Raw genomic sequence first — 72,089 nt, 5'->3', positions numbered from 1 at the left:
GTGAGCGTGTTTGACTTAGTACTTGGTACTTCCTCCATTTGATAAATTGCAGTACTTGAGAGTTGAGAATGACACTTTTTAAGGGAAAGAAAAGAGAGAACGATTTATTAACTTCGTATTACCCATGTACCCCTATTTGCCCCACGCCCAGCCACTCCACTTGCCCACCCTAACACCCAGTCATGATAGACCCTAGCCAACCCACCCCAGCCACAAAAGTCACCAGCTCAACCATGTCCCTCTATTCTCCACCCCCACCATAGCCCACGCCTAAAACAAAAAGGAAAAATGCCCAAACGTCATTTAATTAACATCCTTTGCTGCCGAAATAATGATGAAGTATGATATTAGCATTTAGCTGACTCTCAGGTTCAGCTAAAGTAGATCCTTTCAGAAGCATTTCTGAATGGCAGATACCCGCAACCGCCGTAAGGCCGTAAGGTAGTGAGACTGACCTTCCAAATCTTAATGATCACCAACATTCCTCTTTATCTTCAATCTGATCTACATCTTTGATCTTCTTGGATCTCCTGGGGGGATTGAAAGGGGTGACTATGGTGGGGGTAGTGTGGCTGCAAGTGGAGGGAGGAGGAGGTGGTGGTATCGTGGTAGGCCTGGTGGTCTAGGAAGGAGGCAGGGGTTTGTCTGGCATTTTGCAGAAGCAGAGAGGGAGGTGGAGTGGTGATTAACGATGTATAGGACTATGGGGTATGGTTAAGTAAGGCCGTAAGAGTAGTTTTGGTGGTTAGTAAATCTTGCCAAATATAGAAATATTGCAATTTCATCCTGTCTCACTAAGCAGGGCTGGGGATGGCCTGGTGTTTATCCTCTCCATCCAGTGTTGTTGAATAATTTTTTTGTTCTTGAGTTAGTCATGGTTATGCATGTGTGTGTGCATTGCCACGCAGGGGCGTGGCAAAGATATCGTGGGCCCTGTGCGATTTCACAAAATGGGGCCTTTTTCACGAACAAACATTACTTCTTCTTTTTCGAGGGGATATGATACAAACCTCTCTTTGAAGTTATTTAACTCAAATTAATAAAGGATCAATTTTATTTTCATTGGTATTTCTTTTGTGGTGTACGTTACTAGCATTTAAAAACCCATTTTCTCTATTGACATATTATTTTCTTTTTTTGTACTTGTATTTAAAAATATTCATCAATGTTAATAGTACAATAAGTCAAACACACAGAAACTGAATAAATTTTTTGAAAGAGTGAAATAAAATAAAATAGAAAAAACACTTTAAAATTTGAAATTTATATTATTAGAAAGAGACTATGAATTTATTGGTATGGAGACTTGAATTTTAGAAATATTAGAAGTTGAGAATTATTGGGAGCAAAGAACGAGGAATTTATTGAAAAAGGGAAGAAAAGTAAGTGATGGAGTAAAACTGTAAAAAGTAAAATAAATTAGAAAAAGAAGAGAGAAAAACCGTAGAAATGGGTCCAGCCTAATGGATCTTGACAACTAAATTTTCAAAAGCTAAAAAATAAAGCACTGCGGGGATCGAACCCGGTCCTTTGCTGCAACTGATTTAATGCTTATCCACTGAGCCAAGAGAGATTCTTTGTAAGGTTTAGGCGACATAATAATTAGATATTTAATTTGGGGGCCCTTTTGACAGGGGGGCCCTGTGCGGTCGCCCCGCTCGCACCCCCTCTCCGCCGCCCCTGTTGCCACGCTGAGTACATGCTTGGTTCCCTTTTCCTCTGAGCTGTTTTCTTTTTCTTTTGGATAGAAAATGGACTCCAATACTTGATTATTTCTCTTGCAGTTGTCCAAGTTGGGTGTTGGTGTTACATTTTCTGCATCTTTTGTCTGATACTCTGATTTGAACATCATGTCCATCCACGGTCAGAATATTACATACATGCTGTTTTCATTATCAGGAATTTACGACCTGCCATTTTCGTCTTTCAGATTAGCAAGAAGCAGCATGAACTTGTTAAGAGTATGAAGCAATCTGGCTCAAGTATTCAATCTAAGGCTCTTACTCGTTTGCTAGGTGGCCTTGATAGTTCCAATGTTAAACCGTATGAGATGTTTGTGGAAGAAGAGCAGAAGAGAATCCATCAGTATTGGTATGTCGCTGTTTTATCTGGCCTGTTGGTTAGTTTATAATCCTACAAGTTCTGACGATCCTCCCTATTTAGGTTGAATCTGGGGAACAAAGATCTTCCAACTGCTTTACAAAACTGGAGAAAGAAGCAATTGGAGAAGCAACAAATTATGGATTCTTTATGTCAAGAAATCAGAGAGAAAATGGGGGTTCAGTCAAAGGTTTGTGATCTTTCATTGGGGGCTTACTTGGATCAACTGTCTGCTTTTGGTTATTACATTTGTGGTTTGGGGGTTTCACATTCTTTAACATGCGTCCTATGTTTTATCAAATCAGGACGATAATTTGGTCAATCCTTATGATGAGGATCCTACTCATGATGAGGATGGGGAAGCATTTCACGAGACTTCAGATGACCACCAAGATGATGATTCGGCGGCAAGTAAGGATTCCATGTCAGATAATGACAAAGAGGATCCTGATCCTTGCTCTTTAAAGAACGACTCTCCCTTGCAGAATCTTCCTTTAAATGTTAACGAAAAGTTTAATCCATCCTCTTCCATGGATACTGAACCATTGCAGAATCGTCCGGTAAATGTCAATGAAGATTTTGATCCTTCGTCTACTGTGGAAACCAAATCATTGCGGAATATTTCTCTAAATATCGATGGTCAGTTCCACCGATCTGCTTCCATGGAGGCTAAATTATTGCAGAATCCTCCTTTAAATGGTAAGGACCAGTTTGATCAATCTGCTTCCGTGGAGAATCAACCCTTGCAGCATCCTCCTCTAAATATCAAAGAGGAGCTTGATCCATCGGCCTCCATAGGGAATCAATCTTTGCAGCATCCTCCTTTAAATGTCAACGATCCATCCTGCATGGAGAATCCCAACAAGATTTTTGATCCCTCTTCAAATTCAATAGAGAATAAATCCTCATTGGGGAATCGTTCTTTAAATGAAAATGAGGATTTTACTCCTATGGATCTAAATGCAGAAGATAATCCTGTTACTTCTGAAACAAGTGGCCGATGTTCCATTCCTAACCAGCGTATTGCACTGACATCTGTAGCATCTCATACCATGTCACACCGTGGGACTCATAACTCTGCTACTGCTTCTAATGCTGCTGGGGTAATGTCATTGTCTGGCTCATCACTGAAGAACATGTGGTCTTCAATTGGATTTCCTGAATCTTATCATGCTCATCCAACTACTTTGCATGCTGGTTCTGGTGGACTCCGTCTCAGGCATCCACAAGTAGTTCCAGAACAGCCAACCCATTTAATTGATCTTGAGTCTGATATTCCTGAAGAAGACACTACCAAAGATCTGTTAAACAGGCATACAAGCCATATGCCTTTCTTCAATCCTTATCCAAATAGAGACAGAAATGAGCTGCTGCATTCTCTAATAAAGCGTGACAATTTTCATCAGGAACCAGTAAAGCAGCCTAGCTCTGAGTTCCATCCAACTAATGTTATCATGGGGTCTGCCTTCCCTAGCCACTTTCGGGAGCCGTTGCAGCCACCTTTTGGATTGGATCATCATAGGCATAAAGCACAGAGTGAGCTATATATGCATCAGAACATTCAGGATAGAATTTACTCTGATAACAATAGGTATTCTGTTCAAGGGCCACAAAATTTTCCAACCCTGAACGCGAGAGATTGGAGTAATTCCCGTATTTCAAACCCAAGTCTGCCTCCTCAATTGGGTTCTGGGGAAATGTTAAATCAAAGCTGGTATGGTAACGAAAGCAGAGCTCATGGTGGCTGGTCAACGACAACGTCGGATGCTACAGTTTTCCCAGCCCCGAATCTTGGAAGTGGTAGCAGTAACGACCAGAGCCTCTATAGTGTACTGTCACAATGCAATTTGCGTCCCCGGGTCCCATACAGCACTGTGGGGTCCACTGAGCAAATGATCTCACCGACAAATTATGGACAAGAAATAGCTGTAGGAATCCCCATGACAAGCAGTGGTTTGGCGCAAACAGGCTCTCCATTTGACTACTTGAGTGGTGGTGAAGCTTCTTCCACTACCTTGAAGAACCCCAACATGGGGTGGATGGGCTTGGGGCATCAACCTTCGTCGTTACATGATCCTTCTGGAAAGCCATTCTTAAAATCTTGGAATCAATGAGTTGGAAGTTGGAACTGAGCTTCCATGGAAGTACCAAGGGAGTGGAGTTTTGGCCAGTCATAAGGAGAGATAGGATCATAGGCACGCTGTACATATACCTATACAACAGCTGAGACCCACACCATGTATATACCTAGTTGTTAGTAGTAGGTATCCAAGGAAAATATGTTACAACAGGCAATTTCTTGTATTTTTATTCTGAATTTTTTTTGTTGGAATTTGATGGTTAGAGGTCTGCTTGGTGTCAGACAGATATGTTGAGGGTAAAATTTTCACATAAAGGTAGATTGCTGTATGCATTAGTATCACAACTCTTCAGTATGGCATTCCAGCTATGAGAATAAATTTCTTGCCTATTTTACTATTGAGTTGAATAGTTTGATAAATTTTAGTTGCACACAGTAATTGTGAAATTGTGTTAACGGAACTGTGGGCGTGCTGCTGGCATTAGCACTTGATGTATCATGTATCAACACGGTGTGATGGTCACTGCTAGGTGTATTGCTAAATTTACTGTTAACCTTGTTGAGCTATACACCAAATTCTTTCTTTGTGGTTCATAAGACATAAGACATAAGACATAAGACCAATCCAGTGGCTTCCTTAATTTGACAAAGTACACCTACTTGGATCTCTAGAGATCCTTACGAAGCTTACAACAAGTTGTAAAGGTAGCACACTCTTCTCATGTGCACGACTATTGGCAGTGATTTTCATACAGGAGATGAAGTTGAAATTGGGACGACAAACAAAGCTTCTCCAACAACCTGTGAAATTTTGGAGAAAGAAAGAAAAAAGCGGAAGACGGAGATCAACATGTTAGTTGGAGAGAACTTGTGAGCTAGTTGACAAGTGACTTGAGTCAAAGATGACTCCGCAATCCACATGCTTGCTATAAAACCCCAAAAGTTAGTTCGTAAATATTATGGTAAATAAAAGTTATCTACATTAATGGTACATTTTATTAGGATACCGGAAGATCTATTAATAAGTTATACAAAAACTACTTCATTCTTTTTTTTACTTGGACCGATATATTACCAATGCATTATTCGACTATTAAATATATCTAGTTTTATATTTGTAAAATTTATAAAAAGTTAGAATTATAAAAATATGTACAGTGACTAATCCAACAACATTTTACATTAACATTTGATTAATACAAAGTATAAGTTTGGTAAAAATTTCAATTCAAACATCGTAGTGCCAAAATTTAAGTGCTGCAAGTAAAAATACAAAGGGAGTAACAAAACAAAATATTACAGAAGAAGTATGTTCTACTACGAGTCGCCAGATTTATACCATGATATTTCATTTGGTAACATTAATTTTAAGATCTGTGAAATATGAGGCTAAATTTTTACCAATAGTTACGTTGGACTTGATTATCCAACTACACTGCGATGATTACGATCAGGAAGGAAGCAATGAAATTTCCGTTCATACTTGTTCCATAGGTGGGAAGTAAATTTTACTCATGTCAGAAAAGAAAAGAAAAAAACAAAACTAAAACGGGTTAGTAAACGCGTAGGTTGTTGGCTTTACGCCTTTACTCCAATTCACTGAACAATACTCAACCAATAATGTGGATCCATCTATAAGCTATTCCCCCATTAATTATTAAGCTGTCAACCCATCAAATTTCATTCTTTGACACATACAGCATTTATTGTTTAGTGCTGCTTATCTCTGATCAAAGGATGCTTCCAATAATAAATTTATTCCGGTGTAGAATATTATTTAGTCAATTAGATTTGCCAAACACGGTATAACACTTGGCCACAAATGGACTACTATTATATTATTAGTATTTCGGAGTATTAAAATAAAAAGAATCACAAAGGAATGAACGGCAAACTTTCCTCAAACAAATTGGAATTGGAATTGGAATTGGAATAAACATGGCTGTCTCACCAAATAATACAAATAAATCTGAACCGTGTAGTGTCCTGCCTCCGTTTGAGTTTAGTTGTCACGTTACTAGTTCAAATGGAACTATCAGCGTGACTATTAATCTCGGACGGAGGGAGTACTAAAGAATACGAAATATTAACATATACATAACCTATATTTAACTCGAATAATGAAAAAATTGACACATTATGTAATGAACCTCCTTTAGCTGAATGCGTGGTATACTCTTATCTACCAAATGTTACCACTTGCCCAGACTAGTAATTTGGGCTGAAAAATCAATCTATGGTACAAAAAACTTGATCATCCTGCACAAATAGCGTTCAGCAGAACTTGACCAAGCATCAAATCCACAAAATATTGGTGCCCAATTTGTCCATCTCTCCATTTTAATTTCGCAGGAAATCTTCCATAATGTACACCATCATTGCACCTGTTGTCGAAATGCCATGCCCATGTCATGTCGAAATCATCTATAACCCCTGTAACCAAACCGGCTGCCTTCAATTTTTCCAGAAGGATGCCGTTAAACACCTCCATTTTACTAGGATTGAATGAAAGAACTCGAGCATATCCTCCTGTAGTGATTGTTGACCTGAAGATAAAATTTGATACTGCTAAACCCCTCTTCTTCACCCCTTCCATAATCTCTTTCCAGAATGTAGCTGCATCTTCTGCTCCGCGAATAAAACCCCTAACGTTATGCCAATGAATACCATCATGTAAACCTGAATTGAATACGACAGTGTCAGGTACAGCAGACCTATTGAAGAAGCTCTTCACCAAATCCCGATATCCTTCATCTGATAGTGAATTCAGGCCTTGATAGTTCATGGTCATATTCCAATGACCATTGAAGATGTTTGTAATTCTAACAGATTGTGACTCGTTTTTTGGGTTTGTAAAAGTCTTGTCAAAACGCCTAGAGACTGCATCTAGTTCCTGATATGGAACACGAAGAAAGAAGTGCAAAATATTGCGGATTGTATCCACATGATTTGAATCGCCCCAGAAGAAAAGCCAACGGTTGTTTAAACAATTCCAAGCATCATCAAAAGAAAGCAATCTAAAGGAACAATGAGCAGAATAAACCCAGCCATTACTCTCTAGCATTCCCAATGAGCCATTGCACCATGGGTTAGTGCAAGGATAGTCAAACTCCAAGCACCTATACCGCCCATCACTGCTTATTTCACAAGCATCATTTTTACCATGCCTTGTCCACCTCCCCGTCCAAACATCCCTATTGAAATCAGTTTTTGTACACAACTGCAATTCAGGCAACATACCTTCAGATTTAGAAAATGTAACAGTAAAGTTTCGAAGCTGTTGATCATATCCAAATCTAGAAGTCGAGAACTTCAGCCCTTCAAAATGCCGGAAAAGTAAGATAATGGTGAGGTTATAAGTCCCAGCAAAATCAGGATGAACTTGAAGAGTGAATGAGTAAGTCCCATTGCCTAAATCCTTGATGGGTGGCCGCGATTTCCATAATTCACCCGACAAATCAATCTCAAAATAATCATCTCCAACACAATGAAGGTTTCCCAACTCATCCAATGCTTGAAAAACCACCTCATGAGCATTCCCAGTCGACAACACAACTTCCTTCCCATCATCAAAGTCGACAAACCTAATATCAACTGTTTTAGAATCCTTACAAGACTCACCTCCTGGTGCCAACCACCTAGACATTAGATTTGAGCTATAATTCTGCTCAAACTCAACTGAAATCCATTTCAAACCTTCGTCTTTCGGATTGATTTCACCCGAAATTCGATCCGAAACACCCTCAAACTGTCCACCATCACCATCACCACCACCCCCACCACCAACAACAATGCTAAGGTCTAACCCAGATGAAATATTGACATCATTCTGACTTGGGTTAACTAAAACTTCATTTAGGTTTTCAAATCTAGGCAACACAACATTACTATCATTGAAATTTTCAATACGGGTAGCATTAAATTCAACAATTAATGAAGAATTTTGAGGATTATTACTATTACTACTATTATTAGCAAGTTTTTGATTTGGGTACCTCCAAAAATCAAACACAATAGACTGATCAATGCTCCAAACCAGCAACAATGCTAACAGTGACACCGAAACTAGAACCCCAACTCGGCGAGTCAGCCGTAGGATCGGCCACTGGGTTACCGAGTTAACCAACTTCTCCGGCACCATCATCTTCTCAATAACTGCAAAAGATACACACAAAAAACAGCAAAATAAGTATAGAAGACAGAGCCAACAAACAGACAGCAGAAAAACAAGGTAGTGTGATAATCAAAGCATTTTTTACCCAGAAATCTGTGTTTTTACCAAATACCCAGCAATTATTTTATGCTATTTTTGCCCATAGAACATGGGTTTTTCTCGAAATTATAAATTATGCAACGAAATTTTAATTATTTTTTTAAAAAAAAGCAAAAACAAAAACGGGAGAACTTCAACTTACTCTCATACTACAACAATGGAGATGATCCAACAAATACTCATAAATTATTTTATGCTATTTTTGCCCATAAAACATGGGTTTTTCTCGAATATATAAATTATGCAACAAAATTATTTTATTTAAAAATATAAGGGAAAAAAAAGGGGAGAACTTCAACTTACTTGCATACTACAACGATGGAGATTTCGCAGCAATGCAATATTGATTCATGTATATATTATGTAGCAATGTAGGAATTTGAGCAGAAATCAACTTCTTTTTGTTTTTTGTCAAATATTTAAAAATATTAGACAATATAAAATTGTAGAAAAGGAAATTTTGGGGAATATGGAGGAGAAAAAGGAGAGGGAGTAAAAGGTAATGTCTTCTTTTACTGAGAAAAGTGTGAGGAGAGAGAAAGTGGTACTAATGATAAGGAGGATAGTGGAGTTGTGGTCTAAAAAAAAGGTTTGAAAGTGTGTTTTACGAAGGATTCTTTTGGTTTATAGTCATGTTAATCTCTGCTTAAAATATAAAAAATTGTATTTTTGGTCCCAAATTATTATCTATGTTCTCCCTGTCATGACTAATGACTCATCAGATTAGGGATTGCATTTTATGGCTTCTACTTCAATTTTACTCCGTATTAGATTTGGATCTCATACGTGCAACGGTAGTTATGTGTTTTTATTTTACATGACATCTATAGTGGCACAAAAAAGTTTTTTTTTTTAACTGAGATAAATCAAACGTTATCGTGTTTATGTATATAAAGTTATCTTATTGTTGGCATATATTATTATATTACAGTAAAAGTAAAAATATAATTTTAAGAAGAATTTAATTAGGACTGAACTATAGAGTAGTATGTTTTATATATACAGTTAGGTCATGCATAGAAATCAAATTAGCAAGGATCGTTGTCAAACGACATAATATATACGTAGTATATAGATCAGAGATGATCAGTTTCTTCAACATTTGGTTTATGAGTAGGTATGACATTAAGTGCTAAAGTTACAGTTATACTTCATGAATTATAGATAATACGTTGTTTGATGAAAATCCGCAGATATCATATTTAGTAATTCATTTTTTAAAAAACTTATGCATCGCACGGTCTTCAAAACTATTTGTCAATATATTCAAGAACGACTCTGAAATCATGCAACGTATTTATTAATAAAACATGAAATATATAGACCTGATCAAAAGACGAGTCGGATCGTGACCTAAAAGATCAGTCCAATATGTGGGTCGGGCCAGGCCAAACTTCACATTGATTTTTGGAAAAATTACTTTTAATAATCCAACCTTTAAGCCATTAGCCAAAATTAATCCAATCTTTTGATTATTTTTTATTAATCCAAGCTTTATACCCCTTTAACCTTTGTTACTCCAAAAAACTGGTAACCTGCTAAAAAGGTCAAAAATATCTGTTGACCTTTGGTTATTTTGGTTTCCCTCCTAAAATCGTATTCTTCATTACTCTCTCTCACCCACCACATTCAATACTGTCCTTTTACACCACCCCCCCGCCATAACTGCTTACAATTGTGACGCACGACTGTACCCGATGACATCCTCCTCCATTTGAAGAAAAAAGCGAACGGTGCTCTGAAAATCGCAGACTTTGCATACATGTTAATCAAGGAATTCGCCACTGGATTAAAATACTCAAAACCACTCTTTATCACTTCCGCATGAACTTGACTCCCTTTAACAATCATATAATATTCCGACAAAGCCCCGAATACAGCTGCATAAGTAAAAGGGTTAGGCCTGATCCCTTCCTTTCCCATCCGAGTGAATACCTCTAATGCTTGTTCTACCAATCCATGTCGCACATATTCGGAAAGCAAAGAAGTCCAAGTAACCACATTTTTCACCTCCATTTCATCAAACACACGCTTTCCATCTTTCACATTATCAAACTTCATATGCATATCAACTAAAGAAGTACCCACACTAACATCCACCCCCAAACCCGATTTAATGCAATGGCAATGTAATTGTTTTCCAACAATCTGATTATTTGAAACACCAGACACCTTCAGTGCACAAGATAGGCTCGACCCATTATTCACCAAACCTAACCTATGAATTTCAAAGAATAAATTCAAAGCTTCCACATTCTTATTACTGCGAGAATATTCAAAGAGTAAGTGATTGTAAGTAACAACTTTTGAATCAGACATTGCATCGAACAGTTGGTGTGCATTATGTCCCAATTGAGATTGATGGTCACCAATTGGAGTTTGGGGATCATAAGCAATGCCATGTAAGTGATATGTATTCTGGGTTTCAAACAAATTTGTGGGTGTCTCAAAAAAATTGAAGCTTGCTTAAATTTGACTTCTGCAAGTCTGTTGTAAGGAGTTCTGAAGAGAAGCATTGTAATGAAGACCACAATTAGCTACATATTGCACATCATTTCAGAGTAGAGTAATAGATGACGAAAACCCAAGTGGGCAAGAACACACATACAATCTCCAATGAGTTAGTTGTATACATATTTCAAGCTTCCCCTGTTTTTCACCAAATATTCACAGACTCATACAGAGTGATGAATTCGATCAAACAAATTTTTTATTTTTTTTGGTCATCTATTTCTCTCCTACTTTTACCTTTTACGGTATATCTCTTCTAATTTCAAAAGGTCTTACATGTACAAAAAAAATGGTGGAAGAAGCTATTTGCAGTGGTGATGGTGAACGAAGGGGAGGAAGAGGTTGAAGGAGATGAGCAGGGGAAGGAAATAAGGGCCGGGATGGATGACCAGAATTGAGGTTTTTTAAAGAATAATGGTGGAAATGGGTCCCACAATAACGGTACAATGCCACGTCATTGGTAATGACCGGCTAAGCTTGTTGGTAACTTGTAAGGTGCAACAAAGGTTAAAGGGGTATAAAGCTTGGATTAATAAAAAATAATCAAAAGGTTGGATTAATTTTGGCTAATGGCTTAAAGGTTGGATTATTAAAAGTAATTTTTCCTTGATTTTTTTGTGCACAAAACCCATTGCTAAAAAATAGCGTGCTTTCGAGCCACTTACTCGGTCGATTTTATAACTAAAATTGTAGTTTTTAAGTTGCCCAAAAGCGGCCATTTTTTTTGGACAAGCTTGAAAAACGGGCCTTAAAATTCTGCCTAAAACCCACTATTTCTTGGGTCGGGCTCAAGCTGGTCAGGTTTAGAGATATGTGTTACAATTACAATCTATCATTCGATGTCAACGCATATTTCAGTTGAAGGGAAGCCGTTGTATCTAACGCTATAGATGGCATTACCGGCCTTAGATGCTTCATATTTGAGTCTGTTCTTGAACAACACACATGAGTACATGACACATCCATCATAAACGCTGACACATCTTGTCGATGCAAACTCAACAACTCTACTAAGGAGAAAATAATTGAACAAAAGAAGTTCGCTACACTTATAAAGTGTAGATTTATTGAAATTAACACCTAAAGCCAAAGCAAGCGAAGAGAACGGGCTGAAAAGAAATTTGGTTGTTTCTGACCTGGAAAATCCTAATAGTTGTATGTCTTGGAGGAAAAAAATGTATACCCTAATACTTTTTGTTGAGGTAACACCACCCTTTAATGAATTATTACGGATTCCGGTCAATATGAGTTAAATGTCAAAATTTCCCTACTTAATCAATCCTCTCATATATTGTTTATTTCTCCATTGCAGGTTTTTCTTATAGTAAAAGTAATTTATTAATAAAATCCACACAACATGTATAGTAGAAATTGAATTTAACAAAAATACTTTACAAATTGAACCAAAAAGATGTATTTCTTCAAAAGTATGATCGTTGAGTGGATCTTGCAGTGTAACTTCTCTCGCACATATTGCTAAAATATACAACATTTGTGGAGAGACGGTCTAACAATTTTTTGTACTTGCAGTAACGATTTCAATCTGATTCATCTAATTCATTTTCAAAAGTTGATGATCTTGCTTAATTTGATCTTTACTAAGGAACCAAATTCACGAGGATACTCCAACAAAACTATACTAAACCTTAAAATACTTAATTAACCCCACTATATGGGAACTTACTCATTGAAACAATGTACTTTTATTCAATCTAACGACAAAAACGTGAAAAAAATTAAAACAAAGGTTCAAAAATGCCAAATTTGGAAAACTTGAGATTTGTGAATATTGTAGAGAAAAATAGGAAGCGGGAGGCTAGGGTTTGTAAATGATTTCCTTTCTCAATTTCAAGTTAATTGCATCAATCCATCAACTAATCATTTAATTAAGGAAAAACTAACAAATGGCGGTCCTAACTATAACCATTCATTTTTAAAAGGTGCCAAATACGGTTATTACCGGCAGGTCTAAACTAGGGGGTTTTGACTTCGCGTGGTCCTTTTTCAAAAATGATCGGTTTTGTAAGTAGAAGATTGTGACATGTTAGGTTTTTTTTACAAAGGGTAAAAGTGTACTTTCATGCGAGAAAGGAAGGCGTTATTAGCTAATTAGGGCGTCGAATAAAAACCCCTAAAAATATACTTCCTCTGTTCTTATTTAAATGACACAATTATTTAGTCACGTTTGCGATGTACGATTTCAAACATTAATAAATTCAATTATGGATAAGAAAAAATTATAAAAAGTTGATATTTAAAAAATATTTATTGAAACGAATCAAACAAGACCCCACACGACTATGTTTTTTCTTAAGTATAAATCACAAATTGAAATCAAAAGAGTTTGTGTGAATAGTGTCAAAACCCCAATTGTGTTATATAAATAAGAATAGAGGAAGTACTTACTTCGTACAAAAAGTTGATTGGTGTTTATGCCAAATTCGTCTAGGGGCGACACTTAGTTTGGGTCGACACGAACTAAGTATTGAATGCGGAAAACAAATAAAAAGAGACACGACACGGGGAGATGTTGACGCGGAAAACCCAGGAATAAGGTAAAAAAACCGCGGATAGCTATGAGGCTATCAATCCACTAAGTATCCTAAGTTATCTATGAAATTGTTTATGCTTTGTAAAAATAAAAGAACTAATACAATGATTGCTTTGAATACAAAATATATTGATCGCTTGAATGCTTGAGAGCTTGGGTTCACTTGTGTCCTCTGATGTTGATATTCTTGTGCTTTTATACGTAAAGTCCAACGGCACTGTTGGTTGGGAGAATCCCTAGAAGATAGGGATCTTCTATTGGCCGTTTCTCCATGATCTTCTCTAGTCTCCAACTACTCTCGTAACTTTGGGCAATCCCTTGGACTTGTTCTGTTCGTTTGGCAATCTCTAGTCTCCAACCTATCTTTACTTATCCGCCTGTCCATCGTCGCTGGTCCTCTGTCGTCCATGCCTTGTCGCTAGTCTTGTGTCGCCTATGCTTCGTCGTCTGTCGCCACACTCGACATGTTTGCTCGACATGATGTTACCTGCGACACAACAGTACCTGGTCGACACGACATAGACAAACGTCAAAGTAGTTATGTCGTTAGTATAAAAAGTGGGATAACAATCTGTATTGAAGAATTGAAGGTGGTGTTAAACTATTAATAGAAATGTGAGTATGTTGGTGAAAAGGTTGTAGTCTGTAATATGGAATGGCATACGTTACAGGTGTGGACATTTAATCGTTTTCGGAAAGTAGTACATTACTCCAGTTCAACAAATGACAGGATCACATGCGAGTATGCGACACCACCACACGACAAACTATCTGCTTTCTTTATTCATGTCTATTGTTGATTGATCATTGATGATTGATTAAAAGAACCAGACTGAGGTTGGTTGAATTCGGCCCTTTTTTTTTTTCCTTTTAATTGTTTTTCCCCTCACCGGCAATCACCGCTCTATTGGCTGAAATTACCCAATTAGGCTTTGTTCTTATTTTAGCAACCGTGTTATTTTATCGGTAGAACTGTGCTACGTCACTTTTTTTTTTTTTTTTACGATGTAAAAAATAACTTAGGCTTTATTTGGTTCAGCATTAGTATAGAAAAGGAAGAGAAAGAAAATTTTAATATATTTTCCGCTGTTTGGTTGATGGAAGGAAGTCAGGAGAAAATAAGGAAAATTATTTGCCAGCTTTTAATTTTCTTTTTCCTTTCGAATTCTCCTACTTTTGGGAGGAAAGGAAGATTTATTAATGATGTTTTCGTTCCATTTCCCTTATGTTCCCATCAAATCCAATTTAATTTTTGGAACCGAACACAGGAACCCATCTTTTTCTTTTCTTTTCTCTTATTTTTCTTCCAATTCCTTTCTACCAAACAAAGGGTTAAACTCTTCGTACGAAGAGAATACCTAACCAGACATTGTTTGTAATCAATGATAACTGAGGAATATTACAAGAATCAATATATACTACTATTAATTAAGCGTTCTACATTCGTTATCCAATCTGCTGCCTTATTTGCTTTTCGATAGACATGTCGGATCTGCTAGAAGTCGAATTATTGAAAAAGAGCCTTGATCTTGTTGATGATGTAGTGTAGCTTCCAACGAATAGACCAACTCCTCTTGATAGAGTTAATAACAAGAAGGTTGTCCCCCTTAATGTGAAGATTCTTGATGTTTAAATTAGTTTTTGAGCTTCTTGAATACCCATGTGATAGACCTGATCAACTTGAGCCCGGTCCGATTATGTCCAAAAAAAATGGGGTTTTAGGTAGAATTTTTAGGCCCGTCATTCGGGCCCGGTTCGACCCGATTTTCAACATTTTCAGCGGTTTTGGTCAACTTAAAACTACAATTTTAGTAAAAATTAGCACGGTCCGAAAATGGCCCGTGCCCCGCTATTTTTTGCCCCAAATAATGGGTTTGAGGCACGCAAAATTGGCCTGAAGGTTTAGCCCGACCCGACATAATGGCTTCTTTTTATGTCTCGACCCGGCCCAACCTGCCTTTTGACCAGCTCTACAATGCGAATAGTCAAAGCTTCAGCCATAAAAGTTTGAATAGTACGTACCTAATTAAGTTGAAGGTGCAGGTTATGACACAAGTTTGGGGACGCCTGGGAAGTGGTAGGGACGATATTGGAGAAGAGGGTACCCTTAAGTTGATGAATCAACTTCTAGTCTTAGATTCCATTCCTTGAAGGCAGATGAAGCTTTTAAGAACACCCAATGAGGATGAAAAGTGGCATTATTGAAAATGCAATCATTTATTTCTTTCCATGGAGACCAAATTAGAAAAATGAATTTTTCTACTACGGTGAAACACTTTCAAATATATTACATAAAAGGCCAGCGAGGGAAGTGGAGAAGTCTAGCCATTTGACTAGCGCATTATTGGCACGTCCTATATATAGTAATTCATGTGACAATTACAAAATCTGCTAATTTAAATGTTTATAGCCAACAAGTATTGTACTCTGTATTATACAAAATAAGTATTATCAATTTAGCCAAGTATATGTTGTGCTTAATTATTCTAGATAAATATAATTAAGTTGAAAAAGACGAATGATTTATTTTACTTTATTTTTCACCATGCAGTAATTATATCTTTAAGACAATTTAAATTTTGTTCAATAAATAACTTGGCAACTTTAATAAAGTGGTTTATGAAAAATGATTCCATTTGCTACATGTAAAAATGATTTTTTTTTTTTTAAATTTTTTACTCAAGTGTTTTTTTTCCCGAATACTTAACTTAGTACCGCGGGTTAATTTTCACCTAAAATTAGCTAATTCGGTATCACAAGCTGGTAAGTTCGGGTCTAATATTTATTAGCAATCTGGATTTCTTTATTTTTGAGGGGGAAAATTAGTTCATTAATAAAGAGACATACAACATCTACAAGAGAAATATAGATTTAAAAAGTACATGGCAAATGGAATCAAATAAAAGCTTTTTTCATCAAAATTACGGTCGTTGAATAAATCTTGCATGGTAGTACGTCTTCCGTATATAACACTAGAATATGTAACATTTTTAGAGAGGGTCAGAGAGAGAGTGTAACAGCCTTGGTTTTACGCAGCTTTTAATCTATTGTTAAGCATAAATTAATTTCTTAACTTGGTATTTAAAAATTACTTTTGAAACTAATTTGATATTAGGATCTTGAAATTTTGTTAAAATGGTGAATGAATTTGAGATTTTCATTAGTATATCTAAGCTAGTTTTCGAATTTATTCTCGTGTTTTACCTTGGGATAAGTTTTTGAAAAATTTATTTGTTTTATGAGTTTATATTTTGTTAAATTTAAATTAATTTATTTAAACTCAATAATTTTAATGGAATTAAGATTTCTATTTTAAATCAAATTAATGATAATATATTTTTCTTATTTTTGTTAATTTAATTAGTTAAAGGGATATTTTCCAAATTAATAATTTAAACTTATTAAAGTTGAATTAAGCTAAATGAATACTCTCTTGCCTAATGTCCCATTTCCTTTATTAGGTGATGAGTCATCCAACAAAAACCAACAATGCTTTCAAAACCATGGGCTTGGAATAGAAAGAAATAGAAATAAAATCCCTAACTCTTTTTCTCTCTCCTCTTACTCGTGCTCCTCCCCCCTTCACTCGGCTCTCCTCCTCTCCATCACTCCGCTGCACCAACCACCTCTACCACCGCGCCACTTCTCCCCTAGCTTCTGTTCCTCGCCGGTTGCCACCGGTGTTGTTGTGGTTGTTGTTGATTTTTGCATTACTTCGCTGCTAACCCTCTCTCTCGTCTCTCCTCCTCCTCTCGACCTTGCGCAATTCCACCGCCAGTGGTAGCCTTGAATGGTCATCGTCGATATTCCATCCCTCAATTGGGTAATCTCTTTAATCTTGTTGTTAATTGATTTGAGTTTTATTGAATTGGGAAAATTCCAAACCCTAACTTAAGATTTTGTTCTCTCTCCTCTGGTTGTGGTGGTGTGTCGTGGCTGCTGCCCTCTTCGATGTTGACTCCTCTGCTTTGGTGGTGGTGCGTCGCCCTCTCCGGCGCCGGCCTCTCTTCTCCATCTTCCTTTCAACTTCATGGTGTGGTTGTTGTCGTTGGTCATTGCCTTGTTGTTGTTGCTACTTCGTGCTTCCTTTTTCTCTCAAGGGTACAACTCAAAACCAAACCTTATTCCATCTAATTTTAAGTTTATCATGTTCAACTGTTACAACTATGAGAATATAATTTATTATTGAATTATTATTTTGGTTACATTAAAATGATTTTGAATTTTGAATTAACTGATTTTGATAGTATAAATGAGTAATTCGGAGCAAAGAAGGGTTCTTGAAGCAAAGAAGGGTTCTAATATATAAATATGATTTTGAATTAACTGTTTCTTGAAGCAAAGAAGGGTTCTAATATATAAATATGATTGAGTTTTCTAAATCGATTTTATAAATCAAATAAATATTGTAATTATAGTTTCAATCATAATCCATGTCCAGCAGCCCAAATCGGCCTTTTGAAGTATATGTGTCATGTTAATTTCAAAACTATGATTTCGAAAATCATTCAAGATTCTAAAGAGTTCATAAAGTTCTAGTTGATTCTAGTGAGTAGTTTATTAACTCAAGTATTTCTTGTTGAGGTAAATGATTGGAGAAGGGTTAAAGAGATTTGGATCATGGAGTTAATCGAAGAATGATGATCGAATGAGGCTTGGGATTTATGTGTGGCGGTTCGAGGTACACATCGTCCAACCAACTTCAATGTTTGAAAATATATCTTGTGTTTAAGTATCATGTATATATATATGTATAGATTGAATGTCGTTTTGCGAATTGAATGTTAGTTTGCGAATTAAATTGTGTTTTGCAAAACTGAATTGTATTTACAAATTGATTTGTTCTTTGCAAATTGAAATGCGTTTTGCAAATTGAAATGCGTTTTGCAAATTGAAATGCGTTTTGGCAAATTGAAATGCGTATTCCGTGTTGAATTATGCTTTACAAATTGAATGGTAATATTTTAGGAATCTTTATACTTTTGAATGAATATTGGTGTTGATCAGGAATTTGAGTGATGGTTTAAGTTGAAAGGTTGTGTGATTAGATAGTTGAGTTGCTCGAGAGTTCTTGAGGTTGAATTTGGGAATAAGTTAGAATCAAGGTTAGTAATGAGGTATGCAAATGAGTTAAAAGGTTTATGAAAGAGTCAAGAAAATAAGAAGATCATGAATAGAGATGCTGATGGTTAATGTAAGTGGAGGTTGAACTCAAGAGGTCGTGAAGTTGCATCAAGTCTTAATATGGGTCGTTGTCTATTAACCACAAATTAATAATGAAGAAAATTAAAATGTTGGATTTGGAAGGAAAAATTATTTTGAGTACGAAACTATTTCTAATTCCTTTTTAGAAAGACAAACCTATTTCTTTAGGGCGATATTCTTCAGAAGGAGTTTTATTATTTACTTTATAAAACCACATCTATTTTGAGTTTTCCAAAAGTCAAACGTATTCTGAAAATCGTGAACTGTAAATTAAGAATTCTTTTAATGTAGTAAATGAGAATCTTTAAATTACCTTAAGTATAAAAACAAACTGAGTTTTCAATGATTCTTCAATGATTCGTTTCAAGGGTTTATAATCATTCCTGACAAGCCATATTTACTTTAGAATTTCCTAAAAAGTCGCATGTTTTTCCTAAAACTACGAACTATGGAACTTAAACTAGCTTGAACAATATTAAAGTGTTTAATGAACTTAAGAGTTGGAACTATTATACTAAAGTTTTTTCAGCTTTGTTTTAAGTTCTTTAAATACCAATAGTTTTTAAATAAGTAAATCATTATCAAGTTTTTAAAAGAGTTTATTATATAGAATAACAATACACTTTAAAGTAAATAATCAAGTTTTCATACTTTTGTAACCTAATGGTTTGAAATCTATCGAGAGGACTTTTCAATGAATAATAAAGATTATGTTTGAGTAATTATGTTTTATGTAAATGTTTATAAAATACATTTCAGGCACCCTAAGCTATTAAATGATGAATTCGGATTCGAGGAAAGTATAACCTATTGATAGCCTTGGGATCATAAATGAGTATCACTCACTAGCAGTCAATTATTAATCAATGATAAGGAGTGGTTCTAAGTTAAAAGGGAGTAGTTAAGAAGAGTGTCCAAATTTTAATTATATCGTTACAGTTTGATTAAGTGTAAGAGAAAGTGTCAGCAAGTTTTGAGATTGATATTTATATAATTGGGTTAAGGAATTATTCTGAATAGGAATTGAGTTGAAATATATTGAGAATGAAGCTAGTACATGAGTAAGGGAATGCAAATGATATTTTGAGAACGAAATTGCATATATTGATGATAAAATGCTTAAGTAGGGGAAAGTAGCCGAGTATGTGTGCCGTAGTGCTCACATGCTTCGGTAATGAAAAACATTTAAAGCGAGTGCTACAAAAGTAGACTCGTTGAAGCGGGATAGACCCGTAGTTCGGCGGGATAGACCCGTTAAAGCGGCTTGGCCGTAAAGCGAGTGCTACAAAAGTAGACTCGTAGAGGCGGGATAGACCCGTAATTAGGGACATGTCCTAGTTAAGTCTTGCAAGCGTATGCTTATCGATTAGAAGGGTGACGACCCCCACCAAATAGAGACAGTTGGTTGAATAACCCCTCTCTATTCGTGTTCACTTTCCCCAACAGTAAGCTAATATGTTGCGACTGTGTAAGCTATTATGTTGAATTAAGTTATCTATTCTTGCATTGAATTATGAAATCATGTCGAACATGTATTGTGAGTTTGATCTGTGTCATGAGAACTTTATGAAGAGAATTATATGTCTTTGGCAATATTGTGCGAATGAGTTTCCATTGAGTTGTAAATGGATATATATTTTGAGCTTCACCTTGCGGTATAAATGATGGCTTGGGGAAGTTTACTTTTAGAGAAATACTTGGTACATGCATGGTTATGAGTAATTGTCGAGTAAGGTTATGGTTGGAAATGATTAACGGTATGGTGGGATTAATTAGATGAATCTTAAATTGCAAGCTTTATTATTGAAGTAATTGTGAATTTAGAAATTCTGTGCGATGATAAGTAAGGTCTGGAGCTATTGCGAATAAAACTTTATTATATTGTTTTCCAAACGTTTGCTAAATAATAAGGATTTGATGAAATAGATTTCAACGAAATTATATTGTTTTATTAAGTAATGTTTTCAAGTGTGCTTATAAGAAAAATTGATTTTCAAAACGAAAACTAAAACTATTTTGAGCCACCTATCAAATGTATTTTAGGTTGGATGTGTGTACTCAGATTTCCGCTGATTTTGTTCAATGAACCTGTCCTGGTGGGGGCAGAGTTGTATTTTGCAGGACTATGAAGATCATGAATAAGTTATCGGCTAGAAGATGCTTAATGGTTATTTAATTTCAAGGTGCAACTGAATCCAGATAATTTTTTAAGAAGATGATTTTAGTTATCAAAGTCGTAACCGAAGCTTTCTCAACTTATTATTAAGTTGGTTGTAATTTATTGTCCCTAGGTAATCTTTTTGGGTCATTGTTGTTGATTAAGCTTGTGATTGATCCTTTAAAGTTGTTGGAGGAGTTCAGATTGTATAGCGGGGTTAATTGTAGTTTATTATTTATGGATTACATATCCGTGTTAGAGTTGTAGTTAAGTCAAGTTGTTTGGTTCAAGTTTAAGTGAGATTAGAAGTATCTCATTAAGTGTGGGCGGTCACAGTGACACCCCCGATGTTGTTTTGGGAAATGTTATATGTTGGAATGTTGTAATTGAAGCTGGTGAAAGAAAATCTGACGTAATTTCCTAAGAAATGTTTTAGGTTGTCCATATTTAAGGGAATAGCTGCCAAATTTTATTTTTTTTAATAATTAATTAAGTTTAAGAGTTTTAATTAGTGTCTTTGAGATAGGCTAAGCCCGTGATTAAATCTTTGAAGTTGTTTGAAGAGTTAAAGTTTGTTTAGCAGGATTTAATTTGTAACTAGCAAGCAGCTCGTTAAGGGTGGGCTGTTACAGAGAGGGTATAACAATTTGTTCTAGTCGCGAGGAGGATTTCCACTCGATTCATCTAAATGCATGTACTCGAAAAAATGATATATGTTGCGATCCCCATAAAACGTTACCAACAAACCAATTCTACTTAAATCCACTACAAGGAAATGACAAACAAAAAATACTAAAACTAACTCCACCACAGGGGGGCCTATTCTGAAAATTTATTGAATTTAAAAAACAATAGCTGAATCAAACGAAGAAAAAGGTCGAAAATAGTCTAATTTATGGAAAAAAGGAAGACTATTTTCGACCTACAACGGCCAAGAATATAAACCATATAATAGGAGGGGGAGATTAGCCCTCTAAATAGTTATTACCGCAAATTGGATCCTACAAGAATAGTACAAATGAAGATCGTTATTCAAATCAAGTTGGAGAAGAAGAATCCAAAGAAGACGAAAATCAAACGCTTTTATGTAAAATTAAAATTAAAATTAGATAAGGGTGAGTTGGTGACCAATCAAGCAAAGTCATGATTTCAGTTGTTGGCATGCTGGAGAAGAGGAGGAGAGAAAGTTAAAAAGTAAAAAACAATATTAGACCAATAAATTACGACACCGTATTTACTTTAACTGTTAATGAGGTTAATAAAAAAACTAAGACGGTTTTGGGAAGGATAGGTTAATAGTTGGGATTATCTATCACATCATAACACTTATAAAGCCTTGAACTTATAAACTATTCACCCAATTGTTTATTTACTATTTTGTCCTCATTTTGTGCCTTAATATTTTTGTCTTATTCTTATCAATAGTGCGAGGACAATTGTACCCTTGGTCATATTGCTACCATTTGTCTCCTTTCTTCTTCTTCTTCTCCTCCTCATCTTTTGCCTTTTCTTCTTCCTTTTGCCGACAACTCAATAACTCATTCCACTGAATTTCTCCCGTCACTCTTTCTAACATAGCTTTCCTCCGCCCTCTTGTGTCTCTTATCAATGTTGCTCGTGGAATGCTACAATATCAATTACACAAATATTTTAAACGTATATACGATTTTATATCATTAATTACACGCAAATCGAACTTTAGCATTGCTTTTTTAGCATTTAAAGCAAGTTTTTAAATGTCAGTCTTTTACATAACATTTTTGCAAAATAAACTAGTTAGTACCCCGGGCGATGCCCCGGATAGTAGAAAAATGAATTAATTAGATTATTATATAACTCGTTTTGAGTCTAATTTAATTTGTTACATTATAATATATCTTGCTTATGCTTTAATGAATTTTAACATGTACTCCCTCCGTATTTTTTTAAGAGATACACTTGGCCGGGCACGGGTATTAAGAAGAATAATTGAATGAAATAAAATAATAAAGCAAGTGGAGTTGGATAGATATTTTAATAATTAAATATGTGGGGGACCATGTCATTTTGGTGGGTGGAGGGTGGGGTGGGTTTATGAAAATATTTGTTTAATAGCATGGTGGGTGATAGGGTATATTAGATGTACTATTTAATTAGATGGTGGGGTTGATAAGTTACTAAAAATGGCAAGTGTATCTCTTAAATAAATACGGCCGGAAAAGGCAAGTGTATCTCTTAAAAAAATACGGAGGGAGTAATAATTACTACTCCCTCCGTTCCTAAATAAGTGTCACATTTGCTTTTTTGGCGTTCCCTTATAAGTGTCACATTTCTATTTTTAAACATATACTTTTCCCACTTTTTCACACACTTTTCACACTTTTCCATACACTTTTCCCACTTTTCTATAAATCATGATTACTTTTACTTACACATTCTACACTTTTCCACTTGTCAATCCTCACATCCACTTTAATTTGTACTTTATCCAATTAAACAATTATCTACTTCATCCTTTCCCCAAAAAAAACATTCTCAATCATTAACTATTACACACTTTACAATTTTATTAATTACCGTGCCGGAGCCCAAATGTGACACTTATTTAGGAACGGAGGGAGTAACTCGTAAAAGTAAATGATTCAGATCATTTTTCTCATTATATTGACTTAATATAATTGTGCAGGTACAAAAAACAACAAAATGAATTGTGGCGTAATGGTTAAAATATGTGACTAACAAATGAGAGGTCATAGGTTCGAAACCTTATAACTAACCTTTTTTCATGATCAAGAAAATTATATGAGATGCATGACATGTCAAAGATGACGATGCGGCATGTCATCGATAATAGGAAGCGACATGTGGCGAAATGACATTCCTTGCATTGGAGATTTAATAATAGTATAGATTTGTATACCTTGGGGGGATCGTGCGGCTAGCGCATGGTCCAACAATTAGTTATTACTAAAACTGAGTTAAGTATAAGCTAGATGGTGACCTAAGTTATCACATAAATCACCAATAAGGACCTCACTCTTATTTACTCACCAATTAAAATCTAAGGTTAAGAATCCGATAAGTTAACCCATATTTAACTCATCGGAGTATGACCGAAACAAAAATACAAAACTTGGGTGTCATTTTTCTTAAAAAATTCAATAACATAGGTCCTTACTGCTTACTTATAAGTTTTCCAATATTTAAACTCAAATATTAAATTTACATCCACCGATAGTTCACAAAAACAAAATCAAAGCAGTTTGCTAGAAATTACAAATAATGCCGCTAGTTTACCAAAAAAAAGTTCCAATTCTAAAACCCCCTCCAAGTATGGTAGACCTGCGACACCTGCCCAACAACCCTAGAGCTCGCCGGGTTGAGTCTCGAAAACACATACAGTCACATGATCTCCTCCAAGCCTAGAACAGGGTGAGCAGTATCTAATCCATGCATGATTCGCAACAGTGGCGGATCCAGAAAATAAAAAATGGGAGTCCAAAAAATTTCAAGTGGGGTAAATAGGATTTTTAATTGGGAAATTCTCTTTGGTAGCATTATACTTTTGCAAATTCTCATTGGTAACAAAATATTTTCCACTTTCTCTTAAATAGCATTAATAATCTAATTTCTCTCTAATATAACACCATTTGACTAATTACAACCTAATTAAGTAATCAATCTAATACTAATTATAGTTAAATACACGGGGAGATTAGGAATTTGTTGAATGGGTTTGTGAATAATTGAATGTACTCGAATTCAGAGGTTTTTTATTCTCTTATTTATGGGTATTGCAAGACATCAAGAGTTGGAAAGATGTACTTCCTCTGTTCTTATTTACATGACACAATGGGGTTTTAGACACTATTCACATAAGCACATTTGATTTCCTTTTGTGGTTTATACATAAATAAATATATAGTCGTGTGGGGTCTTATTAGATTCGTATCAGTAAATATTATTTAAATATCAACTTTTTATAATTTTTTTCCGATCAACAATTAGAGATATTAATGTTTGAAATCGTGTATTGGCAAACGTGCCTAAATAATTGTGTCATTTAAAAAAGAACGGAGGAAGTATAAATTAAGCGAATGGTTTTTTTCATTTTTTGAAAGAAATGGTGTCAATGAACATTGGCCCAAATGAGATCACCTACAATATTCTTATTGATGGATTCTGTAAGGATCAAACTCGTCGGTTGCATTGAAGGTTTATAAAGAAATGCAGCGCCATGGATTGAGACCTGGTCATACACGTAAATTGATATGTCTCTTCAAGGTTTGAAGCTGAATATCATAACACTAATGTCCTCACCAATGGCTATTTTTAAATTGGAATGATTAAAGAAGCCTAAGGAGATGCTGATAGAATTGGTTGAACATTTGTTGTAACTTTCAATACTTTGATAGTTTGATTGATGCGTATTGCAAGGTTGGGATGATGGATAAAGTTGTTGCGCTGCATTTTTTAATATTGGAGTGGAACATCTACCCCAATGTCTCAACTTATAACTGGTTGATTGGGGCCGGTGATACTTAGCCATAGATTCTTTTGTTTGGTGAAGTAAATTGATTAATTAGGTCGAAATTAGTAAAATAGTGTTATATTAGAGAGAAATTAGATTACTAATGCTATTTTAGAGAAATTGGCAAATATTTTGTTACCAATTAGAATTTGCAAAAGTATAATGCAACCAAAGAGAATTTTCCTTTTTAATTTGTGGGTTTATTAACTATAGAAAGTTAGAAACTCAAGGCTTGGTTCAAATTATGTATACAACGAATTTTATGCTTGTAAAGATTTTTATTTTGTTACAATTGTTCTTGAACTAGTACAACAAAGCACTGATGAAAAACAGTTCAAATCTTCTTCTAACGAACTAATTGGGTATTACGTAGTATAAAATTAGGACTCTAGAAAAATTCAAAAAATAAAAATACAGTACTATCCCATCCAAAAAAAAAAGAAAAAAAAAGAAACAAGGAGCAAACCATGAAAAGATCAATGATGGGTAAAAGACAAAGATAAAAGACATGAAAAAAAGGGTAAGAAACCATTAAACATGAAGACAGCTTCACGGGTTAGTAAAATATAAAATAATAGAAACTTTTTAAAAAATACTCTGTGTAGATTCGAACACAAGCTCTCATGCAAACTAAATGTATTGGGCGGACTCCAATCACCACTAGGCTACTTTAGTTTTCGTGTTCTTTAGCGTACATTAAAAAACAAGTATATATGTGCATTTTATCAGTTTTTATCCAAAAATAATGGGGGTCCCTTTGGTCCCCACAAAGACTATGTAGGTCGCCCCTGATTCCCAACCAAAAAGACAACTAAAAGTAGTGATGATCAATTTACTAATCTCTTAAACAATTCCCCCTTATTCTACTAGTTCAAACCCTAACCAACATTTCAATTACACCTAAATCATAATTGTTTTGCCTAATTTTATGTCTTTTTGGTTTAATCTACCAACCCTTATAAAAACAAAGCTTAATCAAAATAAATTCACAAAAAAATAAATGAAGTTGCTTCAAACCCTAAACCCTAACATACCTAGAAAAATCAACTCCAATTTTAGAGAAAACAAATTACAGCACAAATAAATTACACACCTTTGATAGTTCGTGTGATTTTTTTTTTTTTTTTTTTGCGATTTTCTCATTTGGCTAGCTCTTCAGATCGATTGATTTTCTGATAATGGAGAAGATGAAATGAGTAGAAAGAGAGATTTCCTTGTGTTTCCTTTCATGTGCAGTGGAAGATGTATGAGTCTTTTTTTTTATTTAATTCAGGGGTGCAAACAATGTGTTTATTTATTTAGTTTTCTCAAGATGTGACATGTCGGCAAATATTAAAATTTTACTATAGCGTCGTGTTCACATTTAACTCACCTCTAGTTAACTATGATTCCTAAAAGGTGAGTAAATAAAATCCGGGTCCTGATTGGTGAGTAAAACAATAAGATAGGTCCTTATTTTGGGATTAACTCAAAATAAGCAAACTATGTTTACGCCGCCTCATACATCCCCTCATATACTAGAGATAGACAAAGACGCAACACGTGTTATTTCCTGGTACAAAATTTTTCCACCAAAACCTTTTTTTTTCTAAAAATCTCTAGAGTACTTTATTTTATTTTTCTAGCCTTTTTTTAGTGTTTATGTGTAGGGAAAAATAAATATTTGTTTATAGATATGGAAAAAAATCAAAATTAATAATTTTCTTAAAAAATGATTTTTGGTAATATTTTAGTCAAATCATGATGCAAATTTAATAATGAAAAATATATTTATTCCACATTTTGGTCAAATCAACTTACGGAGTATTCGTATGTCAAATACATTGTTCAAATTAGCATATCAAGCATATAAAATATTACGTAGGATGAAAATTGTATGCTTTGTATTAGATGATTATATGAGCATGTATAAGATTTATTACCTGCGTAATGGTTTTAGGGAGTGAAATCTTCCGATCAAATAGTTTTAGAATATTTGTCCATGCAATATGCTCGGGACCTAAACTAGCTAGTAGTGGAATATTGATAGTTGGGGTTATTTTGAGAAGACTACCAATAGTTTGGATTAATGTTGTTAGTTTTCTAAAACTTTCAAATACATAGTTTTAGTACTAAAAAATTAAAGCATTTTGTTTTAGTAAATACATAGAGCTCTTCTTATTAAAATCAAAAGTCTTACTATGTAAAAAAATTGGTTATAATGGAGTAATAAATTTGACTCTACATTTATACCCTCATGAGAAAAATAAAAAATAAAAATTGAAATGCAACGGGTCTTATGTATGCCTTTGGATCCTCTAGAGTTCTAAAATAACTCTACAAGGTAGAGTTTGAACATATCAACCATTGATTGAAAAATCAATGGTTTATATACACTACTACAAAAATGGGCAAAGAGACCCGTCCAAAATAGCCTAAGAGACCCCATGTTAGGGGGTCTCTAGATGGGGGGGTCTCTTTTTAAAAGAGACCCCCTCATCTAGAGGGGTCTGTTTGTTAAAAACAAGAGACCCCTTATTTAAGAAAAGGGGTCTCTTACATTAGTCTGTTTTAAAAAAAAATCAGACCCCATATTTAACATAGGAGATCTCTTTGAATTTTTTAATATTATTTATTCCAACAAACTCAGACCCCTTAGGTAAGATAAGGGGTCTCTTTGAGTTTTTTAATATTTTTGTAATTAACAAACTCAGACCCCATATGTTAGATAAGGGGTCTCTTTAAATATTTTAATATTATACTCGAGAAACCCCTTTTTATACCTAACGGGTCTCTTCTCATTAATTTTTATTAAAAAAAAAATCAGAATACACCAATAATCGGCCTAAAAATCAGCATTTTACCAATTTGGTAATTCCAAAATAGTTCTTACAATTACTAAAATAAATATTACACTTTACATCAATTATCTCCAAACATTTAAAAATAACAAAATAAAATAAGGGTCAAAAGTATACATAATTGTGACAATATTAAACAAATTGACAATAACAACTATTCACAATGCAGGTACAAGCATGTGTCTTAAAACGTTGTTAATACTAGCATCTTGTCCTTCGGTATCACAGAAGGACTCAGAACTCACGACTACTCACAGTGACCAACGCGGGTTCGAACACCTTCTCATACTTTGATGGTAGAAAGGAGCACATTTTCCCTTGGTATCCTGGTAGTGATCAACACCTGTCACGACTAATATACAGTAAGACCAACACGGGCACGAGCACCCAGGAGCTGTAGACAGAGATTCATCAAGATCACCCGAGTTTTCCATACATGGTGTGTACTGCAACCATAATCAACAATGTTAAAGCCTTGTTGATCCAAGTATATTTCATCTGACCGTTATATAAAACACAAACCAAAAAGATAAATAATCCATTTAACAAGCATTTTGATAACATTAATCGAAAGCAGCAAAATAATCTGCCAAGTAGAATCGAAAAGAAATTCCAAACCAAAAAATATGATAACATCAACACACACAAACACACATACACACCTCGAGAGGAAACTAAATGAGCCTCATTAATTTGAATAATAACAAGTTCCGGCAGAAAAACCAGAGAAGATACACATGCAACAAAAAAAAAAAGGGTTTTGGCACAAAATAAAGTAGGTTAATATACTACTACTGTCAATCACATCACAAGAAGCAGAAGCTCGAGCTATCCTCTTTAGAATGAGGTATGCATTTGACGCAGGTTACAGGAAGATAGAATTGGAGAGTGACTACAGTACTTTGGTGGACCAGTTGGCAGGGAGAAGGAAGGAGAACTCAGACTCGTAGCTGTTTGTTAATGATATTATTGCTCTTACTAGTTTATTTGATTTTTGTACCTTTAATTTTGCCAAGCGAACCTGTACTAAGGAAGCACATTCTATAGCTAAGTCTTCCCTACGCTGGGATGAGGTCTTGATATGGATGGAAGAATTCCCCTCTGAAACTGTTCCGTATGTTCTTAAGGACAACACCTTAATTGAATGAGATAAGCCTATTGTTTCCCGTAAAAAAAATATACTACTACTAACCATCATTAGTCATTCATTTTGAAAAATTAATGTGATAAAATATAGACACCAATAAGAAAACATCAAACACAAACCTCTCTCTACTTAGGCCCTCTTATATGTTTAATTACTTTAAACTATGAAATGTCGTCGTGCATAGGATGTGGTTTGTATTAATCAATTGAACACACACATAAAAGCTCAAATTCAGACCTTGGTAATACATAAATCTATGCTAGAGAACCACAAATCCTATTCACATCAGTAGTAATCCAATTGTTTTACAAGATTAAAATTAGTTTTTGAAATGAAATAAGTATCTCTTAAATGACCTATGCAATAACCCAAGGAACCTGAGAGTAAGAAGTAAAACATCATCTTAAGAGTCGAACCTACGACCTTTAAACCCTGTTGACAGTTAAAGATGGAAAACGATACGGACTATATGGAAATTAAAGTATGTGAGAATCTGAGATAGATTCCACAGAGGAACGCGCGAACTCAACATAAGTTGTATTCTTTCATACACCAACACTAGATTGCTTATCTTAGTATACTAGATCAGTTAATCAGATACACTAGATTGCTTAGCTTAGTGTACTAGATCAGTTAATCAGATACACCAACAGAGCTATTGCTTTTCATCTCAGAATCTCAGATTCTGATTCCCTTAAACAACCACACATACAATCAATTGCAACTGACAGTGGAAATTTAGTCCTGGTTGATGTACAAGAATGAATAAAGTGGCAAACATTCAATTTCCCAACAAACATCTTACTAATGGGGCAGAGACTAAGTGTAGCTACTCACCTGACCGCATTTCCTACTAACAACTACTCCACCTCATTCTTTTCATTTGAGATTCACCATGACAAGGTTGCTCTCTACTTGAATTCAGGTAGAAACAATGACAACTACTACAAGTACTCATACTGGGAATTCTATTCTTCCCAGACCAGAAATATCACCTACATCGAGCTAGCTTCCAAGGGTTTGGAGTTTTTTTATGACAAATACGAAAACTTCACACAAATTTTGTCGCCATACCAAGAACCAGTACGTTTTTTATCCCTAGATAATGACACATGAAACCTCGGTCTGTACGACTACTCTCCCTACAAGGATAAGTTCAAGGCATCATTTCAAGTCCTAAATACTACTTGTGATCTTCCTCTGGCTTGTTCTTCTTATGGGATTTGCACATTTTCTAAGACTTGTCCGTGTATAAAATTGTTAACAAGGGATCAAGATACTACAAACGACGATTGCAATGAAGGGCTTTTTATAGGAAATCTGTGTGGAAAAGGATTAAGGAGAGATAGCTCGAGTTTGCAACATATTGCAGGATGTCTTGTACAAAAATAAAGATTTGAGTGCAAACAATAATTACTGTAAGCAATGTAAGTTAATATCAGGAATTCAGGACCTCCCTTTATATTACAATGCTGGTGCATACTTACATCAATGAATGAGCAAGGCTTAAAATTTTTGATAGAAGAATTCATACATTTATAACTGCTCAACTAAATTTGTTCCGAATTTGAGTCTATTGCTTTTCATCTCAGATTCTGATTCCCTTATACAACCACACATACAATCAATTTTCATTTCTTCTCTTATCATGCTACACAGGCCTATATATTATATAATTCAAAACAAACATTTTTTACCTTGCTTTTGTCCGTAATTTCTTGTTATCCTCTGTGGTTGCATCAACATCTTTCACCTGCACAAGCATTACTAAGTCTATGATCTACCAAAAATTTCTCCTACTATAAGAGACTAAGAGGCCTAGAGGCTAAAACACATAAAACTACAACATTATCAACTAAAAGTATCTTCAGTTTTCGAGTGTCATTCAGCCCAAAGTTCTGGTCTTTCCGGATATCCGACCAACTTCTATATCCGCATACTTAAAGAACAAAACAAAAAGTGTAATAAACACAACTCGTACTTGTATAATCATACTTAGCATCCAAAATGAAAAATTCCATCAATATGAAACAAAGAACCCAAACCTTCCCAAGTTATGATGGAATTTGTCTATGTTTGGGTTCTTTTGTTTCATATTGATGGAATTTGTCATTTCAGAAATTGCAAGTTTGCAAACATGACAAGGAAATTGAAACTCATTCATAACAAAAATTAATGGATATTGAAACTCATTCGAAACAAAACATGACATGAAACTGGAAAACCTAACCCGAAATTGCAAATTGAAATTTCAGAAATTCATGGTGGGAATACTAACTTCTTAGAAATTGAAGTTGAAAGATTAGGGGAAAAAAACCCTAACTTGTAGAAGAAATTACAAATTGAAATCGAAAATCAAATAAACCCACAAGAAATTCAGATGTTCGAAACAAAAATTAAAGAGAAGAAGAATGAAAAGAGTGTTGTTAGGAAAAAAAAAACCTAGATTTGAAGTTAGCTAGCGATGATGGTGAGGTTGCGGGTGGTAGTGAAGTCACCGATGGTAGTGTAGTTCTCTGGTGATGGTGCAATTCTCCGGTGGTGGTAAGTTCGCCAATGAGTTCGCCTTTCCCGGAGAAAAAAAATCTGGTTCACCTTGAATGTGAGTCAAGGGAAGAAGAAAGGGCAAAGAAACCTTGAATCTGAGTCGAGGGAAGAAGAAAGGGCAAAGAAAATTCTGGTTTCGCAAAGGTGACAAATGATGAAAAGTAGAGACCCGTTAGGTAAAATGACGGGTCTTGCTTTATTTTAATTTATTTTGTACGAAGGAGTGGTGGGTCCTACGATACCTAAGAGACCCGTGTAGTTAAATATAGGATCTCATGTTTCTCCTATTTTATTTTCCACGGGAAAAAAATAGCCCTATTCATACACAGGAGACCCGTTAAATAAGATAACGGGTCTCTTATTTTTCTCTGTCTAATTTTAAGTGGGCCCTTTGACTTATAAGAGACCCTTTATCTATAATATTAGATCTCTTATGTTAAAGAGACCCGTTATGTCGACTAAAGGGTCTTTTCTTAAGGGTCTCTTTGCCCATTTTTGTAGTAGTGATATTATCTTTCCAAAGTTCCCCCTATTTTTTCTCATCAATATAAGCCATTGATTTTAAAATGTATGGTTTAGATACAACTCTACCTTGTAGAGTTTTATTAAAACTCTAGAGGATCTCGTTATGTATTGGCTTTTTTTTTCTCAAATGTACAACGATATAATGATTAATTATCAATATAAAGATTAACCTCATTTATTTTAGATTTTTCTACAAAATTAATATTGCGAATTGTAAACCTTATATTGCAAGACTATTTATACAACTACAACATCCGTTTCAAAATGATCTTTACACTTTTCGTTTTAGTCCGCTCATAATGTTCCCACTTTGCTTTATTCTACTTTTGGATATGAAAATTTACTATCACACCCCCACAACATTTACACATTTCAACTCACTTTATTAATTTTTTTTTTCTTACACCTATCTTTTTACCCATTTGCCATACTTTATCCATATGTTTTTATTTTTTAACACAATTTTCCTATTTCTTTTTCATATTTGTGTAAATAACTGTACATATCATTTTGAGACGGAGTTATACTACTATTCTCTAAAATCTCTTTAGATTGCGTTCATTATAATATGTTGATTAAAAATAAGAAAAATGATTGGTTCACACATGCCCTTTGAATTGTTTTGTTTAAATACATTACTGATTAGCCCTTAATCCTTATAAGCGGTGGTAGCGGGTAGCTCGCAGTAGTGGGCTAAGTGGCAAATAGATTCAGATTTAGATCAACACTAAATTACTAAATTAGGGAACATACCTGATACCTGGTCACATGCTCTACCTTCAAGCTTCCGGGCCCGCTGAAAGCTGCTTCTTTCGGGTCGGAATCTCTACGTTGCGGAAAAGGCTACATGTACATCTAGTATACAAGATTCTCTTGTACATCTCCACTGATTTGTTGACACATCATCAAACCCACTAAAAATGAGAATGAAAAACAATAAATATGCCCTTTCAACCAATAGAAAAGCATGGTGTACAAGATCCTTGTACACTAGCGGCCCGTTTGGTAGCCGGCCATAAATGATGTCTATGGGAATGAATTTGTATGTAAATTTGTAAGGAAAATCAATAGTCATTCCCATGGGAATGCTAGTTCACTTAAGATTATCTCTTTTTCTTTAAAAATTCCCATTACCATCCATTACCATTTGGAGAGTGGTATTAGGTGGGAATACAAATTTATGAAGAAAAACACCAAGTTTGAGACAAAGTTTCATTACCATGGACATTATGATGTTAATTTCTTGTCAAACAACGCTTGGATTTATTCTCATTCCCATCGTTTATTACCGGCTACCAAACGAGCCGTAGGTGTACATGTAGTAGGATCCTAATGACACAAAACACAGACCATTGATGATGAAAAGATTGCTAGGGATGGATGGGTATTTAGATGTATTAGCTTCCCAAAACAACAGTTATCAACAAACTGCTCGAATAACAAAATGGAGAAATGCTTGACTGCTTTCGGGCCTTGATTGTTGGGATGTGAGAATATATTGTTGGGCTGTGAGAGTGACACTTTGCTTCAATAAAAGACAACAATGATTTAAAGAGTTGGGCCATAACTAGTTAACCGTAATTTGAGATTAGAGCTGATAATGGGTTGAATTGGGTCTAAATCAGGTCTAGCCATTTATAAACGGGTTGAGACTTTTCCTTTCAGGCCAACCCGACCTATTAAGTTAAACAAATTGAGATTCTCAACCCAACTCAACCCAACTATAAACGGGTAGACCTGAATACTGAAGTTGACTCGTTTAAGTTTTTTATCTCCTTTACGTGTAAATTGACTTGATTATATAATTACAGGGTGATTTATATAAGGCAAATCTCATAGCAAAAACTAATACTCCACTATGTAGTTGACATGAATCAAACCTTCAAATAATTATTCAATGTTGAAGCGAAAAATGAGAAATAAAATCTTTCAAATAACATTCTACATATGTATATTACATACTAACTTAAACTTTAATAGTTGGTGAAATAAATTGGCAGTAAGAATTTTTAAAAAATGAATAAAGGAAAGTCAGGTGAGTAAAATTGGTTATCCAATAAATCTAAGAAAAGGCGGCACTCAGAGGCTAAGAATGGCTCATTGTTACTTTTTCTTCTCGTCTTCCTTCATTTTTTTTTTTTTTTTTTTCATTTTTAGCAAGCAAATAAGGGATATTATTAATACCAAAACACAGTATTACAACTTAAGCTGCCTTAAGATAAGGCAAGCAAACTGAAAGGCTAAACAAGCCTAGAAAAAACTGGAAATCTCAAGGAATGAAACCAATTTACATCAGAATTCCTGACTTTTCTCCCCATTAGCTGCTGAATTCTACCCCTGGTGTCTTTGCACCTTCTTAACTGCTTGCTGGACTGTAGGAACCATATGCATAGCATCCCATACATCAGAATTTTTGGCCCTCCATAGATGATACACCAAGCCTGCACATGCAGTGTAATAGACCTGCCTTCTTAATGCACTAGTGCCTCGTTTTCTTGTCCAACATAGCAGCCTATGAATATTACCTCCAATAGAGGAGAGGCCTAACCATGGAAGGATCAGGTTTTTGCACGCCCAAAGAACAGGTGTGTGACTATCTCTTCTGAACTAGAGTAGATGGCACACTGGTTGTCATAACCAATGCCCACTTTATACAACCTAGCCCTTGTTTTCAATCTATCTTGGCTAGCTAACCACAAAGTGAATCTATGTCTAGGCACATTGTACATGTTCCAGACTTGTTTAGACCAGTGAGTTTTTGGTTGATTCTCACTCATGTTTTGGTACATCTCTTTGATAGAGTATTCAATAGTAAGCCAGAGGTGAGACTGTAATTTCTCAGTAAACATGTTCTTGACTTTGCACAGACTTCCTTCATTATTATTCAGGAAATGATCATAGATTTGATACTTTATTTGTTGATATAGAGATTACATATATAGAGAACAAATATAGGTTGATAATTTTTGAGAGGTAGAGAAGATAGATATTGCGAGAGAAAATTAAGTATTGGATGCTTCTAGGTGTTAGTTTAAGTTTTTTATATTTATACTCCGTAGTTTTTATGTGGGTTAACAGGTTGACCTGACTCAATTAGTTATATGGGTTAGGCGGGTTGACCTGGCTCAATTAGTTATATGCGTTAGGCGGGTTGTTTTCGAGTTAAAAGTTTCAACCTGACCCACCCCATTTACTTAAACTGGTTGAGTTGATCGAATTGACCTATATTATTGGATTGGGTTTGGATAGGACCAGCTTTTGCTACCTTTATTTGAGAGGGGATATGTGAAACAACTAAACGAAGAGAAACGAGTGATACAGGAGTTGCAATATGAACGCTGAATACTCAGTGCACTGTGGTAACAGGTTGAAATGGAAGCAAGATTCAAATGCAGTACAAATACAAGAATAATTTTTGTTGGTGCAACTGGGTTATAATGGCAATACAAATTACAAGTAGAGGAGAGGGATTCGAACCTTCTTAACCATACAAGAATAATTAGTTAGTCATTAGATTAGGCATCTCATCTCTCCAAGTTTCAAAATATACAGTTCAATTGAGCTCAAACCGTACTGTTTTGGGGTTCTTGTGTTAGACGTCTTCCCCATGTTAGCAGATTACAATACAAAGCCGCATGACATATAGCCGAAAATTGGTTTTTGTTTTTGTTTTGGGGGGTGGGGGTAGGGGTGGGGATGGGGGAAGGAGGGCTTGTTGGATAATTTTGATTAATAACTATAGGCATAATAATGTTAAGGGCAGCAGATTGCCGTGGTTAGTAATTGTGCAAAATATTAGAATGACAACAGTAGCCAAGAAAACGGAGGCTGTAGATAAGGATTTTGGACCACCATTGCCAAACATCATGCCGAAGTAGTCTTCACTACCAGATCCAGATCCAGATCCAGAACCAGAACCAGAACCGGAGCCAGAACTTGAACTGTAGCCAGCGCCAGATTTAGCCTGACTGCTACTCGTGCTTGTTCCACCGCCTTGTGGCATGTTTGTGGTGTCCCTGTGTGCATAACAGAAAGTAATTTAGTTCAAAAGGTATCTTGGTCTGTATAATAACTCGATGAAATGCTTCAATTTAAGCAAGAAAACCCCAAAATAACACAAAGAAAGAATTATCTAGTACATCCCAAACCTAATGATGGAGTTGTGGAATCGCTAATTCTTTATTATTCAAAGATTCCCATAACACTTGAAGAAAGAAATATTAGGTGAATATGCAATATTTACCATGTTGTTTGTCACTCAAATGATGTTTTAGACAGGTAATCAATATGGTTGTGGTGAACTATAGAACTGATCCTGATTACGGGCCATGCTAAAAACAGGCCCGGTGTAAAGCCAAAATTTTGGGCCCAGCCAGGTCATAGGTGATTCTTACACATTCAGAATGAATTCCTCATTTGGTAATCTACTCATAACAAGTTATACTGATGACAAATCGCCCAAAAGTTGGACTTGCTGTTTTTGTCTAAATACATCACCTATTGCAAACATATGTTGATGGCAGGAATACCGATATCACAAACTAATCTGGAGTTCTGGACACAATTTAATCATGGAGATATTTAGATTCATTTCAAAATGACTCATAACATGGGCTCTCAACCCGAATTAAATGGTATAGTAGTTCTTGTTGTCATCGTCATTACGGTCTAGCAAATTTAGAAAGTTTTACAAAATATCAAGTCTCAATTATGTGAGATCATACAAACCTGACACTATAAGGTATTGAATACTTCGTAAAATTTTTATTATTTCCTTCTTCATTCAAATAATTTTATTGTAATACACACTATTTTTTTCTTTTGTACTTTGTAGTTGAAATTTACCACAATCGTTGGGGTGCCTTAATAAAAATGTTAAAATTGAAAATATGAACTACTTCGTGTACTTGATGTTTGAATGATGTCTAACTCAAAACTAGTTTTTTACTGTTAGTGGACTGCCTTAAACGAAACATATGCAACTCACTCCGTTCTTAAATTTTAGTCCAAATTCAACTTTTCTAACGATTCAACTCAATATTTAAACGTAAATATCTCCAAATACGAATGTTAAAAAAATTAGATATTGTGAAACTATACATTGAAACGAATAAAACAAGGTCTCACATGAATATATTTTGAAATACATATAGGAAAAAATTTAGAAAATTCTCTTCACTCCTGAAAATTTTCAAAATTCCAAATAGGACTAACATTTGAGAGTGAGGGAGCAGAGAGTATTGCTTAAAGTCAACATTCTTTTTTAGAATTACTTCACTGTTAACCAATCATATTACATTATTCATGAGTTACATAACATAGGAGTAGTTGTATTGAAATATTGAGTAATTTTGAAATATTGAGTAATTTAAGATAGCCACCTTGAGTCCTTCAGAAAAACCATCAACAATTAGTAGCTAATCACTAACAGGTGGTAAATCGGCTAATTCTTGTAGAATAGCTGAGCAAACTATAACCGCTAGTTTCACTAGACAAACCCTTAGAAACACTGATATTGAAGAAAATGGTCTACGTTTTCCAAATCATAAAAAGTTACAAAACTTAGAAATAATGGGCAAATAATTACCATTGAACTTTCATATTCGATTTCCTCCAAAAAAAAACTTTCATCTTAACAATGACAATGTGCCCAAGATCATTATTTTTCCTCTTTTAATTGAAAACTTCTCTTTTTTGCATGTGACTTGTATTGTACGGGTGTTAGGATTTTTAATTAACCTAAGTGCCCGTCCCAAAAAAATAAAGGAACTCAAGTGAGCAAACAATTCGAGCTTAACTTAAGATTTTGATGTGCTGAGTAGAGCTAACATTGACTTAAAAAGCTTGTACTAAAGCCTGAATCTTGCTGCATACTTCGTAATTTTTGTTTTGTACATAGTAGTATATATTTTAACTTGCAATCAAGACTCATACGTAGTAGGTTTTTGTATAATACTTGAGTGTCTTAAAATATTAGCAAAAACTTAAAATTTGAATGTTGTAACTTAAACGAGAAATTGCTGCTTAGCTGCAATTCTCGAATTTAAGTTGATTAGAACTCAGCTAAACTAAAAATTTGAAAAAGTTCAAGATTTGTCTCAAACTTGAAGGCAAGTCCGTCGAGCCAAACTACCTGAAACTCAAGTTCAACTTGACTCGTTATTACCCCTATTGTGACAAAAATACCATACTAACTACTAATAGGAGTAACTCTTTGTCCCGTTTGGTTAAGCTAAATAAACAATAGGACTTCAAGTTCTATTGAACAACGAAATTTGTATTGTTTAGTTGACCATCTTATGGAACAATTTATATACTTTTACAGTTTACCCCCTTTAGAAATAAATATTTTTCTATTGAGTCAGTGAGTTAACTGTGTTTTCACATACTTTTCACAAATGTATTTAATGAACCAAGTATGAAAGACGCTTTCATAAAACTACTTATTCCACAGAAAATTAACTTCCAAAAAATTTACCAACGCATTGAAAAATTAGATTCATTGATTAAAAAAAATAAAGAACCAAAAACTGTAGATTTGAGGTAAGATGTGTGGACCAAGGATGAGCTAAAAGTCAGCAACTGTCTTTGTCAGGGAGAAAGGCCTTATCGGCACATGGATGATGGGCCACTTGTGAAAACACAACCAGTGGCACAGGAAGGAAAATATTTACCTTTTAACTTTGAGCATGGCTTTTTGAGGAGCTTTATAAAAAGTGAAATTGTTAGAAAGAAATGTGAACAGGTACTTTTTAAGGGGTTTGTGTGATTTCACCTTAGTGTTGTTCTTGTAACATCAAGCTAAGCCCTAATTCTAAAACGTAGAGTTTTCTGCCCCTTACATTTGTTTTTAAACCGATTTCACCTTTAAGTTATTTTCTTTCATCATCTTATGGGTGCTGCCAATGAAAACTTAGTAAGTTACTCCGTAGCAGTTTATACATCTATGTATAATGTACAGATTTATAGATGCTAGAAAGTAAAGAATTTGGTGTTTGGAAGAAAAACAAATATTTTAGTGAAAAGTGACATGGTTGGAAGGGACATCAAGTGCTGTAAGCCGTAAGGGGACGGTGAGGGTAAAGGCAGGGACATCAAGTGCTGTAAGCCGTAAGGGGACGGTGAGGGTAAAGGCAGGGACTATGGGGATGGCAGAATAACCACAATAAATTTTAAAAGATCTAGTATATTTTTCCATACTTTTCCTAATTTACTTAATGTTGCCAAACAAATTCCTCATATATGTGAGTTTGTTCTATTCAGTAACAAGGTCTGAAATATCTACTATTTCTTTTTTATAATGTTCATGCGTGTTAAACATCCTGTATAACTAATAAGACTAAAAATAATAATCAAATGAAACAAATCAAGAGCTTGGATCAGTTCAAACAGTTACCTGGGGTCGCCAAAAGCACCAGCATTCATAGTAATCTGGTCAATGGACGCTGCAGATTTGGGTTCAGTACTGGAAGCTTTGGCATACTGTGCAGTTAAACCGTTCCCAGAAGGCACAAAGAAGGCTCCATTTAGCATTATGTCCCCTTCACTCCTCCAGTTCCAATTTTCCCAATTCTTATCACCTGTTTCCACACGCCTCGTCACCTAATGACATTACAAGAATTCAATCAAACGCCTACTTTATTTTCTACAACCGAGTAATTTAAAAGTCAATAGAACTATTGTTGAGCTACAGATGAAGTAAAAAGAAACTGAATCTCACATAAGACTCAAGTCTAATTATCTAAACATTGGAAACTCTTGACAAATTCAATACCCTTCAACCTTGAATTTAGAATTTAATAATATTTAAATCTCATAGTAAGGAGGTCGGAGATTATTGATGGAGGAGCTAACATAATGTCTTCCAACAAATGCCTATACATTAATCATTTCACGTATAAACAAATGTTCTCTTAACTTGCTATTTCACTTCCAAATACTAGGAGGGGTATATTCTAGTATTCTTTTCAAAGTTGATAAAGAATAAATATATTAAGAAACCAAAGTTCCGTTCAAATTACAGATCATGTCATTCTCAATTTAGGGTGATTTTATCCGTCATACTGAATCCCAAACTCCAGACTCTGGCACATTAGTTTTCCACTAAGTTTTATCATTTTTTTATTATTCAGACTTCCATAAGACACTCCCTCCCCAAACTCATTCCAACTCACTTAAACTCCTCAGAAAATAATATAAATCATTGCACAAGTCCCACTAAGTCTTGCATCAAGACTGCAAGACTTGGATAAACACACCCTCATGCCAATTTTATTCCTCTTAGTGAAACATAAGTCCATGCCCAAAAAAAAAAGTGTGTATGTATCTATGTACCCCATTTGAACACAATATTTATCATTGTAGAGAAAAGTTTGACTATTGCATGAACAGCCGGAAACAGAGCCACGGCTGAGCATCAAGCCGATGATAGCAGCAGTGAAGCAATTGACAGGCAGATTACTAGGAGTAAAGGCAAGGCCATCCAAGCAGGTTTGAGACAGTTATGTATGCATACAAGGGTAGGTTAAGAATGTTGAATAATATTCAAAGCCTCAAAGTTATCCCAATATAGTGCATTGGATTCCATGAAAAGGCAAAGATTACCATATTTTTGAATGGGGAAGGGGGGAAGTATTATTTTTCAAGACCAAAACTTACATAAAACTAAATAGAAATTTGTCATATTTTTGTGGGGAAAAATTAACACTCTTAACCCAAAAAGTTCAAGTCATGATGAAGCATGCATGTTTCCCTATCCAAAAAAAAATTAATAACTTAACATGAGATTTCAGACCTAAACTTGAAAATACCTAGTTCAAACAAAACCCTGTTTAACAATTAGAAGTCTGAATACTAATAATACAGAAAAAAATTTAAAATATCAATAACCTAAGGGGAAGAGGTGGGAAAAGATTCTCAATACATGCTGTCAAGCACCTTCAGACAGGCCCACATCCACTGTGTAGATTAAGACATAATGACTACATATTTGAGAAATGAAAATTGACATGAGATTCCAAGTTTTAAAGGCCTTTATTTAAAGCCTCAATTGGTTTAACCAGTTGTCCTTGGCCTCAAAAGTCCAATATTTTGGCTCTCTTATATAATTGTGGGACCCTTTCTGGCCGCTCCACAAATAATACTCCAAATGCAAACAAATTCAAGTAATAATCTCTAACATCGAACATCAAATAAACTCTTTTTTCCATTTAAAATCTGCAATACTCAGTATTTATCATTGCATTTAAAGGAAAAGATAAAGACAATAACTTCAAGTGAAAAAGTTGAAAAACACTCCTCGTGACATTTTCTTGAAATATCTTCACTATCTAGCTCTAGCTAGCTACTCCCTACCATTCCGTAATATCTTACTCCTTCCGTCCCATAATATAAGTGCTCGTTTGATCAAAATCATGGTTTAAGCGCTCGTTTGATCAAAATCATGGTTATTAAGGTAAAGGATAGCATTGATAATAGAAAAATAATTATTTGTACTTTCAAGATAAAATACATAGGTGGCTTTTTATGGTGAGAGAAATTAGAGATTAAAGGTGTATACATAATAAATAGGCCTCAAAAAGACAAAAAATCAAGCACAAGCGTTGAATAAAAGTCAAAAAGTACAATTTTCAAAGTAAAAATTCTGACGTTTTTAAGACAATATTGGAATTATAATTAATGCATGAGGGTATATGAGTAAAATTTAATGGTTTAAAATAGAAATAAGCACATCATTTAGGGACACCATTTTAGGAAAACAGGCACTATATTATGGGACGGAGTACCACTTAACTAACTTTTCAACTCGTAATAGCAATGTGGCTTCTGTAACTCGCGCATAATCTTAAAACTTAAATGAGCCGTCAAAAGGGCAAATATAAACATTTTTTCTTTATACCATATTAAAAGACAGATGCAGCTGATTAAAAAATGATGAAGAGTGATAGTAAAAAGCCAAAGAAAATGTGATAAAGCAGAAAAAGTATAGATTGTCGAACCTCTTTAATAAACGGGTTAGCCGGGGCTGTGAAGCGGTTACCTTGGCTATTGATTGTTGGATTATCACTCCCACCAATAACATAAATCTCCCAATACCTAAAATCATTGTTAACTACATGCACATACCCTCTTCTACACCTAGGCATCCTTTGCACTACTCCCTCTCCAAACACATTAAACGCCAATGTCACCTGTTTTTACCACATACAAATTGTAACCACATTGTTAGTCTTATGCAATGCAACATTAAAAAAAAACACGGGTTAAATATTCAACTATCCATATACCTGCATTCCCTCATCCAAGACATGGCCATCACTGTTACCAAGCAGCATAACATCATTATGATGCGTAAAATGACTGTTAGAAATGGTAAGAGCGGTGGACCCCACAGTAGCATCAATCAACCCATCAGTACAAGAAGATAAAGAGCAATGATCAATCCAAATATTACTTGACCCGAATATAGTCATGCCATCACCGTCCGATTTCGAGCGGTACCCCACATGGGTGGGGCTCGACCTTACTAACGCATTACCCGCTGGGACACAATTATGGACATGAATGTTGTGAATAATTATGTTGGAGACATACTGTAGTGTGATGCACCCACCACCGGTAATATGGACGTTAGCTCCTCGGCCGTCGATGGTTTTGTAACTACTCATAACTAGCTCGTATCTGAGCCTGATTGTCATATCACTAGAGAAAACTATCCATAACGGTTCGTCCTGGAGCACACCGTATCGCAGCGTACCCGGTTTCGGGTTTACTGGGTCGGAGTCGGAGGAATCGGTTACTACGTAGATCTGACCACCTTTCCCTCCCTTTGCTGATTGCCCGAACCCAATGGCGCAATCGGCTAACCGCTGACGGTTTGACGCCCAATGTGGGTCACAACGCCAACAGTCATCAATTGGGTTGCCGGTTAAGCAAGCGGATGAGGTTGGATGCTTGGATTCTTCAAGCATTTGTCTTCTTACTAGTGATGCATTCACCATCCTGCAATTGAAAATGACAATGTCAGTATTTTCAAGGTACCTCATTTACTCCGACCTCCGGATTTGAGTCGGGATAATTTCCAAGAAAATTAAATTGTTGAAAAACTAATTAATTTGGAAAATGAACCACTTTGGTGGAACATAAGACGGGTTTGGCAAGAAAGAGTTGCCCTAAATAGAATAAAAAGGTAAAACAGAAGTGAAAATGTTGAGAATTTAATGCACACCAAGTGTTCGACGAAATGCTTAAGTGAGAAAAATGTAAACAAATGCATGCATTGAAGCAAGAAAATGGCACCCAAATTGATGATTTGAGCTTCCAAAAAAGAAGCCAGATGCAATTTGAGTGAAGTTGAATTTTTTTATTTACCTGTGAACACTTTCCGCAACAGCTTCAGGGTCAGGGTGTTGATGAGGGAGTACGAGGTTGGTGGTGGCGGCAAATAGATGAGGAGAGAGAAAAAGAGAAAGAAAGAAGAAAATGTGAAGCATTGTGGGAGTTGGAAAGGTTGCAGTAATGGCGGACAATTTGGGTCAGTAAATTGAATGAATCATTGTAATTGTAGTGAGGTCATGGATGCAGGAAATATTGAAGGTGTTGCTAAAGTTGGGGAGATGTGTGATCTGTTTGTTTTATTTTTCCCAGTTGAGAGAATAGAGCTGAGTAGGAGTATAAAACTACCACTATTTTTACCGCGACACAACGGTATAGTGGGTAGTAAAATAAAGTAGAAAGCGTGAAAGTGTGAAAGTGGGGTCTCCTTCCTAGAAAGCTGTTGACAGTTTTAGTTTTTCTAGATTTTGGACTGGTGTCAAAGTGCATGAAACCTGATAAGCAGATAGACTATCTTCCATTTTTCTTGAGGACAATTTTTATAGATAGGAGTATAAGGTGCGTTTTGTTCAACTTATTTGATCTGAACTTATCTGAATTTATCTGAATTATCTGAACTTATTTGATCTGAACTTATCTGAATTTATTGGAACTTCTTGAAACTTATAATAAATAATAAATAATAAATAATAAATAATAAATAATAAATAATAAATAATAAATAATAAATAATAAATAATAAATAATAAATAATAAATAATAAATAATAAATAATAAATAATAAATAGTAAATAGTAAATAAAAAATAATAAATAATAAATAATAACTAATAAATAATAAATAAAAAATAACAAATAAAAAATAATAAATCATAAATAACAAATAAAAAATAATAAATCATAAATAATAAATCATAAATAATAAATATTAATATTAATATTAATAATAATAAATGTTTTTTTAAAAAGTAGAAATATAAGTGGGTCCTTGATTAAGTGAGATAAATTATATAATATTAATAAAAGTACGACATTTATAGAAATGGGGCGAGTATTAAGAGACGACTTTATAAGGAAAGCAGGGCGGGTATTAAGGGACGAAGGGAGTAGAATTCAGAATCAATCTATCCAAATCATGTAGTGATCAGTATCGATAAGTCCAAAACATGTAGATATCAGAATCGATCTATCCCAATCATGTAGAGATCGGTATCGATCTATCCAGATCATGTAGAGATCAGAATCGATCTTTCCACATTATAACCGATTTGTCCATACCATGTAGAGTTTTGGAACTGATCTCTGAAGATCATAACTGATCTATTAAGACCATAACCGATACGTCCACATTAAAATATTAATACAGTACGTACAATATTTCATGTTAATGTTTGTAGAATAGTGAAATTCTCCCTATCTTGGTCGGTTCTCATTAGTGAATTATATATAGTAGTACAATCCTAAGTCTATAAGGAAGTACAATCCTAAAAGAACTCTAATTTACACAAAATCTATCTTTATACAATATAGAAGATAATATTCACATATTATCTATCACACCCCCTCAGACGGAGCGGGAGGAGGTCGGACGCTCAGGTTGGATCTGAAGTCCCTGAACAATTGTCGTGGTAAGCCTTTGGGTGAAGATATATGCGTACTGATACGCCGAGGGGACATGCATCACACGAATGTTCCCTAGAGCCACCTTCTCACGAACGAAATGAATATCTATCTCAATATGCTTTGTACGTTGATGTTGGACTGGATTGACTGATAAATATACTGCAGATACATTATAGCTCGATAAGGAGATTGCGGAGCCAACATGTTTCAACGACAACGTTTGCAACGCCTCTATATTCTTCTTCTGCACTTGATCGAGAGAGTGTAGCCTGTCGTTTGGACGACCATGAAATGAGACGACCCTGACTAGAATAAACCATTGAAAGAACACACCTCATACCTAAGAATATAAATTAAAAGAACATATAGTTCAAATCCAAATAACATATACTACGTACGTAGTAAAATGTTTCACTTATGTACGCATACATTGAGATCCTTCTCTAAAGCCCAATGTACATTGTGCATATGGGTGTATAGTCCAAATTTCGTTTGATGGTTATAAACATTTTTTTGTGTGAATTGGTTAAAAATAAGTGGGATGAAGAACGTGTTGACTCATCATACTTGTGTCAAACTTAGTGCCAAATTTTGAAAATGAAGTCCTTGCACAACACGTTACCCACTAGTGCAAAACTCATGTTGTGTTAAGCCATTCTTATATTGGGTTCGGGCAGTCCTTATAGTCCTCGCCCTACTGACCTTCTTTTTAGAGAAATATGGTTAGTGCATTTTATTCAAATAGAAAGTGATTCTAAAAGTGCATAAGAGGAAACCTCGTTTGGTTGCTAGTCAAGTGGTTCTCTCTAACATTGTTCCATACTAAAGGACACTAACCTCATAAGATGATGTGCTACGAAATTACCATCCTTTTTGACATGAAGCCAAATTAAAACTAATCAAAACCTCTACTAGAGAATTCTAATCTTGTAAAGCATTATCCACTAACGGAAATAAATAAAAGAACCCTTATGCATTATGTTCACCAAAATTCGAGGATCATTTATAGAATTGAATCACATTATTAAGACCATGTGTCACTGCTTGACAAAGCAACTCTACATAATTCGATTACAAGATATAATAGGAGTGAGTAAGTTTGGGAACCATAGGAGAAATAGAAAGGTTAAATACAATAGGAAGTGGATACCATGAGAGGGATAAATATAATACTTAAAATTAGAAATTTATCAAATATGAGGGTGTAACTCTGATTAAAAAAGGTCAATTATAGCAAGTGTAGCAAAATCATAGCGAGTGCTTTTATGTTTATAGGGAGCAAACGAGCCACAACAATACAAATTGTGGATGGGGATTTGCATATGTTTCCTACCTTACCTACACCCGCAATCTTAACAATTAGGTCAAAACCTCATTGGTACAACTCATTTAATAAATGGGTCAACAACATCACTCAACCCCAATCTAATTTGTGAAGGGGTAACCTTTGCTTCCTAACCCGTTTATAATACAAATTTCAATTTCAGTTCACATGTTTAAAAATGCACTATCGAGAATATACATGAAAGAAAATAAAAGGGGATTTTTAATTGATGTCCTATTTTGCTAAAAATGCCTGTGTATTAATAGTAAAATAACTATTATACCCTTTACATAAAAATTAAATTAATAAATTTTAAAAAATAATTTTTTAAAAACTAATAAAATTGTTAACTAAACTCACATTTTTTTATGAATCGAAAATAATAAATAAATTTCAATTTTTTGACTTGTATTTTTAAACAACAAAATTCTCATAATTTTTTTTTTCAATTCTAATATTTAATTAAAAAATTTGAAATTATTTAATTTGAAATTTTAAAATTGGGAAAACTTTCTTAAATATCGAAAGATAAATTTTTTTTTTTACCACCTAAAAGAATCGAAAATTTGTTTTTTACCACCTAAAAAACTAAAACTTGTATATTACCACCTAAAAACTAAAACTTGTATATTACCACCTAAAAAAAAATTAAAAATTGTTTTTTACCACCTGAAAATGGAAAAATAGATGAAAATGTTATGTAGGGGGTCACAATAACGACAATACTTCTAATATGTTCTATTCTTCCAAAATTTCATGTATTTAACTCTATTTTCTTCCATCGCTTCCTTATTTTCCATTAATTTACATAATTTTTCACCACCATTAATTTACAAAATTGACAAAATTTGATGGAAGTAAAGAGCGAAGGGTGAAAGAGTTAAAGAAAATCACACATGGAATGTATAAAATTGAAGGAAAATTGAATTAGGTAGCCATACATAAAGATTTCATCTATTTTTTCGTTTTTTAGGTGGTAAAAAACAAGTTTTAATTATTTTTTAGGTGGTAAAATACAAGTTTTAATTTTTTAGGTGGTAAAAAATCATTTTTCGATTTTTGTAGGCAGTAAAAAACAATTTTTTTTAAAAATAATTTAAATTTAATTTTTTTTATATATATATAAAAAGGGACCGCCCGCAATTGGCGGCAGGAGACCATGGCGGCACACCATGTTATGGTGCCGCCAATTGCGTGCGGCAACAGGCTACAGAAATAAAAGTAATAAAAAATTGCAAATGAAGGCTGCTTTTGCGATTGTAATTTTTGAAATTGGCTCCATTCCATCACCAAACTACGCCGAGAAGAGATAATCGGCTCCTCTATGACTGATTGTTCATCAGCATCACCAACAATCGATCTATTACTCAAACTTGCAAATGGTGGAATTGGAACGTTAGGGGTTGTACTACAACCCAAAGATGTCGATTCCGGTACAGGATATGCCGATTTCATCTTCTGTGCTGATGGTGCAAGTTGTTGCCTCTTGGGTCGTCCCCTACCTCTAGCCATGGCGGCGACGAAGAAGAATGTGCGTTGGGGAAGGACCTCACGTAGAAGAACCTGCACTTTTTATTATTTTATTATTTATTATTATTATTATTATTATTATTATTATTATTGAATAGAATTTTATAAGGGGAAAACCGTACTTTCATGTAAAAAAACGCGGGCGATTTTAGCGTACGCGGACGTCGAATAACGATACACTTGTATTGAATAATAGGTTGATATTTCAAACCTCGGACGTTCATATTTTTTCGGCTAGATCCGTTACTGCAACCATCCAATGGAACCACAAAAAGATAAGCCAACACACACACTTCTTGGTTATGAATATCCTAGGCATCATTCGCCTCTTTACAATATGATAAAAGAAAATCTCCTAAGAGAGACTTCAAAAACAATCGATTCTAAGCACAAGCTAATTTCCTATACTTTGAACAATTTTACAAGAAAATTAAACACTGTGACTATCATTCCTTTAAGTGAGAAGTGACCAAACAAGAAATAAATTAATGAGTGGGAAAAAAATTCATGTTGTATCCTCCGCAAAAAGAGAGGAAAAAAGGAGAGAGAAAATAATGAAGAAAAAGTTGACAGCATCACAAACTCAACTCCAAGGATCATCCCAACCTTTTGGTGTCTCTCTCCTAACAAAGTCTATAATAGCCTGGACAGCTTCTTCCACTCTGTTAGACAGGGAGTGGTTACCATGATCGATTTCAGCCTTCTCTGCTCCACCAAGCGTTCTGCATAATCTGTAAACAGCAAATTCATGTATAGCAGGATCTTTAATTCTCGAAATATTCAAATACGGTGGCACGTTTATAGCAGGATCTAGGCCGGAATAGTCATCAATTCATTAGTTATACGCCTTGTATTATTTATATTAGTCTCAAATTGAGAAACAATGTTACCTTTCTACAAGTGCTTTCTTGTCAACGTAGTCAGGTACATATTCGTCGCCCATAGAATAGATGACCTGCAAGTATGTTTGTTTTTACACATTACAAGTTTACAACCTTCTGAATGCAATTACTGACAACCTATGCAAATTCAATGCTCAAGAGGTTTGTTCACCTCGTGAGGAGGGCCTCCGAATGTAAATTTCCTTGACTTACATATATATACAATACTCAGCAGGCTCTCCAGTGATAGCGTGATTTCTTAGATCTGTAACTATTATCAAGTTCTGGAATGCAGCCGAAAATATGTTCTAATAAATTCACATGAGAAGGACCTTGAATGGTATGTTTATCGCAGACGTACATATAGGTGGCATGTACAAGACATACATTTAAATCCAGTGCATTTAGTCAACATGTAAAGAATATGCGGAAAGAGACAGCTACCTGACAAGGTATGTTAGACATGTGACCCAGTCTCATTTTCAATTGATCTTCACTGAGGTCAGAACTGAACATATCATCATCGCCCATATATGCACAAAGGGAATGATATCTGCCAAAAAAACACTTGTAGTCAGTAAGTAACCAGTGAAGAGAGACATATACCTACATGAGTCAGAGTATCGGGAGCAATAAACAACCAACTGCTCTTAAAATGCAAAGATGCATTCCCTCCCCCCCCCCCCCCCCCCCCCCCCTTTTTTTTTGTAAAAAAATAATAATAATTTTACATGCTATTTTGAAATGTACTTATTTTACTTATTCATTTATTTTAAACTTTACTTATTTTTTTTATTATTTTTTACAATATTTCTTCTATAATATATATACATTTTTCTCTTATTTTACTTTCATTAATTCCTCTTTCTCTTCTTTGTTTTTTTCTTTTTACTTCCTGCTCCTTTCTGGTTTGATTGGTGACAATGACGATCTTCTACGACGATTCATGTTAGCCGACCCCAAATCATTTTGGGACTAAGGCTTTGTTGTTGTTGTTGTTGTTGTTGTTGTTGTTGCATTTCCCCCTTACAAATAGGCTATTTATAGCCAAATTGTTGACAAATGAGTCCCAGACGAAGCTCAAGTCACCTAAAATTTCAACTCTGAAATTTTGAGGAAAACTTAAATAATTAGGCAGGGAATTTCAGTTATGCAGAGTAGATTGAATTAGGAGGTGGCTGAATCGTCTACTCCACAACCCTAAGAGAATGGAAGCATAAGTTTCGAAAAATACATAATTGCAACCCTGGAATTTTCTGGGACTGCAACAGTTACAGAAATATCCATACGTGGTTATTTAATAGACAATATAGGATTGACCAAAAGACGTAGAACAGTTTAGGGTACATTTTCATCAAAATTCTGCAACCTAACATCCAAAAGGGACTGGACTGGACTGGACTGGAGTGGACTGGACTTGTACTCGTACCTTTTGACGTAATTTAAGTTCAGCCCATCTTTAGCCAAAAAAAAAAAAATGTAGAACAGTTACTCCTCCATGCTAGAGTGCAGAGCCAAACAATAAAATTTCCAGGTATCATTCGCATGCTAGAAAAACAGAGCAAAGTGACTATATATGAAACTTTGGATTGGGTACACCAAAATAGTTGATCGACTGCCTATGAAGAACCCAACTTTTAAGGAAAAAACAGCATAAGCTCGTTTCTTTCAGAAGCCAACTTTATTTTCTTTCGACAGTTACCAGTGACCACCAAGGGGAAGGTTTCAACAGACAATAAATCCTATCCATTACTTGAAGGGGTTAAATTTTCCAGACATACGCCTGAGTGCCTGACACCTAACACCATACCGCTAAACACTACTTCCTCTTAAAAGCAAAAGCAAAGGATGCAGAGAACCTAAAAAAGTATTCTTATCACGTCAATAACAAGGAACCATCAGAGAAAACAATTCCAGATCTCAGTTACACTACATTACGAACATTTCCAGAGACATATAAAACATGTTCTCATCAAACAAAGAAGAAACTTATATTAAGCTAAGATATTCTTAGTATTTTGAGATGCACAACAGTGATTGAAATGAGAATATTTCTATGTTCTTCATATTCCAAAAGCACACTAGGTTTTAGCACACTAGCTAAAAACAGGACTTCGCATTAAAGGATGCAAGTATAAAATTTATAACCACATATGAAATGAACTAATTCAATAGGAAAATATTGCAAAGACATAGATCACTCACCTATAGGCAGTTATTGGAGCATCTGAATTTGCTTCCCTGGGCATTAGATCAGATCCTTTCCCCTCACTTATCATTTTCGAAGCCAAATCAATCATAGAAGCAGTTTCAGGAAGCGTTGCTCGGTACTCACGGTCACTAACTGGAGCCTGATCAATAACATGCATTAGGTATAAGTAACTTATTGCAATTTCTCCATGCAGTAATACATCAAATACCCTGGTAGGTAGCAGATTCATGCCAATACTTAGATATTAAAACCAAAGACATTTACAAGATCAAAATGGTACTTAAGTTTGTAGAGGACCCTTTCCAATACAAATGTATCGACAAAATTCATTTTCATGATTTTATCCTTTTTCTTTAGAAAAGAAAACTTATAATTCTCTAATTCCATCACAAATAGGCTCATTTTTCATAGGTTTATACCTGCAAAATGGCTGAACGGACAGCTCTGGAACACGCTGCATTTGTCCCCATATAATGCACAATGTCCTACATAAACATTCTGATGGAATTTTAGCTAATGCCATACTTCATTAAAAAGCATTACTAAAATAAGTTGACACACCTGCTCCAAGAAAGAAAGAGGTGAATAGCCTAACGTCGTATAAGGTCATTTCTTTTTATTCATTCAATTTTTACAGGGTTTTTGAGGAGGCATTCAGGGAAGGGGGGAAGGATGATAAAATCACAAGTACATACCTGACATCCAGTACTATGACCCAGTAGCACCACACCGTCGGAATTTTCTTTGTTAATTAAGTAATTGATTAATTGATCAAGCTCCATAGCATCCTTGAGAGAAAAACAACAAGAAATTTAAAAACTAAGCAAACATTTATACAAAGCACAACTAACATCAATGTAGTAAGAGCCTAAACTCAATGGAAAGATTTGCCAGACCAATTGTGAACCTATCAGTACTCCACCTTTGGAGAAACTTGGAAGACCGGATTGGTCAAAAACCCGACTGGACTTAGACTTAGACTTCTAGAGTCTCACCAGAACCAATTAAACCAACATAATTGCTTAAGGCCCATTAACTGTAGAATATACTCTATTTCACAAGGCAATGGATAAGTTGTATACTCCCTCATCACTTCAACTACAAGCCTTTTAAGCAACCTTCACCCCTTCACCTGACAAGGGGAAGGGGTTGGATCACTTTTATTGTGACGTATTTCAGGTTGATACAAAAGATGGAGCAGTTACGTTTCTAATTCAGATTGGTAAGAACTTAGACCTGATTGAAAAATTCAAGATCCGGGTCAACCAAAAGATTAAAACCATTCCATATTTCTCTTTTGCTATATATAGCAGTTCATAGGCTTTAATAAAGGTAAAGAAAAGATCTACATATAACTTCACTTCTTGCACAAGTTATCATCATCATACAGAAATCATTACGGTTATAATGTTTTGGAATAGCAATGGGCTGGGATAGATGAAAATGAAAGAGTAAGTTGAGCAGACAACTAAACAAATTCTTGGTTGCTCCTAAATATCTAGCTGCAACGGGCTCAAACATAATATGTTAAAGAATCTACATTTACTTTATAATTATTTTATCACTATCCTCGATTCCTCGTAAATTTGAATATAAGAAATAATGACAAATTTTAAGCCACTCTCTTCATTCAAAACCCCAATCACGAGAAACATATTACAGTCTTGTTCAAACATTCAGGAGAGAGGAGCGCAACAAAGGGGGATATGCAACAGGACGCTATCACGCCATTCCCATCTCCACTAGATAGATGGATACATCTTAGTATCTTACAGATATTGCACCAAATAAAATTCATGTGTGCAGAAGAGGAAGAGAAAACTGTGTCCTGTTTCCCCCAATCCTCTTCTGAAACTACTTTCAGACATAAGGTGGAAAAAAACTAAGCCAAAAATCAAGCATTTAATTGGAGTTTGGAAAGCTTAAAAACAAAAATGGATTAAGCATGTACCTGCTCAAGGCTAGAAGTTCCATATGCAGTATAAGAAGATGAAAGGAGGATCTGAACCAATGACCATTTTTCATGCTCCAAAGCAATCGCCAAGGGTTCCAAGTACCTGGTCAATGTCAGTCTATTAGACGATAAATTACTAAAGATTTCATTTTACATCATACAACTTACATGCAGCAGAAATAATTCTCAGTCACATGACATTAATCATCAGTCACAGTACATTCCTCTTCCCTCCGCTGCCCCCACCCCAAGAAAAGTAAACGGAACAAATTCTCAGGGTCCATCTATATCCGGTAGTTAATATGAAAAGGAACTCGCAATTTAATCAATCAGGATGAAGCACACGTCTCCAGCTTCTTGGTGGAAGATTAGCCATTAAAAACATACTCCCTCCGTCCCTTAATACTCGCCCCGGTTTGACCGGCACATAGTTTTAGGCAATTTAATTGACTTATTAATTTATTAGGTGGTAGTTGATAGTGAGGTATTTTTTAATATAGTTAGTGGGAAATGTGTCAACTAAAGGGGTAAGGATGGGGTAGGGGTGGGTGGGGGTTGAATTTTTTAATGTTTTTTTAGGAAGTAAGAAATATATGTGGGTTCATGGTTAAGTGAGAAATGATATAATATTAGTAAAAAGATGCCATTTATAGAAACGGGGCGAGTATTAAGGAACGGCTTTATAAGGAAAGCGGGACGAGTATTAAGGGACGTATAGCCAACAGATAACTGATGAAATGTACTATGAACAAGCAGGCTATTTATACAACTCTCCACTGAAGAGTGAAGACAGAGGGGGGACAAAAAAGGGCACGAAGATCTTTTAGCATTAACAACATGTTATTCCAACTTTCAGTTCTTGGAACAGACACACAAACATTGTATGCCACTGAAGTACTGAACGAATGGCATAATGCACGCGACAACGTTTACAGTTGGGTGTTTCCAGATTGGAAAATAATTGGTAACCATTTTACTGGATCAGTAAGCCTTCTTTTATTTAATTAGTTGGTTCGTTAGTGAAAGTTAAGAGAAGTGTTGTGTTCGAACTTTTCATCTTTCTTCTAGATAAAAGCAATCTATACACTCTATCTTCCAAAAAAATAAGGACATGATATGAATTCGGCGACATCAAAACAACAAGCGAATATTAAAACTAAAACAAGAAACAATTCCAAAAATATGCATAAGATGGACCATTAAAACAGCTTGCATGATGAAAAACAACTTGCATATTTCGATATAAAAGCTCCATTCAAGGTCCTAGACTCCTAGTTTAACAGCAAAACATTAGTTAACTTGTTGTGAAGGGGGGACGTTGAATATCTGTTATCAAGACATGAATAATTCCTTCAAAGAGACAGGAATAAAATGTAGGGTTTTCTTCATTCTCTCCCCTTAAAATCTAATGTCTATCATATTGTTCTAGTGAATGGGAATATTATGTGCCTTTCTTAAATTTCTCCGTCCGACGTTTTCTCACTTTCTCCAATTTTTTATCTATGATTTGACCAACTTTCAAGGCAAGTTGGTATGTAGACAATCTGATATGGAAAGCATACCACATCATAAAACAGTGGGGAAATCAGAGGACTAAAGAAACATGGTTGTGAGCTAACAAAAGCTAGAAGAGTCACAACTTGGCAACTTGCTAAGAATGCTAAATATTTACCCCAGCAAAAGTCCAGACTTCACATTGATTAGATTAGGATAAACAATAATAAGAGTACAAAATCAAGTAATTAATTTTTTCTGGAAAATATGACAAATTATGTTAGGGTTGACAAATAACAGTGTTTTTCAAGTAACAAGCCGATCCGCGTTTCTTTATTCTAAGGCAAACAAGAACCAACGAAAGTTATTAAGCCAACTTATATTTATTTGTTAAGATTTTATTGCAGAAGTCATTCACTTATAAGCTTATCATCAGTCATCACCCATGAAATACTGAATATATTTCCATGTTGCAGTTGGACACAATCAATAAAAGCCACCCAGAATTTACAACGCCAATATGGAAACCTTAGGGGGCAATTGTTTCTCCTTTCCATTTTATTTGTCAGCAGAACTCTTGTGTGATTAAGAGTCAAATAGACTAAGTGGGCAGTGGTTTAGTGACATCTGACATCCAGCATCAAACTAAAATCTTTAACCAATAAACTCTCTACAAAATAACAACATTTACTCTGCTTACTAAATTATATTTCCTAATTCAACTGTTTTCTTAAACGGTGGTAAGACTTGGTAAATAATGCAACACCACTCAGTTCACCATATCAACAAGCAGGCAAGCAGCATATTTTCCTTATATATGCTAATTTCGTAAAGATGTGAATGAGTTAAAGTTAAACATACTCAGTAGCCATAAACCCGTCAGTCAATCCACCTATGAAAACGACTTGTTGCTTATAATCACCTGTTTTAAATGCAATCTGCAAACCAAAAGTATTAATGAAAAAATATCCAGAACATAAAATTAGTATAAATGATATCATAGAATAGGTTTGGCACATAACTGTAAAAAAGTAAGTATTTAGACAAGAAATGTGCAACACACCCACCTAAGCCACCAAGGCAGCCCTATTCTGCTTACTTACACCAGGACCTAAGCAAAGCAGAACGGCTAGGAACAACAGCCATATGGACAACCAAGTTTGGAATCCACTAGGAAGTGTGGTTGGGCACTAAGGAGAAATTAAAAGCTTGTTTGTCTTCTACTGATCTTCTTTTATTGTTTTTGTCTTTTGTAAGGAATTGTAATTGAAAGGGAAGAGCGGAGAAACTGAAAATCATCCTGGAAGTATTGTCTGGTTTAGGGAGAGAGAGAACCTCCCGAAAGTTCTCATTTTGTTACCTTCAAACTTACAGAATTCCTCTATATTGTGCTTATTTTTGTCTTATTACTGTGAGCATATCTGAGTTAGTTCCAACTTGGTATCGGAGCAGACACAATGCCTCCATCAACCACACAACGGTTAGACACTATCTAAGAAACTCTCAATGGAGTGAAGGAACAGTTTAACGGGCTTGCAAACACCATTGGACAAATGGTCAGTTCTGAGGTAGTCAGTAAGGGCTTGGAGCAGTTGAAGAATTCCATTTCGGAGGAGACTCGGCTAGCCAACGAGGTGGAGACCCAAAGGCAAGGAGATAAGGTAGAGTCGACACTTACCCTTTTGGAGGGGAGGCTGAACCGCTTTCGAGAGGGTCAAGATTCTGAGATGGCCTTACTGAGAGCACAACAAGACAAGTTCCAAAAAGAGGTGCAAGATTGCTCACCAAGGGAAAAACACCACAGGACTTCGGGGATGTGCTTGGTGTAGAAGACGACGTTGGAAATTTATGCACAAATCGGAGACCTTGACCCAAGGGGAAGGGGACACATCTACAGGGAAGGGAAGGGAAGGTTCGGGGAGAGTATTTGAGAAAGGGAGGAACTTTGATGGTGGGGCTGGTGGTCGGAATCGTTGGAGCTGCCGGAAGTTGGAGATGCAATTAATTGACGAGAACGATCCGGATGGGTGGATACTTCGCGGAGAACAATACTTCACCTTTTATGGGTTAACGGAGACTGAAGAGTGAAGAGTGAAGAGTGAAGAGTGAAGAACTGAAGGTCGTTGTTGTGTCCATGGAAGGGGATGCGTCAGTGTTACTGTGTTACCCGGAGCAGGGAAAGCCCTCCCAAAATGGGGAACAAAGTTGTCCCGGGTCGCTGCGGTACACGTCCTGGGTCGCTGGAATTGGCGAACCCAAATGTGTAAAAGCATGTGGGGTCAGTCGGACACGGCAGCTAAAGGGAAGTGGAAAAAGCAATTTAATTTATTTATTTTTCAATTTTCAAACCCTAGATCTGTCAATTGGGGTTGAACATTACCCAATTTCTTATTAAAACATTGGGGCTTTTGTTAGAAACATAATTTAAAACATGCTGGGCAATGATTTTTTTTTTTCGAGTTTCAAACCCTACGTCTATATATTGGGGTTGAATATTACCTAATTTCTTGTTCAAATATTGGGGCTTTTGTTAGAAACGTTATTCCGAACATGGTGGTGTGATTTTTGTCGACCAATCCCACAGATGGTACTCGCCGGTGGCATTGAGGGAAACGGCGGTGCTGGTCTTAGCTTGTTGTTTGCAGAGTTCTCGTACAAAGCTTTTTTTATTATGGAAAGTTGGAAAGTACCGCTGTAAAAAGAGAAAAGACAACTTCCTTTTTTTTGGATGAGCTCCGTTTGAACCTTGTTAAGGCCCAACAAGGCATGAAGAACTTAGCAGACCGGAAGAGGGGGGAAGAAGAGTTCCATAAGGGTGATATGGTGTACCTAAAGCTAAATCCATACCTTCAAAAGTCCCTAGCTAAGAGACCATTCGATAAGTCAGCTCCACGTTTCTATGGTCCCTTCCAGTGCTTCAACGGATTGGGAAGGTGGCTTAAAAACTACGGTTGCCTCATGATTGCAATATACATTTGGTGTTCCACATCTCAAAGAAACCGGTAGGCGCAACTTTCAGCCCTCTCAACTTGCCCACACAGCTAATCCGTGACTTTGAGTTGATCGGGGAGTTGGAGGCATTGTTGGATGTATGCACACGTCACACGGGGGAGGAAACCACTACTGAAGTCCTGCTAAATAAGGGAGGACCGAGTTTGAAGCATGCAACATGGAAGGATGCCGAGATGATCAAACTTCGTTTCCCGGCCTTCGACCTTGAGGACAAGGTGGTTCTTTGGGGTGGGGCAGTGCAACACACCCACCTAAGCCACAAAGGCAGCCCATTTTTCATACTTACGCCAAGAGACAAGCAATGTAGAACGGCTAGGAGCAGCAGCCATATGGACAAACAAGTTTGGAATTACTAGAAAACATGGTTGGGCACTTAGGAGGAATTAAAACTTGTTTGTCTTCTACTGAACTTCTTTTATTGTTTTTGTCTTTTGTAAGGAATTGTTAAAAGGGGAAGAAGGTAGAAATTGAAAATCATCTTGGAACTATTGAATGGTTCCATGGAAAGAGATAACCTCTCAAAAGTTCTCATTTTGTTACCTTCAACCTTGAAGCTTTTATCCATCAATAAAACATACAAAATTCCTCTAATTGTGCTTAATTATTGTCTTATTACTGTGAGCATATCTGAGTTCGTTCCAAAATCACCTCGAACCACACTAGGTTATTTTGGTTCTTGGCTGGGTTAACTGTCAAATTGTTGGGTTGGGGCATATCTGGTTTGGTTTTAATTAAGGTGTGTCCTACTTCACGTTGGATTGGGTACAATTCATGTTAATGTATCAATTCGAAGGATATCAAATTGGGTCAATATCTACTCCCTCCGCATAGAAATGATTTGCACTTTTTATTTATGGAAATTCCCCCTCTTATATTAGTATATCCTTCTTACACCAAAGACCCCACTATCAATATTTTGTCATTTATTTCTTGTCTTTTCTTTCCTTTAAATACTTTAGTACCCCACTATTTATTACCATTGTTTATTCTCCATTTACCCCACTTACATCTTATTTTAATAAAATCAACTCACCTTCATTGAACTCCGTGCCGGTAAAAGTGCACCAATCATTTCTATACGGAAAGAGTGTATTGTAAGGTTTTCAGTAATGTGTTCAATTCAAGTCTATACTTTTCAAATCAATGTTAGATTAAGTGAACACCATAAAATATCATGTTCGTACAAGTTACAAGTATGATTTTTACATCATTTTTTTGAAAATCTAATAGAAACCTTACGGAGTAAAATTAAATTAATATTTCCCAACATAAATAATCATAGCCCTTATCATTTTAGTGGTTTCCAACTTTCCATGTCTAAAGAAGTTGGTAATTGCAATTGATTTCATGGTAGAAATGATGAAATTGACTGTGTGGTAGAAATGATGTTATGGTTGCGATCAATCTAGGATGGGAATCAAGTGGAAGCAGTGGATGGGGATAAGGCCCATCCAGGTGATATTACAAGCAGTAGTGGAGGTAAAACAAAGATGGAGATGACAATGATGGTAAGGAGGTGAAGACACTGACGCTAGACTGCAAAAGGCCAGAGGTGTGGTTATGGTGGGTAGTATATAATACTAGAAGCCTAAATTATGAAAATAGGAGGGTGAGACAAAGCAGGATAAGAGGTTAAAGGGTAGTCTCATCTAGTTGATAGCCGAAAGTGAAACAAATACAAGAAAAGGGAATGGAGTCATTTGATTCCTTTTCAATTTTTTGATTACCCCAAACTGAACAGACTCTAAAAATCTTATTACCACACTATAGATTTGAGATTTCTCCCATTGTACATATGAATCATATGATATGACCCTATAACATTTTACGACAAGGTCTTAAAAAAACTTGCCATACACAATTCCAATCCAAGCAAATTTTTATATGGACCAAGCATTTTCTTAGATACCAGTATCGCATATGCAAGCTGCAAATAGATTTGAGATTAATTAATACTTTGTATGAAATAACTGTTGAGGAAATTACTATATTAACCCATAATTGTATATCCACACAGTTGAGCTTTGAAAATGTGTAATCATGATAGTTATCTTTGTCATCTTACTCGTTATACACCAGTCGGTGCTATTGCTGTCCTCAGTCCAGGATGGAGGAGATGGTACCCATCAATTATTGAGGTGTAATATCTTACAGTCTTGGAGAAAACCATAAACCTTTTGTAGCTTCATTTTCACATTTCACTTCTTCTTGCTAATGTTTGAAAGCTTTAACTAATTACCAGAGTATTTGTGCCTTTCCTACTTTTCTTCTCTGAATTTGTTTAGAACATGAGTTTTCCAAAGTTACTTTACCACACATAATCACTTCAAAGATAATAAATGTTTTCAACAAGAATAAACACGCTTCTTGGTCCATCCTGCAATATTAAGAAGTCAGACTCAACTACTACATATCTGATGACGCTTTGAAGTCTCCATTTGCATGACAGAGTGTAGATATGTATCTGACAAAAATCATTCACCCCAGACTAAGTGACCAGTCAATAAATAAGAACGTTCTTTTTAGATATACCATATCATCCACACCCTTCTAACCCCAATTTGAATTCATCTTAGATTTCCTCCAGAATTATCACTGGGATCCATCTCATTCATTTGGCTGAAAAAACATACCCATACTCAATGATTGTACTTCTTACTTGCCAATCAAAACACCATAATACCTTCTCAATCTTCAAAAACCATACAGACGACTCAAAACCGGCATGATTCATATCATTTCCAACTCGAATTTCCACCAATCACTATTACCAACACCAAATTACATCTACAATGCTAATAATAATATCCAACATAAACCCCCAGTTTCCTTCTACAGTTGCACCTCACATTCAAATTTCACACCAGACATTCACTATTTAAGAACTCAATTAGTTAACTCCTCTAATTGCATCTTTCATGATTCGTACAAATAATTAAATTCATTCAATTGAAGCAAGGTAACGCACATTTGGTCAAACAATCAAGAACCTCAAATCAAAATCAAAATAGCAAAACAATGGATCAAATTCCAATTTTCAGCACTAATAACACAAAACAAATGAAATGAATTATTGAAATGAAAATGAGGAAAAGGAACCTGCATAGACTTGGGACCATATCGGAAGAGAACACCGCGAAACTGGTTCTTTTTTACGACAGGGCCTAAAGAAGAGGGATTATCACCAGCGCCGGATACGACGGAGACGGAAGGAGGGGCGGTTCTTGAGTTCAAAGTTTTGTCGGAGCGGCCGCGAACGATGCCGGAGAACCATGAGGTGGTGGTAGCTGCGGAGGTGGTTGCGGAGGTGGAGCTTGTTAGAGAAGATGGTGTAGAGGTACTCATGTCAGCCTTGGTTTGGTTGGGTTTGGTATTTTCTGAGAGGAGAAAAGGGGGAGATTTTGATTGGAAACCCGTCAAAATTCACGTTACTAGTCAGTTGTCATGCTGCTGTAACGTGCTGTGTTGATTCATGCTAGTTGTACAGGGAAAATCTACAAACAATTACTATTTTGGAAAATTGGCTAAAAATAGATACTTCGTAGATAAAGTACTCTCATGTCATATACATGCCTTATAGCTTATGTGCTTCATCAACACCGCCAAAGGCTAGGAAAAGATTTTTGGTCGCTCTGAAACTTGATATGAAGAAAGCTTATGATGAGGTCCGTTGGGATTTCATGTTTGCCGCTCTTCAAACCTTTGGGTTTCCTCCTTATTGGGTTATATCATTCGTCAATACGTTTCCACAATATCTTATCGGGTTTTGGTCAAACGGGAGCCAACTCCTTCTTCTCAACCTCATTGTGGTCTTCGCCAAGGGGATCCCTTATCTCCATATTTGTTTGTCTTCTGCATGGAAACCTTGTCTGCCATGCTCCGTTAGTCAGAAGGACGTCATCTCATTCAGGGTATTTTCATATCCGGGAGTGCTCTGTCTATTTCTCATTTGTTCTTTGCGGACGATTCTTTTTTTTTTCAAGTGTTGCATGTTGCTTGCGACCAGATCTTGCATGTGCTCTCTGAATTCAGTTGTATCTCGGGTCAGATTATTAACTACCAGAAGTCTTTTGTCAAATTAAACCCTAACACTCCTCAGGATTATAGTGACTACCTTGGTCTGCTTTGCAGCTTCGCCAACGTCCGTCCTAGGGTCCTTATCTTGGGGTGCCTGTTGATTATTGGTAGGTCAAAGTGTGCTTTTTTTATGGTCTTCTAGATGTTATTGCTCGTCGTCTGGCCAATTTCTCTTCCTGTCGGCTCTCTTCTGCGGCTAAGTTGGTGGTCATTAACTCCTTTTTGGTAGCCGGCCTCTATTACTCGTGTACTTGTTGTTTTTAAATATTCCGCAGACTATTTGTGACAAGATTGATAGTTTATCCCTTCGCTTTTGGTGGCGCTCTTCTGATATGTTCCATGAAATGGCTTTGGTTCCTTCTTCTATTCTTCATCTCCCTAGGGGTTTGGGAGGCTTGGGTATTCGTCGTATTGGTACTTTTAATCATGCGCTCTTAGCCAAAGCAGCCTGGCGTATTATACACCACCCTCAACTCTTGATTTATCGGCTGTTCAAGGCTAAGTTGAAGGAAATAGTGCCCTTGGTCCAAGTATGCATTCAATGTTAAGTCTAATAAAAGCGGTTCAGTATTAATTAACAAGTTAATAATTCAGTGAGATCAAGTGAGCTGAATGCCTAGCTAGAGGCCGCTTCAGTTCAAGTGGAATTAATGATATTAATCCACAGCTTACTCTTGACTGAACTCGTAGGGTCACACAAATAGTACGTAAACGGATCAAGTATTTAATGGCATTAAATACTCCATCTATGGATATTCGGAATCGACGGATCTTGGTTTCAGTAGGAGCTGAGATCGTCACAAGCAAGAAATGAATACTCCGGAAACGATGATGTTGCCGGAAACGGAAATATGGATCGTATCGGAAATATAAATATTATCCAAGTCGTAGATGTTGCCGGAAACGGAAACATGGTACGTATCGGAAAATATTAATGGAAATGGAAATATTGCCGGAATCGGAAATATTGCCGGAAACGGAAATATTTTCAGAGTCGGAAATATTATCGGAATCGGAAAATAATTTCGGAAACGGAAATATTAAATATTTGTTCGAAACGGAAATTAATTCCGGAATCGGAAATATTAAATATTGTTCGTACCGGAAATGAATTCCGGAACCGGGAATTTAATCGGAAGCGCATCGTACGAATAAGCATCGGACGAGGCCTGCCGGACGAAGGCCCAGCACGAAGCCGGGCCATCGCCCAGCAAGCCAGCACGCCACAAACGCCCCAACCCAAGGCAGCGCCCAGGCCCACCGCAAGGCAGGCCCAGCGCGCGCCAAGGCCACAGCAGCGTGTTGGCCTCGTGGCATGGGCTGCGAGCTCACAGGCCGCGCGCGCATAGGCGCCCCTCGTGGGCTGCCGTGCGTGTGTGTGTTTGTGTTCATACACGAATCCTAAAACTTTTAGGATTTGATATATGATTAAATTCCTAATCCTAAAAGGATAAATTAATTAATTAGAGTTCTAATAGGATTCTAGTTTAATTAATTCGTATCCTAGTAGGATTCCGGTTCCCTTTCCATACCTCTATAAATAAGTACCTAGGGTCATTATTTAGAGATACGATTGAAGTATTCTAAATGTAAGTTTTTGAAAGAAAAATTCAGCCATACACTTGCACTAACTTAGCCGAAAATCCTAGTACCTTAAGGGCGATTCTAGTTGGTCAATCTTGAGGCGGATCTGGACGTACTGTGGACTATCTACGGAGGGACGACACTTGGAGTCCTAAAGACTTGTTCTTGTTCGGTTCGGGCGCAGCTAGGGAGGGCACGCAACAAAGTGTATGCACCTAAACTATGCTAAATGATTATGTGTAAATAATATGCTTTCCTGGCTTTATGGTTTTTCCGCATGATTTATGTTTTGTCATATGTATCATAACCTATCAGTGGTATCACGAGCCTCTTATTATTTTCATAATCTAAATTGCATAAACATGGTTAAATATTACAAATTTGCAAGGACTTAAAAGGGGTGATTAATTTTCGTAATTGTTAATTAATTGCAAATTGCGTTTATTTAATTATATGTAAGCAGTTTTTCGGCAGTTTCTTCGTTACTCATCCAAATCGAGTGATTTTTGTGTCAATTCCGCATGTAAAAGGCATTCTAAAATTTTGACAAAAACAGTATTTTTGGCCGAACCCAGAATTCCCAAATTCGAAGCCTAACTATGACTTTTCGGAGGTTTTAGTTTTTCGAACGCAAAAGTTTGTAAATTTAAGATGTTAAATTAAATATTTGCGATTCTTGTTGATAAATCTTGAATTTTTGATTGACCTAATGTATATGTTTAACAAGTTTGAATGCCTAGCCTTGTTAATTATGCAATCTAATTTGTAATTATGATTAATTTGTTGAAATTCGAATAATTTAGAATTGATTTGATTTTCATAATTAATTAATAATTTAATTAGATACCTATGATTAAAAACCACCATAAAAATTGTTAATTTGTGTTAAATTTTAAATTTTTATGACCTAGATTTGAATCCATGATTAATCGGAAATTAATTGATTAATAAATTTTCGATTTTTCGCCCTAAAATTATGAAATTAATATATTTTATTAATTTGTCATTATTTTGAATTAAAAATTTTAAATTTTTATGCAATCGCTCATAAAACTTGCACGCACAAAGCAATGGACGCTACGTGTTACCCTTAAGGGGTGTTGTATAGTGCGGGCATGCGACGACGAGCAAGGGAGCTCGTCGCCTATGCGGTACGAATGCAGCGACAAGGCGATGGCGCGCGAGCACAAGGCAACAGCCCTGCCTTGTGTCGAGCGCTACGCGCATTTGGGCGATGGGCGAGCAGCGATGGCACGACACAAGCAGAGGCGCGCGCGCGCGAGGGCGAGAGTTGGTCGCCCAGCGATCGCAGCTCAGCGCGCCAACACGCGTGGCCTCGAGCGCATGCTTGCGCGAGCGAGCGAGCGAGCACATCGTAGCTGCTACGATGCTACGGGCGGGCAGGCTGCGCGCAAGCGTAGCTTGGCTTGCTGCGTTTGCGCGTGGCTGCTGCGATGACGTGCCATGGGCCAGCGATGGTCGTGCAATAGATGGGGCTTGGGCGCAAGCCCAAGTGCTCGTCATGTTAGGATTGTCGAGTTTTAAATTTTAATTTGAAATTTTCAGTTCATGTAATTTTAATTAATTTTAAAATTAATAATTTAAATTGTTTTCTTGGATTTTAATTTTGAATATTATAATTATTATAAATTTTATTTATTCTAATTATTTTACTAAAATTAAAAACCTTGAATTAATTTAAAAAATTCGACTGAAAAATAAATTAAATAAATGGATTCAATTATAAATTTATATGAGCTTTAAATTTTAATTAAATTTGTATGTTTCCGGTTAGACTAGATATACATTTTTATGTTTAAAATTAGTAAAGCATATGAATTTATTGGTTTAAGTGGGAGCCCCTTTTAGTCATAAACTCTTGATTAGGTCTACAAATCCTTTAAGGTTAAACAACTTGATTAGAATTAATCAGGACTGAATAATTGGTAGATTATTGGTGCCCTTGATTAATTGCTGCAAATGTTTATATGATGCATACAATGTGTTTTAACTAACCAATTATGTGGGCCATTCATGATAATGAATGGATGAATGGTATATATTGTATATGTACTGTTTTGCAGGTTATGAAGTGACTAGTATGGCCCAAATAGGATAGAAAATATGGTTTGCGTACCATTAATTTGAATGTAATTGGTCTAAAGTACCAAATTTGTTTTTCAATTCAAATATGGTCTGCGTACCATCAAATAGTTGTAATTAGTTGTAATTATAGCTTATCCTATTTGGAGAAAATGGCGCCTCCCACGGTGAAATTCAAGACGAAGTTTCCATTTTCGAGACGGACTTTGAAGTTGAAGCTTCAAGATGAAGTCGGGCCATACTAGATCACATTTATCTTATGCATGCTTTAAGTTATTTATTGCTATTAAATATGTCTTAATTATGCATGAGATTGTGGCTTGATTATGTTGCATGATTAAGGATTTTAGTTCACTTAAAATCTAACCAACATAGTAAGAGCCTTAAGTTCCAAACTTAAAAATTGAGTTAAAAGGTGCCATGCCAAAATAACACTTACTTGGATATCCTTTACATCGATCTTAGTAATAGTTTTCCGCCATAGCGAGGTGTTACTTGTCGATACTAAAGGGGTAAGGTACACAAATAATTGTGAGTACATGTTAGTTTTGGTGAAACTCAACGATATAAGTAAGGAGTCCTTTTATGTCGTGGCAAAATCGATATGTTTACCTAATAAGTTCTTAGACGTACCTATCAACCAAGAATAGTTTCTAGACTATTAGCAAAAGGCTTTTGCTTACCTAAAAGATTTTAGAATTGAGTCTAAATACATAATGTGCTTAATTCTTCAATGGATTTTAGGATCTTGGAATCATTTTATTCACACCTGCCGGAACACATAACTTGAATAAAATGCTTAATGAACATTGAATTATGCATGTATGCTAGAATTTAAGTTTATTAAGAGAAACTGTGAATGGTTATTTATTTGTTTATTCTTTTCAATTGTAGTTTTAATTATGGCAAACAACAATTCATTCAACACTCGATCAATTCTCGAAAAGGAGAAGTTGAGCGGGAAAAACTTCCTTGACTGGCAAAGGAACTTGCAAATAGTTCTTATGCAGGAAGAAAAGGAGTATGTCCTGGAAGAGGCGATGCCCGAAGCCGCAGGCGACAGGGTCACTCAGGCAGCCCTCAATCGTTGGATTGATGCCAACAAAGATGTGAAATGTCTAATGCTCGCCACCATGAGTGCAGATCTGCAGAAAACGTTCATCAACTCAGATGCTTTCACAATCATCAGTGAGTTGAAGAACATGTTCCAAGATTTGGCTCGAGTCGAAAGATTCGAGACTCATAGGCAAATTCTTGAGACCAAGCTTAAGAAAGGCGAGCCCGTAAGTCCACATGTTCTCAAAATGATTGGACTCATTGAGAATATGAGTCGGCTGGATCAGCAATTCTCTCAGGAAATGGCTGTAGACACCATCCTCCATTCTCTTCATAACGGGTATGATCAGTTCAAACTGAACTACAGTATGAATAGTCTGGACAAAACGCTCACTGAGCTTCACGGTATGCTAAAGACCGCTGAAAAGACGCTCAAAAGTGATAAGCAGGATGTGCTTATGGTGCGTGGGGGCAAGTTCAAGAAATCTGGAAAGAAGAGGAATGCTAAGAAAGGTGGCAACAAGGCCAGCCAGACTAAGCAACCAGCTGGCGCCAAATATGAAAAGAGGAAGGTCAGTCAACCCACTTCTGAATCCGAATGCTTCTACTGCAAGAAGAAGGGGCATTGGAAGAGAGATTGCTTGAAGCTAAAGGAAGATCAGAAGAACGGAACAGTCGTTCCATCTTCAGGTATTTTCGTTATAGACTGTATACTTGCTAATTCAACTTCTTGGGTATTAGATACAGGTTGTGGCTCACACTTATGTTCCAATTCACAGGGACTAAGAAGAAGTAGAAAGTTAAGCAAGGGTGAAGTCGACCTACGAGTGGGAAATGGAGCACGGATTGCTGGATTAGCTGTAGGAACTTATTATTTGTCGTTGCCCTCTGGGCTAGTTTTGGAACTGGAAGAGTGTTTCCATGTTCCAAGTCTTACTAAAAACATCATTTCTGTTTCTTGCTTAGATGCTAAGGGATTTTCCTTTTTAATAAAAGACAATAGTTGTTCGTTTTATTTTAAAGAGATGTTTTATGGATCTGCTAGATTAGTCAATGGACTATATTTATTAGATCACGACAAACAAGTTTATAACATAAATACCAAAAAGGCCAAAAAGGATGATTCAGATCTCACCTATCTGTGGCATTGTCGATTAGGCCATATTAACCTGAAACGCATGGAAAGACTTCAAAAGGAAGGAATTCTAGAACCATTTGACTTAGAGGATTATGGTAAATGCGAATCATGTTTACTTGGCAAAATGACAAAGCAACCTTTCTCTAAAGTTGGAGAAAGAGCAACTGAACTATTGGGTTTAATCCATACAGATGTATGTGGACCAATGAGTACAAATGCTAGGGGTGGTTTCAGCTACTTTATCACTTTCACTGATGACTTCAGTAGATATGGTTATGTCTACCTAATTGTAGACACCTACTTTTGTCCCCATTCCCGAAAGGGAAGGTTCGATGATTAAAACGTAAATCTCCACTTGACAACGCATCTCCTATAAAATAACGAATCTCAATTCCCCTTTTCATTTCACCCAAAACCTGCTATTTATAGAAACCTGCTATTTATGGAAACCTGCTAAAAATAGTAACTGCCGTAATGGGTAGTTGTTAAAAGTGGCAAGTCATAAAAGATAGAAACCTGTCAGAATTAGGTGTTGCACTATAAGAGTCACGTATTAATTAAAATCCTAACGAGCCTAGAGTTCGTAACGGGCCCAGACGCATCCCGTCACAAGGTTAATACGCACTAAAAGACTCAATTAAATCTCAAATACTCCGGATTCTAGGAATCCGAATTTAACTAAGAAAAACAGCCCAGATCCTATTTTCAACGCCTGGCTCTGGGCGCCGAAATCTTCGGCGCCCAGGCCTGGGCGCTGAAAATACCTGGTACGTGTTTTTTCCTAATTCCTCGTGGATTAGAGTTCTGCAATTCTATCTTTCCACGAACTCTTTTCTATAAATAGGGCCTTAAGTTCGACGTGAAAAGGACACACAACACACAATTATATTCTGAGTATTGACTCTAAACCCCTAAGCCTAAGCCTCACGCTACAAAACTGATCACGCGTTCTGTCGCAATCGATCCATAAATCGAACAGAACGTATCCTGTCCCATAATTTGAGATTCGTTAAATAAAAGGAGAAATAGCAAAGTCAAAGTGGTTAGTTTTCTGAGAACCGTGACGCGCCTCTCAAGGGTGCGTCGTAATGTGTCCCTTTTCCATGGTTTAATTGCTTTCCTCGCCCTTTTATGAACTGTTAAACTAACTAAAATCTGATTGTTCGATCACGCTTAATAAATATGGTATTTTTGGGAAATTGGATTATCATGCTAGGTCCCTTAAAACAATCTAAATCAGATAATCGCGTCCGATCTAGTACTATATGTTGCATATTGTTAAAATCAACTCTGATTAGTTTAATAGTTAACGCATGTCCCTTCAATTATTTATGCTGAGCTAGTAAGGATATCCTGCCTCTGGAGTTATCGAAGAGCGAGTACTCCTCTCGGTAGTTACAGTCCCCCGAACCCTCAATCTCTACCCTGCGGGTGTACGTTGAGCGATCCCCACCACCAGGGATCACAAGGGAACCTACGGCCGTCGTGGTCAAACATAATTGCACCCCCTTTATGTCACGATAACCGGGTTTTGTCAGTTTTTCTCATTGTCGTTAAAAACTAAATGACGACTCCTATATTACTAGTCAATTGGGTGTAAACTCACAGGAAATCCAATTACACTTGATTTGACAAAAAGAAGCGTCACACCCACGAGGGACGAGGTCACGCATTAGCCTCGTGCTTTTTCGACCCCATCACAGTGGCGACTTCGCTGGGGATAGTGAAGGAAATACTCGTGCTTGTAGGTAATCAAAATAGCCGAAGGGTGAAACGATCCTACCCCGCGTTTATTTCCCCATCAAGTTGGGACGACCTGAAAATCTGCATATTAATGTGAACGGGCAGAACCGCATAACGAATCTTGGCTCCCTTGGTGTTTCATCTCGGGAGTTGGGACTAAGGATACCCATCACCAACCAGGGGGTGCATACGCTTCGAATGTTGTCCACTCGGCACTTTCACTAGTAGTACACCTGTCCCAAACCCAATCGCTCGCTCATTAGGTCCCTCTCGCTGATATGCATGTTTTATATAGTATTTTTACCCCCGTCCCTTAGTACTTTTATGTGTCAAACGTGCTCTTAGGAGCCGTTTCTAGTACTAATGTGTGTTATTGAGTGTGCCTTGAGTTTCAGGTTTGATTATGAGAAATTGGTCGTTTTAGACCCGTTTCATTGTTGATCTAGGCCACTATATGTGTCCGAGAAGTTCGGGACCTCCATCGCCGACTTTCGGGAGCCTTGGATGCTTATGGTTGAGCCCCGGGAGTTAGACTCAGTGATATGGGCGAGCTACATTGAAGATTGCAAATCGCCCTGGAAGCTGACGGCGAAATGCAACCATCGGGCGGAATTATAAGCAATCTGGATTCATCAACGCGCGCCCGATCGGGCGCAACTCGCCCGATCCGGATCGGGCGGTCAATCTGGAGGCTATATGGAGAGTTCACAAACCGCCCGATCGGGCGGATTTTGGCCCGATCGGGCCGACTATCGAGTGGATCGCCCGATCGGGCGAAGCGACGCCCGATCGGGCGACGCCAACCCCCAGCACTTATGCGCGAGTTTTCTTTCCGTTTTTTAGGCTTTATTTTGGGCAAACTATATAAGCAAGCCTTAATTGTTTTTAGAGGACACTTTATTTTCTAGTATTGAAGCTTAGTATTATTTCCCTTAGCCTAATTTTCTCTCTAGTTTATGCAAAAACACTTAGTTTAAATCTCAATAAAAATTCAAGCTTTCACTTTCCTTTGTTCTTCAAATAGGTATTAATTCTTATTTCAATTCATTGTCTTGCTTTAATAATGCTTTCAATTGTTATTATTGCTTTGTTTATTGTGAACATGCTTGAGTAGTTTAATTTCTAGGGTTGGGGATCCATGAATAATATGAAGGGATGATTGAATGATGATGAATGTTGGCATTGTAATTGATTGGTTTATTTCACTATACAATTAGATTTGCGCAGGTTTAATTGTGGTAGTTATGCAATATCAAATTAAGATTCGAGAGATGCAATTTGATGTTTAGGCTTGTGTCAATAGGTAGAATTAGAGTTAATACGTAGCGAGAACCCGTTAATTCTAAGTCTATGATTAGTATCGACTTGAGAGAGCATGCTAATCTAATTAATTACTTTGTTGATTATCGTGATTGTTCAATGTCTTGGATTATTATTTGTTGGCAAACCTATACCCTAGATTCCTTAATATATTGATTCATTCTTGTTTAATATTCGTTCGTAGTCTTAGTATACAAACCATCAACCAACCTTGTTCACAATAGTCTAGATTAATTAATTGATAGTAGAAAGAACGCCTGTTTCCCTGTGGATTCGATCCTGACTTCCCTTGCTACCTAGCTAGTGGACCTTAGGTTATTTTTGATTAGGTAATACGACTTTAGCCTGTCAAAATTTGGCGCCGTTGCCGGGGAAACGGTTTTATTTTCTGTTGTTGATTGCTTATCCTAGACTATTGTTTGTTACTACTCAAGGAACTCACGTTCCTTGAGACCGGATCTCACATTGTTTTGTAGTCTTTGTCTATGCCCAGGACCGTAGGTACTAGTAATCTTACTCCATTCGATCCTGAGCCCGAAAGAACCTTTCGTAGACGAAGAACTTTCATTGCACAGTGTGGGAATTACTCTGATTCTGATCATAATATTGGCGATCTTTTTCCTTCAGATACAGATTCAGTTTCAGAGATAGAGATGGGTGACGAAAATCTGATACCGCCACCTACCCCACGGCTTACAGACTATTCTAAGCCAAGTCTGTCCGTGCTACCAAAGGCGATCATGCCTTCTATTGCAGCTGAGACCTTCAAGATTGAGCCTGCATTGATTAACATGATCGAGAGACGCCAGTACGGTGGGGAACCAGGTGAAGATCCGAATCTTCACATTCAGTCCTTTATCCAATATTGCTCCACCATCAAGCAAAAGGGATTGACTCCGGAGCAGACTATGGAGATACTTTTCCCGTTCTCTTTGAGTGGGAAAGCTAAACTGTGGATTAATGGGTTGAATCGGGCGGCTTTGAAAATCAATAATTGGGAATCCTTGGCTCTTGCTTTTTATGTTAAATATTTTCCACCTGAGAAAACGGCTCGTCTGAGGGGTCAGATATTAGGTATCTCACAACAAGCGGATGAGAGTTTGTTCGAGGTCTGGGAGAGATTCAAGGATTTGCAAAGAGAATGCCCGCACCATGGTTTGGAAGATTGGTTCTTGATTCAGCAGTTTTATAATGGTCTGGGTAATGAGTCCAGATGTTTGTTGGATTCAGCTGCCAGTGGGAGGTTCATGCAACTTGA

At 36.1% G+C, this 72,089-nt stretch overlaps 5 protein-coding genes, 1 long non-coding RNA gene and 1 other non-coding gene across 12 annotated transcripts in view; 2 read left to right on the top strand and 5 right to left on the bottom strand.

The window, feature by feature from the left end:
- LOC110791186 (uncharacterized) overlaps positions 1-4,578 on the top strand; it is a 13,921-nt gene extending 9,343 nt beyond the window's left edge. For both annotated transcript variants that reach the window (XM_021995935.2, XM_021995934.2), the window contains exons 8-10: positions 1,931-2,091; positions 2,164-2,290; positions 2,406-4,578. In XM_021995935.2, the coding sequence (XP_021851627.2) occupies positions 1,931-2,091; positions 2,164-2,290; positions 2,406-4,214 (2,097 nt within the window). In that variant the 3' untranslated portion in view covers positions 4,215-4,578. The remainder of the gene's footprint in view (positions 1-1,930; positions 2,092-2,163; positions 2,291-2,405) is intronic.
- A 1,511-nt stretch (positions 4,579-6,089) lies between these two features.
- Positions 6,090-9,059, bottom strand: LOC110791184 (uncharacterized). 3 transcript variants are annotated; one of them, XM_021995932.2, is made up of 2 exons: positions 8,757-9,059; positions 6,090-8,335 (listed from the first exon to the last, which is right to left on the bottom strand). In XM_021995932.2, the coding sequence occupies exon 2, from the start codon at positions 8,322-8,324 to the stop codon at positions 6,435-6,437; it is 1,890 nt and encodes a 629-aa protein (XP_021851624.1). In that variant the 5' UTR covers positions 8,325-8,335; positions 8,757-9,059; the 3' UTR covers positions 6,090-6,434. The 3 variants fall into 3 exon arrangements, with proteins under 3 accessions (XP_021851624.1, XP_056695941.1, XP_021851625.1); XM_056839963.1 differs by having other exon boundaries at positions 8,440-9,042; XM_021995933.2 differs by having other exon boundaries at positions 8,596-9,042.
- Positions 9,060-9,529: 470 nt separating this feature from the next.
- On the bottom strand, positions 9,530-10,772 carry LOC130469576 (pentatricopeptide repeat-containing protein At2g27610-like). Its single transcript, XM_056838943.1, has 2 exons — positions 10,148-10,772; positions 9,530-9,585 (listed from the first exon to the last, which is right to left on the bottom strand). Exons 1-2 carry the CDS (start codon positions 10,770-10,772, stop codon positions 9,530-9,532), a joined length of 681 nt encoding a protein of 226 aa, XP_056694921.1.
- Positions 10,773-17,461: 6,689 nt separating this feature from the next.
- Positions 17,462-20,921, top strand: LOC110791174 (uncharacterized). The gene is made up of 3 exons (XR_002534029.2): positions 17,462-17,616; positions 18,100-18,196; positions 20,827-20,921. It is a non-coding gene; the product is annotated as an uncharacterized lncRNA (long non-coding RNA).
- A 14,899-nt stretch (positions 20,922-35,820) lies between these two features.
- Positions 35,821-44,135, bottom strand: LOC110791183 (probable pectate lyase 18). The gene is made up of 5 exons (XM_021995931.2): positions 43,818-44,135; positions 42,734-43,448; positions 42,446-42,637; positions 39,844-40,049; positions 35,821-36,463 (listed from the first exon to the last, which is right to left on the bottom strand). Exons 1-5 carry the CDS (start codon positions 43,937-43,939, stop codon positions 36,184-36,186), a joined length of 1,515 nt encoding a protein of 504 aa, XP_021851623.1. The 5' UTR covers positions 43,940-44,135; the 3' UTR covers positions 35,821-36,183.
- A 4,398-nt stretch (positions 44,136-48,533) lies between these two features.
- Positions 48,534-61,480, bottom strand: LOC110791182 (UPF0613 protein PB24D3.06c). Of its 3 annotated transcripts, none has more exons than XM_056839962.1 (10): positions 60,910-61,329; positions 55,660-55,736; positions 53,302-53,407; positions 52,046-52,138; positions 51,770-51,835; positions 51,344-51,489; positions 49,583-49,691; positions 49,352-49,422; positions 49,148-49,212; positions 48,851-48,988 (listed from the first exon to the last, which is right to left on the bottom strand). In XM_056839962.1, the coding sequence occupies exons 1-9, from the start codon at positions 61,153-61,155 to the stop codon at positions 49,152-49,154; spliced, it is 975 nt and encodes a 324-aa protein (XP_056695940.1). In that variant the 5' UTR covers positions 61,156-61,329; the 3' UTR covers positions 48,851-48,988; positions 49,148-49,151. The 3 variants fall into 3 exon arrangements, 2 of the variants coding, with proteins under 2 accessions (XP_021851622.1, XP_056695940.1); XR_008930214.1 differs by having other exon boundaries at positions 48,942-48,988; positions 49,311-49,422; XM_021995930.2 differs by lacking the exon at positions 49,352-49,422 and having other exon boundaries at positions 48,534-48,988; positions 60,910-61,480.
- Positions 61,481-71,883: 10,403 nt separating this feature from the next.
- Positions 71,884-71,990, bottom strand: LOC130470924 (small nucleolar RNA R71). The gene has a single exon (XR_008931639.1). It is a non-coding gene; the product is annotated as a small nucleolar RNA R71 (small nucleolar RNA).
- Positions 71,991-72,089: the final 99 nt, after the last annotated feature.

The sequence above is a fragment of the Spinacia oleracea genome, chromosome 3 (assembly GCF_020520425.1).
Source record: "Spinacia oleracea cultivar Varoflay chromosome 3, BTI_SOV_V1, whole genome shotgun sequence".
Taxonomy (NCBI): Eukaryota; Viridiplantae; Streptophyta; class Magnoliopsida; order Caryophyllales; family Amaranthaceae; genus Spinacia; species Spinacia oleracea.
Note: the sequence above shows the minus strand (reverse complement) of the source record. Positions and strands in the feature narration are given on the sequence as shown.

What these genes read in the sequence shown, in the direction of transcription:
- LOC110791184 (XM_021995932.2), bottom strand. Translation starts at nt 8,324, where the DNA reads ATGATGGTGCCGGAGAAGTTGGTTAACTCGGTAACCCAGTGGCCGATC.
- LOC130469576 (XM_056838943.1), bottom strand. Translation starts at nt 10,772, where the DNA reads ATGTCTGATTCAAAAGTTGTTACTTACAATCACTTACTCTTTGAATAT. An exon ending in ATGGAGGAGGATGTCATCGG is followed by an intron (nt 9,586 to 10,147) that starts GTACAGTCGTGC and finishes CTGTAACTTTAG; the next exon opens with CACTTAATGTCATACCTACT.
- LOC110791183 (XM_021995931.2), bottom strand. Translation starts at nt 43,939, where the DNA reads ATGCTTCACATTTTCTTCTTTCTTTCTCTTTTTCTCTCTCCTCATCTA. An exon ending in TCTTGGATGAGGGAATGCAG is followed by an intron (nt 42,638 to 42,733) that starts GTATATGGATAG and finishes TGGTAAAAACAG; the next exon opens with GTGACATTGGCGTTTAATGT. An exon ending in GGTGCTTTTGGCGACCCCAG is followed by an intron (nt 36,464 to 39,843) that starts GTAACTGTTTGA and finishes TTATGCACACAG; the next exon opens with GGACACCACAAACATGCCAC.
- LOC110791182 (XM_021995930.2), bottom strand. Translation starts at nt 61,155, where the DNA reads ATGAGTACCTCTACACCATCTTCTCTAACAAGCTCCACCTCCGCAACC. An exon ending in TCCGTTCAGCCATTTTGCAG is followed by an intron (nt 51,490 to 51,769) that starts GTATAAACCTAT and finishes GTTATTGATCAG; the next exon opens with GCTCCAGTTAGTGACCGTGA. An exon ending in TGTCTAACATACCTTGTCAG is followed by an intron (nt 49,213 to 49,582) that starts GTAGCTGTCTCT and finishes ACATACTTGCAG; the next exon opens with GTCATCTATTCTATGGGCGA.